At 29.3% G+C, this 68,086-nt stretch overlaps 1 protein-coding gene and 1 long non-coding RNA gene across 7 annotated transcripts; both read left to right on the top strand.

The window, feature by feature from the left end:
• Nucleotides 1-20,171: 20,171 nt before the first annotated feature.
• Nucleotides 20,172-24,762, top strand: LOC129288276 (uncharacterized). The gene is made up of 4 exons (XR_008587974.1): nucleotides 20,172-20,270; nucleotides 20,389-20,778; nucleotides 24,400-24,520; nucleotides 24,650-24,762. It is a non-coding gene; the product is annotated as an uncharacterized LOC129288276 (long non-coding RNA).
• A 28-nt stretch (nucleotides 24,763-24,790) lies between these two features.
• Nucleotides 24,791-45,052, top strand: LOC129288275 (uncharacterized). 6 transcript variants are annotated; one of them, XM_054924781.1, is made up of 11 exons: nucleotides 24,791-26,130; nucleotides 28,770-29,525; nucleotides 29,647-30,492; nucleotides 31,781-32,485; nucleotides 32,636-33,472; nucleotides 37,633-38,346; nucleotides 38,497-39,333; nucleotides 42,612-43,335; nucleotides 43,534-44,269; nucleotides 44,597-44,665; nucleotides 44,776-45,052. In XM_054924781.1, the coding sequence occupies exons 1-8, from the start codon at nucleotides 24,823-24,825 to the stop codon at nucleotides 42,648-42,650; spliced, it is 6,042 nt and encodes a 2,013-aa protein (XP_054780756.1). In that variant the 5' UTR covers nucleotides 24,791-24,822; the 3' UTR covers nucleotides 42,651-43,335; nucleotides 43,534-44,269; nucleotides 44,597-44,665; nucleotides 44,776-45,052. The 6 variants fall into 6 exon arrangements, with proteins under 6 accessions (XP_054780756.1, XP_054780753.1, XP_054780754.1 ...); XM_054924778.1 differs by having other exon boundaries at nucleotides 44,768-45,052; XM_054924779.1 differs by having other exon boundaries at nucleotides 44,744-45,052.
• The last annotated feature ends 23,034 nt before the right edge of the window (nucleotides 45,053-68,086 follow it).

Raw genomic sequence — 68,086 nt, 5'->3', positions numbered from 1 at the left:
TACTTTTTACACCTTGGATACAAAGGCTTCTATGCATCACTTTGCAAGCTTTCATATGCACATGCTTGCACAAAGGACTCCATTTCATATCACAGGTCGTATCTCTATCTATCATCCCAAGCATTCTCAACTACTCCTTTCTCTTGGGACATATAACTCAATCTTTCGGTTTCACTATACTATATCCATTTCATATACCCATCACAAAGCAAATACTCTCTTATTTCATTAATACTCAATCAACTCCCATTTAAACATTTCATGAATGGGCAAAAATACAGTCTATTTTTACTAAGAACATTCCTTTAGCACATTCAAGAAAATATTCCCCCCATTCTCATATTTTTCACTTATTCTCCTGCATTCATCCAACTATAGTCCTTTGTTCAACTACCTAATTAATATAAATAAAAAATATTATATTTAAAATTTTCCTAATTTAATTTAAAAAATTTCAGCAAAGGTTTCTCTTAAAATAGGACCTCTCAATATTTTAACAAAAATCAAAATCAACTCAAATATCAACAACAACAAAGTTCAAGTCAAACTCCCAAGTATTATAAAATTTAACAATTTCTAAAAACTTGACAATTTAAAGAAACAAACACAAAATAATTTCTACACACAAATTTAAGTATATGTAAAATGTTCTTAATTCAATCATTTTTATTTATCAATTTATAAATTTTTAAAAAAATTGATAGAATTTCCTCTTAAAGTATTACATCCCATAATTTCAACAGTCACCAAATTTTCACCAGCAACAATTAAAAATTAATTATCCATTAGAAACAGTATAATACTTCTCCAACATTATACATATTCCACATAAAAGCTCAATAGAAAACAAAAATGCAAACCTGAAGCAAGAAAAATCAAATATAAAAATACCAAAATTAATTAAAATTTCAAAAATCAATAAAAAATAGAAAAAAATGAATTTGCATAACTTACTGAAAATCCAAGTAGGAAGAAATGCAACTACTTGAAGCAACAGCGATGGTGACCCATAAAACAACGAAAGTGGTAGAAGAAGAAGAATTAAAACTACCCACCCTACAATGGAGGAGAAGATATTAGGAAAATGGAGAAAATCCATAGATAGTGTAGAAGAAATAGAGAGAATGCATAAATGCAGAAGAAAAAATTAGGAAATGGAGAAAACGTATGAAGAATTTGTTGAAATGGAGAAGAAGATGAGGAGACTCACCACAAAAAATGGAGAAACCCATAGTTGAGGAAACCCTTGGTGGCGGCGGCGATGATTGACGACAATAGGCACGGCTTGAACCGGTTGGCAATGGGCCGAGGACGGTTGGAGGCAACAATGGCCAATGGAGGGTTCGAGAGAAATATGACAGGAAAAAAGGATGCACAAAACAAAAATGAATCGGTGAAACTATCTCTGGAAATTTAAAGAGAAATGATGTCAGTTCTGGAAAAAATCGACATGTAGAATCGACGTGGAAAAGTGAACTCTGTTTTTTAATATCATTGATTTACAGTTTTGCCATCACCTTATTTTTTTGCTACGTTTTTTTATATAACCAACATTAAAAGACAACATAAAATGGGTTTTTTTGTAGTAATGCTGGATGATGATTTTGGAAAGAACAATATAAAGATATACTTTTTTTCGATCTTATTTATCAAGCAGAGAGAAAAAATTTTTAATCTTATTTATAAGTTACATCATTAATATTTTATTATAACTTTCTCCTTTTACCCTTTATTAGATGTTGATAAGAGAAATGATGTTTTTAAAGGATGTATATTCAATAGGGATAAGGTTAGAAAATTATTAAATTTTTAGATTTTAGATACAGTTAATAAGTTTTTTAAATTTTATTAATTCTGATAAAACATGTTGAAAGCTACTTACTTTTTTATTCTATTTATAAGGCACTCCTAACATATTTCATTGGAACAAAAAAACATTAAAACTGACTAATTCTATCTAAAAATCCAATAAGTTTCCAAATTTGCCCCATTAAATGTACATGATTTAATAATATACTTTCTCTCACCAACATTTAATGCAAGGTAAATCAAAAAAATTTTGAAAAAAAATTAATGATATGACTTATAAATTGAAAAAAAAATCTTCTCTTTTCGCCTTATAAATAGAATCAGAGAGAGTATTAAAGCATAAATAAGGCTAGAGGACACTATTAAAAATTATGTTTAACCATAAATACATGAAATCGGAATCAACCATAATACATACATACATACATACATACATTTTGCCTACATGTATGCTCTTATTGGTAGCAATCCTATTCAAGGCACAAATTAAGTTAAATGTGACCATATGTTCTAATAGGGATTCTATATACAGTGATGAAACTGGGAAGGCTGGTGGTTGGGAATTCTATATACAGCCCTGATTGCAAGTTGAGGTATATAGCTATGTATATAGAGGTGATGCCAGGTATGAAAAGAAACCATTGAGTGGGAATTTTTTTTTTTTTTTCCAAATGCATTGAATGAAACATAAGCTTCTCTCCAAGAAAAATTAATTTACAAAGATACATGTAACTAAGCATTAAGACTTGAGAAAAAGAAAAATGAAAAGAGAAAAGGTTGGTGAATGTATTGATTGCAAATGCGCAATTTTTTTTTTAATATAAATGAAACAACCTTTTTTCGTTGGAATCAATCCTTGTTGTTTTTGAGAAAAGGGAAAATGATAGTTAGACTTCAACATGTTAAATTAATGACCGTTAAGTTCATGATAATTTTTTAAAAATAATTACAATCTAAGAGTTATATTTAATACTTTAATATTTATTTGTAATTGAAATTCCTGAATTTATTATTATCTAAATTGATATTCTCAACTTATTTTTTAAAATAATTGTCAGAAATTTGATTGATATTAATTTAATATTTTATGACCTGCCTGTCATTCTTTTTTGAAAAAAAGATAAGGAAATATAACCCAAAAGAAAAGTTGAAGTATAAATATATAGATGATGGTGGTGTTTCCGTTCTTCAACAATGCAGTCTAATGTACTCTGCAGACACAGTACTCTTATTTCAGCACGACAGTGAATGTTGAAAAAAGGAACAAGTGAAGTGAAGGGGGGAAAAAGGGAATAAAGGAAAGCGTAAAGAGTAAAGAGAGACATTTGGGGAGTAAAGAGTAAACAATTTCTTCACATATAAATGGGTGATTAGAATATTGTTTAATTTCATCAAACAAATGTATTGGGGAGGAAGTTCAGATTGAGATGAGTGCAAGCAAGAAGCGAGAGGGGAAATTTTGGTATTTTGGTACAGCTAATTGGAGGAGGGAGTGAGATTAACATGACTATATCAAGATATTAGTTTTATAGCTTTACCAATAAAATTTTGTAAGTACACTTTGTAAGGATGTGACTTACACACACCCATAAGGATATATGTTGAAATCCTATTACCAATATGCCACTTTGTTGATATATTATCTTAAAATATTTTTATAAATATTCTTTATATTGTTATAATATATATCTTAAACGTGGCGAATTTCTTTATTTTAGTACAAAATAAATGATAAGTTAGTTGTGATCAATTGCAGAATTGGGGGAAAAAAAACGGCCTACTTTAGAGAAGGTCCATAAAATTTAGTCCCAAAAAAAATGGGCCCATCTTTTATCAGCCTAACAATAAGCCCTAGCCCATAATAATGAAATATTCATAACCAAATTAAATAATAAAGCCCAGGCAAAGGCCGGTATTAGTGATTCAAATTTTTATGACACGATCCCACAAAGCTTGTGGACCTAGTACATTTAAACGGAGAGAAAAAGGTGGAGCAAAAGAAAATTATGAAGGACAAATTTTAAATTTTTTTTTTGAAAATTTCTCTTTCAATTTCCTGTCCTTATTATTTCCTATCACTTTTCTCTCAATCCAAATTAGGCTTTAATAATTGTTTGGAATCTCAATCCCCTAATATTTAGGTTAGAGAAAGTCTTGCATAGATCTTATGCATCAAGTCTTCCATGCTCCATCCAATGAATTATATCAATTCAATCAAATAAAAGCTTATATATAGTTATTTTTAGGATAAATATAACTTTTAGTCTATATTTTACTCGCGTTTTCATTTTGGTTCTTATTTTTTTTTTTTTTTGTGTTTTAGGTCTTACACTTTGTTTTTCATTATTTTTGGTCCATCTATAAGTAAAATATAGAAAACTTGAAAGAATCCAAAATAATGGAAAACAAAAGTGTATGAACATAAAATATTAAAAAAAAGTATAGGAACCTTAAGCAAAACATGAGTAAAATACAAGGATCAAAAATTATTTTTACACTTATTTTTAATTACTTTATTTTTATAATAAAATGCTTATTTAATTCCCTGCCTTTTCTTCATATGCTATCATCAATGACAAAATCAATTTATGTTAATATCATTTGAATGTCATATTTTTATTGGATAGAACATGAATAACATGGTGTATCGGTTCCATGTAAGAATTTATTTAAGGAAATGACAAGGAAAGACCCCATAAAAAAATTAATGTCAAGTTAAGATTTATTCACAACTAAAATTTCCAAATTCAATACTCATTATCTCATGTTTCAATACTAAAATTTTTGATTTGATATCAATTTTCTTACAAGCCTCTTACTTATTATTCTCCCAATTTATTTTTCAATTAATGTAACTCACTTTTTACCAAAATAAATGAGGGGTTCTATTGTTTACACTATTGTAATGATTAATGTTTAATGTTTAATTACTTATTCAAAATAATCTATTTCATCTAATTAAGCATTGTTATTCTTTAAAATTTTGCTGCAGGTTGAATGAGTTTGGAACCCTCCATGTGGTGCAGTTGAATAAAGCTAATGTCTTACCACAAGGTTATTTGTAATAAAGTTTTCTCGAACTCTCTTACCACAGTTTACCCGAATTGGAAGATGCAAAGTGATTAGAATAAATGAGTGTTTGATTAACATATGTGCAAAGTATAGAATTGTAAAAGTTACAAAGCTAAAAAATGATTCTAGAAACCATTTGGAAATACAAAGTAAAAATGCTAAAAGTATTAATGGATGTTGATGATTGATGATTGATTATCTATATCCCCTTCTCTGCAACCTTCGACTCCTTTATAATTATTCAATTGAGATCGTTACCCCCACAAAATCTGGAGCTTGTTTACAAAATATCAAGGATTCATTAGCACGGCCTACGAGATTTATGGCTCGATACACCATATCTCCTCAATGGTCTCATACGTCTAGCCAGCCCGAGTCTTAAGGGCTAAATTAGGCTCATGTATTGCATGCTCTTCTTTTCTGGTAGTGGACCAAGTTATGTTCCTTGGGCCAATTGTGTTTTTAACCTCAGTTCTTTTTATTGGGTTGAGGTTTCAATTTTAAGCCCAAATAGTAATTTAAACTAATTTGTTGAAATTTTTAATTAGATAGTTTTTATCTTTATAAGTTAGGGAGTTTGAGGTATCTTTGTCAATTTTGTTTATATATATGTAGGGATTCAATATGAAATTGCTATACTTGCTTGTAGATGGATGAATTGTTGTATTGTTAATTTGAATTTTAATTAAAATTTGTGTTATTTATGGAATTTCATTTATTGGCAATTTGTAAAATATGAGGCATTTTTAATCAAATATCACCTCCTAATAAAGTAGTTACTTACTTTTCAACTAATCCTATTGTTTCATATTTATCCCTATTAAACACCCTACATAAATATAAAGTCATTATCAATATAGGGGCACTTTAAAAAAAAGGCAATGATTACACCTCAAAAAATTAAAAATGCCTTACATTTTTTAATGGAGGGAGTATAAAATATGCTCTTACTATTTGAGATAAGATAATAAATAATGAATATAAAATTATGCGTTATTATAATTTTACCTTTTAATAATTAGTAATTAGTTAGGATCAATTTGCATGAAAAAGGAATTTTCCATACCAGTCATTGATTTGAACAATTTGTTCAAAGTTACTTCTGATTCAAATAATATATAAAAAAATTAAAAAATGTTAAGAATATTGAAGAAGAAAATATTAACAAAGATGATGAAAATCTTGCATTAATCTACCCAATTAGGATGATTTACATACCCCAACTTTAATTTGAAATGAAACAATGAGATAAGGACCATGCTAACCTCCCTCTTTTAAGTAGGATTGAACCCTCTAACTTAAATGCCTAACCTATATCTCTTTATACAGGCTTAGGCTAACAACTAATATTCCAACACCATCATTCATGCTTTATCTGTAAATAAATACAGCATTTTAGAAGTTTTATTCTCTAAAATTTGAATTGAACCAAAATTAATTATTACTGCAACAATTAAAGATGGTCAATCATAGATATTTGGAACAATAATATGTATATTATAAAACCATTTAGAAAGAAATAAAACAATCTGAATTTAAATGAGCGGGATATTCATGCTTTAGAAATTAAATGAGTATTTTAAAACCAACTCCCTTTATTTTTATTTATAAGAAAAACTGTCACTTTTAATTTATTTTTGATATAAGTAAAATTACATTTTTTAATAAGCATTTATTATAAATTTTTTAAATTATCCCTCATAATTTATCATTTGCAGTCATAAAAAATAATTAATAAAGACTTGATTAACAAAATTAATAAAGGGTAGTTTAGTTTAATTTTTTTATTTTTTAGACACAATTAATATAGTTAACCAATTTTTTAAAAATATATGATATAGTTTTCTTTTCCTACAAATAAAAATGGAGGGAGTATGCTTTTACAAACTTCGAAAACTCAGTAATTAATTTTTGGGACGGCTATTGTTTACATTTTTTTTCTCTTTTTTTTTTGGTTGGACCGCTATTGTTTTTAGTGATCTGTTAGTGCGCACTGAAATTGCATGTGGCTAACAAGCAAATGAGTTTTAATTATTTGTCATTTTGTCTTTGTCTAAATTCTAAAGCATCTACAAGTTAGCATGAACATTGGGACCATTGAGATAAAATTCCAAAGACATTGAATTTTGAATTACAAATTAATTAGCATGAACAATCATTATGCCTTAGCCTCTAAGCTAGCTACATTGTTCAAATTATATATTATTCACTTATTATATACTATTGTCTACTCTCCCGTTCCTATATATAAAAGATTTTTTAGAATTTTTTTATCTCTAAATATAAAATGTTCTTAGCATATTTTTTAATAAATTTACTATTGTAACCTTATTAAATTGAAAAGAAAAAAAGATAATTACTTCCATTAATTTACTTTGAAAAAAGAGATTCATTTTTTATTTAAATAATTAAGGACAAAATCAGAATATTACTGTGCTTTTAATTAGATAACCAACTTTTATTAGTTTACATGATTTATTTAAAAACATCTTATATATAAGGACGAAAAGAGTATATTTTAAAAATAAGCTTTTCATAGACAAAATTTGGGATCTGAGCTTCAATATTTTGAACATAAAGAAATGAAATTCTCTCTAATAATTTGTCATAAACTATATTAATTAATTTGGAATTTCTCAGGTAAAGCAGCAATAATAATTGATAAGTCTCTTAGAAATTATGAATTAAAAGCATAAGTTTAGTTCCCATGGCTTCATAAATTTTCAATTTAAGTCCTTATCATTCAACACTTTATACCTAGGGACTTTAGAGTAATTATATTATATTATTAGGTAAATGAACAAATTACCTCCTAAACTTTATGTCCAATAACACAAGAAACTCTAAATTCTTTTGTTGTGCAAATTATTCCTTTAAGTTCTGAATACAATGTAATCTAGTTCCTGCTATTAATAAAAGTTAACTTTGATCATTATTTGATCAGAAAATGATAGAAAATAACATCAAAAATTACATAAGAGAGAAAAAAATATAAGAAAAGATCCAAAAAATTATAGACAAGGATTAAAAAAATTACAAAAAATGACCAAAACATTTTCTCATTAAAAAAATTTATAAAATTTTTACACGATTAAATATAAAACTTTACAAGTTATCCTGTGATATACTTTAAGAAAAATGACCAATTAGTAATTAACCTTTCCATACTCATAAAAAAAGTAATTAACCTTTTCATTTAGTACCTGTTTAATTGAAATTTTACTTGTTAATAATAACTAGTTGGGCTCAATTTCTTGTGTTACTGTTTTCAAAAGACAAATTTTGTTCAACAGTTAGCAATGACACAAAAAAAGAATCTTCCATGTATTTCATGTATTTCTGACCAGGAGGACCCAATACCATTCAAGCTTTATCTTCTTGCCATGCACAAAATATTTCAGCTGCTTACTCTACTCTCTCCAACCTTGAATCCTCTCTTGTGTTGCTTGCTTTCTTCAGTTTGATTTTGATCATCTCCTTCTATTTGTCTTCTGAGCTGTACGACTTCACTCATCTCTCACTTTCGGCAATCACAAGTTCCACTTCCTCTTCTTGCTGCTCACTTTTTGATTTCTCTTCATTCTTTACATTACTTTTCCTGTCTTGAAAAAGCTGTTCTATTTTATTTGTATTGTACTAGATGAAGATCCTAAAAAAATTAAAAAACAAAAACAATGTTGATTTATCTACTCTCTTCCTCTAGTCTTCAATTTTTTGAACCTTGTGTTAGTTTGTCACTAGTTTGCTCTCTTCTTCAATTTTTAATTTTTCAATGTTGTGTTGCTTACTTTCTTCCCTCACTTAGTTTGTCACTAGTTTGTACCAGATGGGCTTAATGCAAGTTTGGATATAAACGATGGGATAATATCACAACTAATCTTGCAGAATCCTTTAATGCTTGGATTGTGAAAGAGAGAAAACACAATATTGATGTCTTGATACATGAGCATGGAGAGAAATTGGCAAAGAAGATGGTCGCTAGCAAAGCAGCTATGGGAAATTGGAAACACAGTATCGAGCCTAACGTTGAGGCAAAAGTTATAGAGCAAGTTGTGAGAGCTAAAAATTTACACACACAAATTTATGGAGAAAATTTGATCTCTGTGCAAACTATATCACTTAGTGGACTAATACGCTTGAATGTTGATCTTGCAGCATGTACATACCCTTGTTTAGCATGGAAAATGAGTGGAATACCTTATGCACATGCTTGTGCAGCAATCAAGCTACTTCATGGCAATGTGTATAATTTTGTGGATGAATGTTACAAGTTTACTACTCAAAAAAAGATATATGCCAGTAGCGTGAAGCTGATAGCCACACATGACTGTCCACATCAAGAAGCATTGACGGTGACAAATTTATTAACCCAAACCTTCTTGGAGCCACCAATGACTAGAAGGCCTCCTGGTAGGCTAAAGAGTAAAAGAAGGGAATCTCAATTCCAAAACAAAAAAGTTTATTATTGTGGAAGATGCCATGAGATTGGTCATACCTCCAAGACTTGCAAGAATCCTAATCCATGCTAGAAAATATTACGAACAAGTGTATTTTTTTATTTATATATTTGAAATTTGTTTTTGTTTACTTTTGGTTTATTGTATATAATGTATTAGCACTTGTCAATAGCAAATGCATAAATTGTAAATGAAGTGATACCTTGTAGTCAATGACTAATGGCAAGTAGTTAATAGGTTCTTGCACCTGGTTGATTTTTGAAGGGACTAACAGCACCAAGTGCGTCATCACTTGTCAATGGAGAATTAATACCTTGTTAATATAGTTATATCAACTTGTTAATATGCAACGGAAGTAGTCAACAGGTTCTTACACCTGGTTGATTTTCGAAGGGACTAACAGCACCAAGAGCATTAGCACTTGTCAATGGAGAATTAATACCTTGTCAATATAGTTATATCCACTTATCAATAGGCAAAGGAAGTAGTCAACAGGTTCTTACACCTGGTTGATTTCGAAAGGACTAACAGCACCAAGTACGTCAGGACATGTCAATGGAGAATAAGTAGTGTGTCAACATAATTATAACCACTTGTCAATCGCCAAAGCCAAGTAGTCAACAAGTTCTTGCACCTTGTTGATTTTTGAAGGGAATAACAGCACTTACTACCTCAGCACTTATCAATGGCGAATTGCTACCTTGTCAATATAGTTAATAGTACTTGTCAATCTTCAATGCCAAGTAGTCAACTAGTTTGTTTACCTGGCTGATTTTCCAAGGGAACGATAGTACTTACTACCTCAGCACTTGTCAATGGCGAATTACAACCTTGTCAATATAGTTATTACTACTTGTCAATCTTCAATGCCAAGTAGTCAAAAGGTTATTTTAACTGGCTGATTTTCTAAAGGAATAACAGCACCTAGTGCCTTGGCACTTGAGAATGGTGAATTGTTAACTTGTCAATGTACTTATAGACACTTGTCAATAAAGTGATAACCACTTGTTGACATGCAATTAATAAAACAAATTATTTGCCACATTTACAAACTTGTAATCAACTTTCATAAACAGCATTATCTAAGTTAACTACACAAAATGAGCTAACTATACAAAAGGACATGATGATCAAAAAAATTAGATCCTAAAGTTTTATAAAAAAAAGTTTTATTTCCTCTTCCTCGTCACTTGGGATCCTTCTAACAAGGACATGGCTTTGGGCTCCTTCACATTGTTACGATGACTCAGTAGCCACCACAAGAGTTCTACTTTCTTCTTATAGAGGTCATCCTACACCACAAGTAAGTCTTATAAGGGACAACAACAAATATGTAGTACATGAAAGAGTGAAAATGTAAAGCGAAGAATGCATACGTTAGAGTATTTTGGCATCGTATACCCATTCTTATCCGCAGTGTTGTCCCACAATTGTAACCATGTCATAACGTGCACCCCACAAGTATGTCTAAAAACAAAATAAAAAACATAATGTAAAATTCATTTTCCACATGTAAATATAAGCTTAATGATATATAAACATAAAAGGAACTCACGTATCAATTTGTACATGAACTTTAGCCCATATAATGTCTGTGCTAACGTCATCCTCGAACAATTATGGCTTGACTGCATGAAGTAGAGAGTGAAAGCAATTCCTCTACAAACTCAAGACTTGCAATGTTAGCAATGTTGATTTACAACTAGGCAATAAGACAATGACAAATATAGATATTAGTAATGTTGAGTGAGAAGTATAGACATACGCATCCTCTTGCCATCATTTCTTTAGGATCCAATTGTCCTTTCTTCTTCTTCTTCTTCCCGTTTCCCTTGCCCTTCTTCTCAACATTCTCTTCTTCCTCTTTCCTGCTATCTTTGGAAATACTCCCTATTACTGACCAATGAATCTAACCCATAGAAGTTCTTGCTCTTGGTCTCAAAGACATAGCAAAACCAATGACTATGGAAAAGAGTTGGGCCAAAAATGAAATCACAATCAGTAATGTTATATCCAACAAACTCAGGAAATATTTCTCCCTTATTGTCATCTACTATCCATTTCAAAGGGTTGCTGATCATTTTTAGCATGAACTCAAAACTAAAGATATGTCTTTGAACTTTCCCTTCATTTTCCTTTTGGTTACCTATCAAAGTTCGGGCAACCATTGACATCACCTTGTCACTAATCCATCTCTTTCCACCAAAACATTGTAGCTCTGCACGAGTCAAGTAGTAGCCATACAAATCTACAATGATCCTGTTGAAGAAGAAGGAAAAAAATAAATAAATTGTCACTAATATTTTAGTCAGTCAGTTTTTAGGCACGGTATAGGGACTTACTTGTCTCCCTCATCTTCCTCACATGGTGTTGTGCATATTTGAAATAATGCTCTTTCTTATCCATTTTTCTCTTCTTTCCAACATTAGTTTTAACCCATGGAGATTTCACAGCAGGTCTTTTATCTCTTTTTGATCTTCTAGGATGTTTACTTGATTGTTCTTCTCCTCTCCCTTCCTCATCCTCGGCAGAATCTTTCCCTCCTACACCTGCCTCCTTGTCCTCTTCCTCTTTTGAATTGTCATTGTTGCCCTTTTCTTTAGGAGAACCTTTCCGTTCATCATCTTTTTCCTTATCTTCTTCCCTTCTAATTTTTCTTCTTCATTCTCTTCCTTTTTTGATTGTTCATCTCCACTTCCCTTCTCAGAACCTTTCCGTTCAGCTCCTTCTTCGTTATTCTTCCTCTTCAAATTTTTCATCTTTATTTTTTTCCTCCGAAGTTGTCCCCTCATTAATAGGTTCTTTATCTCCTTCCTTTTCTATTTTTTCATCTTCATTCTTTCCCTTAGAATCTGTCGCTTTATCATCATCTTCTTCCTCTTGTCATTTTTCACCTTCTTGCTCTCTTGAGCCTTGTCCAAGCAGTATTGATTGCAAGGTCATTAGCTCCTCTCCAATGTCAGACACAAATGATAGCACTTTTTCGTATAGCCTCCTTATTTCCTGCAAGACAATTTCTGACTCAGTGCATAAACAAGACCATATATATCTATCAATTGTACTCCATTTTATACATACCGGGTGAACAAATGCCGATTCTTGATGCACCTTAGTCGATGAACTATTATGTACAGTAGTTGGCTCATGCAAGATGCCTCGATTGCTCTTTTTCTCTAACTTTACTCTTGCATTCACTTTATCATCATCCTAATATTTCAGAGCATCTATGACTTTTGGACAACCTTGGCCAATTGGAAAATTTTGGAAGCCCCATACCTAAAACCTTGACAAATCAGTATAAACATAAAAATTTTACATGGAAAACTTTGAAAGGCTATCACTTTGGATTAATGTAAATTGAACAAACACTTACCATTAGAAAGTAGATCCATCCCTCAACGTTCTTCCTTGTCCTTCCCTTCCCTTTGCTCAGTTGTCTCTTGTAGTCTTCTACCTCCTTGTAAAGTTCATTAAAAATGAACGTAGCCCAATCATATGCACTTGGTTTCTTTTGTGTCTCATAAATGACCTTCGATATACAGTCACTAACCTCAAGACTTGTGGTCGGCAATAGCAAAGTTTCTAACACATACATTACAAAAAGTAACTCAAATTTTGCTACCTCCTTTCCAGATATAATCATTTCAGCTATTTCCTTATAAGGCATTTTATAGTAAGTATTTCTCAAATTCTTGAAAGCTCTATCATTCACATTGACATCCCCAGTAATCTGCTTACCCTCACTACGTAAGCCCATCAAGTCATTCATATCCTTAGCCTTCATTTGGTTGATTTTTCCCCTTATGCATATTTCACGAGTTGGGGGGTCAAAAGGCACACATCAACTCTCCACAAATATCTCTTTGAATTTTTTTACAAGACATATCAAGAAGCCTATGGAATCCTAGCTTCTCAATCCTTTTCTATAATTTCTCATCTTTCTTAACATACTTTGCTACTTCACCAAATTGGCTAGGAGAGCAGCGCGTATGAAATGGTATGGTATATCTCTTCACTGTTGTCTTTGCATTATCTTTCATCTTCCTTTATCTGGAAACAAATAGAAAGTTCAATTAGATATGTTGAAAAAGAGATATATGCAAACTAGTCGTTACTAAGTTCCAACTCAAAGATTTCTGCACTGGCATTGTTTATTAATAAGAAAAAAGCACAAGTCACAGAGGCATGACAGTTCACTAGTCATGACGGTTCACTAGTCAATGGAGCATACTGTTGTTGTCAATGGAGTTTATGGTTATAGTCATTGAAGTAATTAGTTGTCATTCATGGAATAAATGATTTTGGTTAATATAGCATATGGTTGTTGTCAACAAAGAAAGCAGTTGTCGTCAATAGAAAAATTCGTACATATTTAAAATTACATATTTTTTAAGCAAAATTGGAAGTTAAACATACCAAAATAAAAATATAAAATGCAAGAGGAGTAGTTGAAAGTTGAAACATGCAAATACGTGCCTTAAGTAATTACAAAAATCTCATACATAGCTACACTTTTGTAACATATCAGAAATATACTTGATCATTTATCGTCCCTAAAGATGGAAACTTTAAGCAGTAATTTTAGAAACTACTCACATAACCTTAGTCATTATACAGCTAATCATTATCTCCTTTTCTCTTTCTATTTACAAATAATTATACAGTATCCTTAAGCAAGTTAACAGTAGATCTTCTTTGGGTTGCATGTATATCCAGTAATCTACTAACTCAAGGTGTGTCTAAATGACATTTATACAAAAAGTTCAATGTGAGGTGCATGTATATCCAGTCAAGGCAGCACTTCTAATTTTAATAACTGCTTGTCATGCCTAAGTGAGAGTGACAGTAACACAAACCTCTTCAAACTATGAAAATACAATAATCTTCAACCACATTTGATTCAAAGGATGCTAGCCAATAATATGAAGGACGAGAAAGTTCAACACGTATTGAAAATGGCTTGTCAGACCATTTCAAAGTTAAAGTGGGGAAAAATTGGAACTCAAATGGTGACGGTTTGGCAAGTAGGCTCCCATTTGGCTCATCCTTTCATGGAGTAGGAAGTGAAGGATTATGCGACTTTGTGACAGAAATTTCCCTCTAATTGTGATGGTGGAGAGGGTTTGGCAAGAAGATGACAGAGAAGGCTCTGTAATGTGAAGATTGGGACTAGCATTTGCTTTAACTTAATGTGGAGATTACTTCACACATGCGAAAAATTAGGTGAGAAGAAAACCGACATACGAGCAAAAAAACAAAGACGGAGAATTACAGTGTTATGCGAAAACAGAGATGTGAAAAATTAAAGTCACAACCGAGATACCAGCAAAAAAACAAAAGAACAAAGAAAGGAATAATGGGAGAAGAAAACGCAGAATTAATGGCAGTTGAACCTGTGGTGGCAAGACGGCAGGAGAGGACGGTAGAGACAGTTCGATAATGGCGATTAGGGCAAATATGAGTCGCTGAAGCAGGAGCGAGCTACTCTCGTTCTTTACTCCTTCAAGTTTTCCACTCTCTGACGGTGTGACGGTCTTCTCCTATGGAATGCAATTGCAAGAATAATGGTCGGACGGTTAGCTCTGGAGCACGGCAGAATGAGGAAGAGAGAGCCGTTTTCAATTTTGTGGGTAAGTGGGAAGCGGACTGATTTTTTCATATTTCAAATAGAAGGCAAATGGGTAACTTACTTTCAAACTTATTCACCCTTAGGTTCCTAGGGACCTGGCAACTATTTTTTGAATTCATGAAATCTCAGCGTATTTTAAGTGCTTTCATGAGACTTTAGAATGATTTTTCCTATTATATCCATACAGAAAATGAAGAGTTGCATATGATGTATCCTTAATTATGAATTAAGAAAATAAAACACCAGTTTGGAAGAAAGTAGAATTTTAAAGGGGAGAAATGGGTTTAACTATTGGGACAACATACATGCAATTTGTAGCTACTGTTTCGACACACCCACACACAGTCTTTTTTTTTTTTTTTAACCGATATAGTGTAACAAGGAAATATTTCTCGTTAAAGCCAATGATCATTAAACATAATTTTTTATATAACAAATTATAACACTAACATCTACATCCATATTTTATATATATGTATGCATGTATATTGATTTATGCAATAATTACAACTCTACGTTGCTGATTTTCTCACGTCGATCAGTACATACACGTTACACACGCTATAATATTTCCACCTTACAGTAGAAATATTCACAGCAATCAAGTGGAATTTATTTCTACCTTCATTACTACAAATACAGTTTATGGGAGTGCTTAATTTTGGCTAATGGGAGCGCTTCAAAAGTGCTCCCATAATCAACGGGCTGAACGTCAACTGATTATGATGACATGATTCGATCAAGAGGTCGACAGCAAGAGTGAGAGCTTTTGAATTTAGAGCTCTCGAAAGAGTAAGTCTGACAATGAGAGGCGATGTTTTCATGAGATATGAAACTGGTACAAATTTTTATTTAAAAAAAAATATTAAAGACCTTTAGGGGCGCTTAAGGAATAAGAACTCCTTAAGGGGGGTTTTTTGTTTTTTTGTTTTTATTTTTTTACTAATAAATAAGCACTTTTAAAATTATTGACGCCTTAATCACGTTTAGAAAGAAGCTGTGAGGTGGGTGCTCCAGGGATTCAATTATTGCAACTGCTGGAAAGTGTATGAGCGGATGAGAGTGGAGCGCTGGGAGCGACTGATCCGCCGGCGACTTGCTTTTACCTTTCATTTTATCCAATTATTTTATTTATAGTTCTTCTATATCTATTTTTCCATTGTTTGAATTTAAATTTTAAAATTTCAACAAAAAACTTTGTTCAAATTAGTAAGTCTTTAACCTGCTTGATTCTGATTTTAATTTTATATATTATGAAAGTAAAAATCAAATAGAGCATGAAAAAAATAGCACATTGATGAATATTCACCCTTATTAATATTCATAACATTTTCATTAGATATGACTAATATCCATAATATTATTAGATCAGCTTGTATATTATCATCTTCATTAGTTATTATAAAATTAATGTGTAATATTTAATAATTATATCTTTCCCTTTTATTAAAGTTATTTGAACTTAAATATATTAAATTATTTGTTTATATAAATTAAATTGTTAATATTAATATAATTTAAATTTATATAATTAATCTGATATATAAGTTAAATAATATATTTTACTTTTTAAATGAAGTTTAATAAATTTAATAATATTATATATAACTTTATCAGTAATTTAATTTTAAAAATAATATTTTTTATAATAATTTATTTAAATAAAATTGATTCTGACTAAATAATTTAAATATTTTTAATTTTTAAATTAATTTTAAAAAAATAATGTTAAAACAAAAATTATATTATAATATAATTAATTATATGTCACTAAAATCCAAACGAAATCTCAGTCATTTTGACGGAATTATCATTCTTCAACAAGTAAGGCCCCAGTCCCATGTGAATTCGTTCAGGGTGCACTTGAGAAAAGCAGAGTTGATGTGATATGACTAGCGCACTGACATATCATTGCGACGACCTAGGATTTTCATTTATACCAGAGTCCAAAACTCCATGAGTAAGCATACTTTTCTGTCAATTATATTCACGTGAACCAAAGGCACGCTGCATTATTCTGAGGTCTGGACCCATCCCTCTCCTCTTTATATTGCAGAATCAAATAATTTTAATATTACTTTATAAAATTAAAAGATTTAAATATAATTAAAATTTATTATAAAAAAATAAAATTATCTTTGATGTATGTTTATTGTGATAGGAGAAATGATTGTTATTGAAATATAAAATGAATTTCTTTTTTTTTAATGAAGACTCATTCATCACATTATAATAATTCTCTTCAAAATAAAAATTAATATTTTGTAATTATTAATCAAGAAATTGATTATTGTTATAACAAAAATAAAACTTGTTTTCTTTTCTAAATAAATATTTGTTTACCAAATCACAATACTTATTCTTTTCTACTACTAAATTATTTTTTAGAGCTGTTAATAAAATAAAAATTAATTATTGTTAAAGTAAAAATAGGAATCTTTTTTTTTTGAATGGAAACTCGTTTACTAAATTATAACACTTATTCCTATCTACCACCAAATAAAAATAAAAATAAAACTTACTTTTTTTGAAATGGAGAATTATTGTTTAAAAGAGTATATATACATATGAGTAGTAGTTTGTGTTGTCATAAAAATTTTAATTACGTTTAACTTCTTTGATCCTGTAGCATAATTAATTGTCTTTAGTGGTCCTTCATTATGATTTTCCCATGTAAATATTACTTCTCTAACAATATAAATGTTTGCTGGTATTAAAAAAACAATATAAATGTTTATTTATATTGTTACAATAATATGAGACACTTAAAATATAATTATCCATTACGCATGCCAAGAAAGTCTGTTTTTTTTTCTAACTCCCATAAAAAAAATCATTTTTCAGTTTTGTCTTTCATAATTACTCAACGCATATTAACCAATAAAAAATTACATATATAGTTTTGTCTTTGATAATTATTAGTCATTTTTGTCATTTTTTGATTAATAAAGTTAATTTTTATACATGGTAACATTCAAAAAGTTAAAGAAAAACTCTGACAAAAAAATGTTGAAGAAAAACGATACAGAAAAAACGAGATTAAAGTTTCGAGTATCCTGAGCCTATAATTTTAAAGGTCAGTCTCGTTCAATTGGGCTTGTTTGGGACATTAGATTTCTTATATTAGATCAGAATTGACTGCAGTTATGTACGAGCACCAACTCTGCTGAGCTACAAGTTATCAAAGAATTAAAACTCATCTACGGAAGTAGGGACGACCCTCGTCCTTACAGACGTGTCATCGATTACGTGTCATCGTTTAATTTGTTTAGAAATTGGCATGTACTGTATCTATTTGTTTCAACTTCAGAGAAGCCAATTTTCGTGCTCTTTGTATTGCTAGAAATGCTAGCAAAAATTTAGGAAGCCGGCAATTCGGATAATTAACCCTCTTATTGTATATTTGCAGTAAAAGTCAGTAATTTGGATTAGCTAAAATAAATAAATAAAAAATGTTGGGTCAGTTTTAGTAAAATAATAGTTTTTTAATGTTTGAGGTTTATTTGAGGTGGGCTGAATGAAAAAATTAGACCCGAGCCTCAGTCCAAATAATCAAATAACACTTTAATTTTTTAAAATATTATATAAAAATTATATTTTATATTTTTATAATAATATAATAACAAAAAATTATAAAAAAAATTTTCTCTGAAATATAAATGACAATTTGATCCCTCAAAATATCATAATTCTTCTAAAATTTTTAGAAACTTTTTTATCATTAATAAATTTATATAAATTTAACATGTAAAGTTGTGATTTGCTATTGTATTGTTACAAATTTTAGAAGAAAGGTTGTAAATCATTTATTTTCAATAAGAGTAATTTAATAATTTATAAAAATTCATTAATGATAAAAAAGTTCTTAAAAATTTTATGAGAATTATGATAGTTTAAGAGATTAAATTATTATTTATATATTTCAAAAAATTTTTATCATTTTTCTATAATAATTAATTTTAAGTTAAATGTTAAATTTTTTTAAAAATAATTTATTAATTTAAGTATTCAAGTCAGGCTGAATATATTATGGAATTGGCGTGACGCCCGCTGCGAGAGTGCAAGGTGGATCACACCACCTCTTACCTTTCTTTTGTCCGTTTAAGACCATGACAGATGCAATAACCATAATAAATAGAGGTGACAAAAAAAAAACCATAATAAATAGAGAACACGTACTGTTACTTTTGGCCAAAAAAGGTCTTTTACTGAAACTAAAATAAAAAAAAAATGTAATGGAAGCCAAATAAAAGGTATAAAGAAAATAGAGGAGATTTCTAGTTTATTTTGAGGTGTGCAAAATGTGTAGCCCATGACTTTTATTTATGGGGTTTCAAGAACTATTAGTTTGAAGGAGCATAAAATACAAAAGAAGATAAATTAAAAGAAAAACTTATAAATTTATTATTTTATTTTTAATTTTCTTTTTTCCCTAAACAATTTTTCTATTCAAATAAAGTCTGAGAGTTGCAATAATGTAAGTAAGATTATGAAATTTACCCACTGAGAAGTACATGGTGACAAGTATAGGTATCAAACTCTTGAGTTAACTTTATGAGTTTAACATCTTTATATTTTTAACTTATAAAATTGTGTCAACTTACTTATAAATTAAGATTAAATACAAACTCTGTTAAACTTATGAGTTTACCTTCTAATTTATCATTTTTATGTTTCTAACTTATAAAATCGTGTTAACTATTTCATAAACCCAGATTAGATATAAGTTTCGTTAAACTTGTTAAGCTTGTTATTTTTTTAGTTGAGTGAGCTAAGTATATACCATGAAGGATTCAATTCATAAAAGTTATAAGACCTGGTTCATACAAAAAAAAAAACTTAATATGGAAAAACTAATATTAATAAAAAAAGAAAACAAAAATACTAAAAATAAATTTTTCTATTTTTAAATTTTCATATCTTGTATATGATAATTATAAATATAAATAGGTTTAATTTTAATAATTTATATTTTTAATATCTTTAATTAAATTACAATTATATTTTTATAATTATTTATTAATAGAGATAAATTTTTATGAATTTAAAGTATGAGTTTGTAACATGGGTTTATTTTTTTTATCATGAGTTTAAACCGTGAGTTTAACAATTTGGTGGCAAGTTTATCACAGTTATTAAGATATTTTCCGACCATTTTTGTATTTGTTTTTAAAAATTTCTTTTCCTAGTTATATTTTCTACACCGTGCTTCCACCCCAACAATTAGATGCTTGAAGTCTTCCCTCTGCTGTAGGGTCAACATCTGGAAATCGGACTGAACCACCATTCTCTCCCGAGGCAAGGTCTTTCTATTTCTCTCTTATCTTTACTTTCTCAACATATCTCTATTATATTACTTGCTTTCATTATCACTGCCTTCTTTGTGTGTTAATCATCCCTCTGTATTTTCCTTCTGTGTAGTTCTTGCTCAGTCACTTCACTCCCTCACCATTTCAAGACCACGGCGTTCCTAAATTCCGTGTGGTCCTTTGCATCGATCATCCCTTTGTTCCATCCTTTGTTTCATCGACAGACTCAAAAGATCTTGCCGTTCTCTTTCTCATTCATCTTTGTTCTGTCTTTACTTTTCCTGCCTAAGAAAAAAGCTGTTCTATTTTACTAGAAGAAAATCCCAAAAGAAAAAAGACAAAAAAAAAAGGAGTTCTCTACGTAGGTGATTTGTTTTGTTCATTGTACTACGACGAGCAAGTCTTCCCTTCATTGTAGCCCCAAAACCAGTGGGACGCTGCTAGCTGCAAGTCAGACCAAATCAGCTGTAATCAGTAATCACCAATCTCCTCGCAAAGCAAGGTCTTTCTATTTCTCTCTCATCTTTCTTTAATTTTCTTAACATCTGCATTGCTTGTTTTTCTTTTCTTTTCTTTAAATCAGCTATATTTCTTGCTTTTCTCACTGTCTTCTCCGCGTTGAAAAATACTCTCTGAAAATAACTTTAAAAATTGGAGAGTTAAAATATGAATCTTTAGTCAAATTAACACAACATTTTAGTTAATGAAAGACTACAAAATGGATAATTTTTGTTTCCAAATATTTTCCTCTTCCATTCTTGGTATCTAAAATGTGTAGTTTTTCTGACTTAGTTTCTATTTTTTTTTGGAAAGTTAGTGTGTTTTGGATTAAATCAAATATGAACATTTTAATCCATAATATTTTACAAAAATTAGTTAAAAAAACCTGATTCTTTAAATTGAAATTTTTATATTTTTGGAATTTTAAGTTTAATTTTCATTAATTATTATTTTAAGTTATGACATCTATCTCCGTAGCAAGGAAGACATAACCATCATTCATGCTTAAAGGTATGTTTGGATAAGATCCTAACTGAGGTTTGGAAATTCAAATCTTAGTTTGGTTATTTTTAAAACTCATTCATGCTTTGTTTGCTATCTTCCTATCTACAAGTCGGACCAAACCACCATTCTCTCCTTACAAGTTATTTCTCTTGCTCGTTCATCTTTACTTTCTCACGTATACTCTGTGTGTGTGTGTGTGTGTGGGGGTGTGGAAATGACTTAAAAAAATGGAGAGGTAACAAAATGGATATTTTTTGTTTCCAAATATTTTCCCCTCCCATCTCTTTAATGTCTAGTTTTTCTGACTTAGTTACCAATTTTTTTGAAAGTTAGTGTGTTTGTGATTAAATTAAATATGAGCATTTTACTCCACAATATTGTTCAAAAATTGGTTAAGAAAACTTGATTCTCTCAATTGAAATTTTCCTTTTAAACTTTGGAATTTTAAAAGCCATTAAATGGTGACATGTTAGGAATGAATGGGAATACAGAGCAAGGATGAAGGCACAAGTGAGGAAAAGCAAAGTTGAAATGAAGAGCGTTTGATTCAATTAGTTAAAAGTATTGAATTAACTTATTTTAAAAACTCAAATTTAAATCTTGAAATATATAATCATATTAAATGAAAATATCACAAATATTTTCAAAATACCTATGAGATGATTGTCGATAATAGTGATCTCATATAATGGGAGTTCAAATTAATCTAAACAGGTAATGCTAATACTCCAAATTTCTCATGAAATAAAAAAAAAAAAAAAGAGCAAGGATGGGGGAGAGAGAGAGAGAGCATACTTGACGGTTGCAGGGGAAATATTTTAATTTGATGTAGTTTTTTGGCCAACATTTTGATTTTGATGTTGAGTAAACACCATTTGAGCAAATATATTTAAGTTTGAAAAGTGAGCACGATTTGAGTGAAAAGTAATCCAAACTTGGGGAAAAAACAGGTTCAACCAGTTTTTGATTTTGGAACCTAGATTTTGGTCATTTAAGCACTCAACCAACCATATAACGCAATCTTATTAAAATCCATCTTGTTTGTAACATTTTAGTGAATAAATAAAAGCCCACCAGATCTTGTTATGATAATATTAGGGTTATTAAAAAAATAATTTTTTTTTTTGGTTGTTGGGATGACCATTTACATGACACATTGAACATGCCGTCAAGATAAGAAATATGGGTAACTACGATCGATTGAACATACCGACAAAAGTTTTTTCACAAAAATTCTAGCATTTAAATTATCATTTAAAACTTGATGTATAAGTGAATTAACGCATTTATTTAATTTGCCTTTTTGAAAATATGATTCAATGTGATTATTCAGACTCTTATAGTAAATTTTTTGATTTTTTTTGATAATTTTAATGAGAGTTTGGTTATTAGAGAATTAATGTTGGATAAGCATCAAGGTTTTAGAGGAGTCAAAATAAATGTAAATTTTATTAAACTTGTCATTCTAGATTTTGATTTTTTCAAAAATATCCATTAGTTCAACAATGATGTAATGGTTGATGGGGGTAGGGACAGAGAAGGTATTTTAAAAAGTTCTTGATCAAATTACCTTGGTCATCCTAGATGAGGTCATCATAGATAATAGAGTCGGTAATTCAGGTGAGACGGACTTATTTAGGTTAGGTTTACTTCGGGTTGAGTTTATTTAGATTGAATTTAAAGTATCATGTCATTTTTAAATAGCCCATATAATGCCTTATCTCAATTCCTTTGGCCTTATTCGCTCACATTCGAATATTCTAAATTTTTTAAAAATATTTGTAAATTAATTTTAATTTTTAAATAATTTTGTTAAGCATAAAATATTATATTAATTTTAAAAGAATAAAATAAAAAATAATAATTTATTAACTTTGTATTTAAATAACTCTATTACTATTTCTTTATATTATGTATAATTTATTCATGTATATTTTTTATTTATAAATTAATGTTTTAGTTTTTTAAATATGATTTTTATCATGATTACATATAAATATTTTATATATTTTAATTAAATTATATTACTTTAATTATGATTAAATTGATCTCAATTCAACAATAATTATATTATTAATTTAAAATTATTGTGTTTTTAATAACTTTTGAATAAATTATATTTTTATTTTTAAAAATATAAAAAAATAGTCATTATTATATTATAGAAGAATTATTTAATTATGGGGAAAAATTATTTTTTTGAAATTTTCTTTTTCCTTTAACTTTTTTTCAATGTAAGGAAATTTTTACTCTAATTTATATTTAATTTTTAACTAATTTTAGTGTGAATGATAATTAAATAATTACCTAAAAATATTATTCTATTTATTATGTTTATTTAATAGTAGAATTGAGAATTCGTAGATGCATAAATTTTATTTTTGCTTTAAACTTAATACTTTTATCAAAAAATATATTTTTTGGTACACAAATGATGTATGAGACCCAATTTTTTTTTTAAAAATTGAGCTTTAAAATAAAAAAATCAATATTAGAATATATTTTAAATTTTATTGAGATATTTTATTGATTACAAATAATCAAAATTTGAAAATATAAATATTTTTAATTTTTTTAAAAAATTAATTATAACAATGATGTCAAATATATAGTATTTGAGTATAAAATGATATAAAATTTAAAGAAATCATTAATCTTTATTATATTGTATATATATTGTAGAAAATTTATTTTTTTATTTGGATACTTGGGTCAATTTTTAACCTGATTGGGATTGACATATAACAGCAAATATTGTACATAAAAGAAAATTTATTTTTTTTGAAAAATATATATTTAATAAGAGTAAATTAAAATTATTTTCTAAAAAAATATTAATATTTTTATCATCTCAACTTAATTTTTATGAAATAATTAAACGTGACACATAAAATTAAAGAAATATTAGTCGAAGTCTGAATTTTTTTATTTATTTTTTTTAAAAATGAAAAAAAGATGGGAACTTAGATTATAACAATTAAAATCACAATGAATAAAAAAAAAAAAGATTTCAATGCATGTCTCTTTTTCACTGTTCTTCCGTCACATCTCTCACTGTGACAAGTCAGAAAGTTACGCATTTCCATGTGAGGAATTGTTTTGTTCATTGCACTACCAGAAACCGGCGACAATTTTACGATCTTCCTTCAAAATTAGATGCTTGAGAGCCTTGAAGCCTTCCCTCCTCCGCTGTAGCCTCAAGACCAGAGGGACGTTACAACTAGCAGTCTCCTAAAAAGGTCTTTTATATTTCTCTTTGATCCTTACTTTCTGAACAAGTATTACATACTTGCTTTCATTTATTCATTTAGTTTATTTTTTCCACGCACTCTGTGGTGATCATCCCTTTGTATTTGTCTTCTGTGTAGTTCTTGCTTGGTAGTAGGACTGCACTTCAGTCACGATTTCAAAACCACGGCATTCCTTCTGTTGGTGTTCTAGTTCATCCTTGTTTTCCTGTCTTCGAAGAAAATACAAAAAAAAAAAAAACAGAGAAAACCAAAAAAGAGAGAGAGAGAGAGAGAGAGAGAGAGAGAGAAGAATGGAGTTTGTAGCAGCCATTTTCGTGAAAGTGTTAGATTTCGTGGTAAAACCAGTTACTCGAAAAGTGTTAGATGTCATGGTAGAACCAGTTATTCGACAACTGGGTTACCTTTACTACTACAGAGACAACGTTCAGGAGCTGGATCGTTGTGCAGAGGCGCTCCAAGGTCGGAAACAGACATTGGAAAATCGAGTTCGGACTGCTGAAGGAAAGGGGGAGGACATTCCCGATGAAGTTAAACGGTTGGAGGAGATGGATAAGCTAATTAGAGAAGTAGAGGAGTTTAAAAGAGATGAAGGCCACCGAAAGACGGGGTTCCGCAATGGTTGCTTTCCTAATAACTTGAGGTTAAGGCATAAGCTTGGCAGAAAAGCAAAGAAGCTGTGCACTAATCTGCAGCAACAGCTAAAGCCTGATGAATATCGTCCAGATCTAGAAGCATCAAATGTTGCCCTCTCTGATGAGGATTATGAGCCATTTAAATCAAGAGATGCCATTCTGGAGGATGTTATGCGAGCATTGAGAAATCCTGCAATTAAAATGATCGGTATCTCGGGACAGGGAGGTGTTGGCAAAACCAGTTTAGTGAAAGCAATTGGAAGGGAAGCTAAAGCAGAAAAGCTATTCAATGTTGTGGTCATGGTCAATATAACAAGCACTCCCAATGTAAGAAAGGTTCAAGGAGAAATGGCAGCCATGTTGGGCTTGACATTGGATGATGAGACCGAGATTGGAAGAGCAGGTCGTTTGCGACAGAGACTGAAGAAGGAGAAGGAGAACACCCTGGTCATCTTGGATGATCTTTGGGCTAGATTTGACTTGAGTATGTTGGGGATTCTGTCTGAAGATGATGATCCCGGCCAAATGAGAGTCAGAGAGATGCCTAATGTTGGCCACAACCAGATGACAGACGACAAAATGGCAGGTGAGATGCCTAATGTTGGTCACAACCAGATGACAGATGACAAAATGGAAAGTGATTCCAAAGGCTACAAGATTTTGTTGACTTCTCGAAGCAGAGACGTGTTGTCAAGTGAAATGGGAGTAAAGGATTCAATTTTTACTGTGGATGTCATGAAGCAAGAGGAATCAGAGGAGCTGTTCAACAAGGTGGCTGGAATAACTAATGAAGATTATGAGTTGAAATTATTATCAACTAAAATTGTTCAGAAATGTGCGAATTTGCCCTTGGCAATAGTTGCTGTTGGAAAAGCTTTAAAGATTAACAAGGACAAAGATGCTTGGGAAAATGCTCTACAACGATTGGAAAAGCAAGAATTAGAACCTGTTAAATTTTCGGACAAGGTACGTGCTAATTTCTTGTACATTAAAGTTAATAAACTTAATTTTGATTTCTAGATAAAAATTCTATACTATACTCTTCTTGTTTTTTCTTTCTTGATACAATATATTATACTCTTCTATTTTGTTACTTTTCCCCTTATATATACAATCAACGCACTCTCTCAAATACATACCCAATTCATCATCAAAACACACACACACAGTGATTTTCAAAGTTATCGCCGTGTTTTAAAAAATATTATGATCAATTATCCAAGTGAAGGAGAAGATCTTTTTCAGGGAAAAAAATTGTTTTCCTATTACTTTATTTAGAATAGCCTAATGGCAATTAAAATTTAGACTACACTCTATGATAGGTGAAATTTAAATAGGAGAAAACTTGTATATTTAATTTTGTATATTTAAAATATTTGTATACAATTAAATCAAGATATGTGAATTTTTTATAAATTATTTGTTTTATAATAAATTTTTGTTATTGATTATATTAATAAAATACTATTCATATGTCATGATTTAATTAAATATAAGTATGTTAAGTATATGAAATTAAATGTATAAGTCTTATCTAATTAAATATTCACTTTTCCAGATTTACTTTTGGTAGCTGGAATTTTTAGTGGTTTGTGTGCATCATCGTAACCCTTTATGATCCTTTTGTCTTAATGGTATATATGTGTCAGAAGGGCATGATTTGGGTACGAAACAAGTGGGCCCACTGTATTTGTCACGCTATTACCATTCTTAAGTTAAACTACCTTCTTCTTCTTCTTCAAGACATCGTAGTTTAAAACTAGCAAGTTTTCTAACATTGGAGAAAATGGTTTTTATGTGGGAAAGAAAATACATGTATTTGTTCTGGCTGAAAAAAATACATATATTTGAGATATGTGTGTGTGTGTGTGTGTGTGTGTATTTCAGTTTTAAATGTTCATTGATTTTCTGAATACTTTTATTTTTCGGTGGAAAAATGTTCTATAATTTTAAATTATCAAAATAAAGAAAATTTATTTTGTTATATTATTTGAACACTGTATATAAATGAAAGGTATTAGGGGCCCATTTATTATAGCTTATTTTATGAAAAAATCACTTATTTTTTGAAAACAATTATTTTGTGAGTTTTTATTATAATTTTTTAAACTTTTAAAAATAATCAGAATATAAAAAAGTAGATTTTTGATTATTTTAAGAAGTTACTTTGTTTAGCTTTTGAAAATAATCTAATGCGACAGATGATGGAGAGTGTTTTAAAGAGACAAGATATGTTATATAATTTTAAAATAATATCATGATAAATCTTTTTTATAAAACAAAAATCAAGAAATATATCATAAAATTAAAAAATAACTCATTAATAATTACTTTTTTATTATTGTATTCAAACATAAAATAATATTTTTTCTTATAAAATCTCTACAAAATAAATCTCTTTTTATAAAATTTTTAAACTATGTAAAAATTATTATTTTTTAATCTTTAACAAAATTTCATCTGTTTTAAAAAAGCTGTGTTTTGTTTTTTTACTGTTTTTTGGAATCATCAATTTAAAATAATGAAGGGAGTAGTTTTTTTTATGAACCAGCAACATCAACAAACCTTTCTGTTGTTTAATGGACTTGACCATATCTGATGCAGAGGTGTTTTTAGTGATTAGAACTTAGAAGATAAAAATAAACAATTTATTATATTTTAGATTTTGTCACGAGATATATCCAAAATAGACAACAATTTATTGTAGTCTATAAATGGTTATACCAATACAAATTTAAATTTAAAATGTATTTTTTATTTGAAAATTTGTTTCTTTGAGACTGTATAAATAACTTAGTTTATTTTAGAATCTTATAGCCGTGCATATTTATTAATAATAGAAATAAAAATTTGCTGTATCTTTTATATAAATTATTTTAGAATGTGTTGTTTTGTCCATGCATATTGAGAACATCAACTTTTCTGTTATATTCTCATACAACTTGTTTTAGAATTTGTTACCCGGGCTTATTTAAAAAAAAAAATTTATGTCTGTGGCCTGTGCATATTAAAAATGTAAAGAATTAATTCATTATTTCTATTTATTTAATCATTTAGTCCTCGTAGTTTTGATTTTATTATAATATAGTTCTTAAATTAACTCGTTATAAATCAATTCTTATAGTTTTGATTCAGCTGTAATTCAATTCCTAAATTTTGACTTGATACAACTCAATACCTATAATTTTAATCCATTTAAAATATTGATAACTATATTTAATAAAATAAATTTATAAAGATTAAAATTATGTTAAAATTAAGTATTAATATTTCTCTAATTACTTAAACTTTTAATCTTTGTAAAGATTGTGAATATTAGAATTTAAAATAGTTTTACTCCTTTTGTAATTTTATTTTCTAAAATATAGGGACTAGCCTAAGGGCATTTAAATGATTTTATTAGTGATAAAAAATTGTTTTCTTATTACTTAGAATTAACATCCTTAGCTTTTTTATTTTTATACCATAGACTTCTCTATTGTTATTTCTTATTTATCTCACCGACAGAAGTTGCCATGCTACACTTAAAAAAGACACCTAGTAGCTTTTGTAGTATTCAATATAAGTTAAAAACAACTTTGTAAAAAATTTATTTGATTTTGCAGGTTGTTTTTGCATCTTGTCAACATTTGAGACTTTGTTGTTATCCTGAGCTAGAGCAGCAGCTATGGCAGGGGAAAGTTTTCCCACCAGACAACTGCTTTAACAATCTAAGAACACTGATAGTGGAGAATTGTTCCTTTCTGTCACAAGTGTTCCCTTCAAACTTACTTCCTTACTTTAAGAACTTGGAGGAGTTGGAGGTAAGTTGGAGTCCAGTGGAGGTTATTTTTGATATGGATGGCAACAGGTTGACAGAAACAAATGGAAAGCCCTTTCATTTGAGAAGAATGATTTTAAAGAGCTTGCCGAATTTGAAGTGTATATGGAGCAAAGATCCTTGTGGCACTATAAGTTTTCCAAATCTGAAAGAAATGGTTGTTATTGACTGTACGGGTATAAAAACTGTTTTTCTGGCATCTGTGGGAAAAAATCTTGTGAGGCTCCAAAAACTTGAAATAGGCCTATGTGATGGCTTGGAAGAAATATTTGGAAAGGAAGAAGCAGAAGCGGATGGAGTCAGTAGAAAATTTGAATTCCGTTACTTAGCCTCTTTGAATCTGCATGGTTTACCGAGCCTCAAGTTTTTTTATCCTGGAAGATATACTCTCGAGTGTCCCAACTTGGAGAGGCTACACGTGTTTGATTGCAATAAGCTGGATGCATTCGCATTAGATTTTCCGAGTCATCGAGGAGAAGTAGGATGTGAGGATGAAGCTGATATTACAACTGACAGGCAACCTCTTTTCCTGGATGAAAAGGTAATTTGATCTTCATTTCCATCATTCCTTCACTTTTCGTTCTTGCGTTGTGAAAAGAAAATATCTATATAAGCAATCCTTATCCTTGTTCTTTTTTTGCCTGTTTAATTTTCACTAATAGGTTATTCCGAACTTGGGCGCATTAACCCTCAATGGGAAAGACGTGATGATGTTATCACATGAAAATTTTCTTGATGACCTGCTTCACAAGCTGAAATACCTGGGTCTGTACTTTGGTGATTCCCATGAAGCAGGAGCTACTCTGCCTTTTAAATTCTTTCACAAGGTGCCTAATTTAGAATCTCTTGGTATAAGAAGTTTCAATGAACTGGATGAGATGTTCCCCTCCCAAAGACCTGAAGATATTGATCATGTCATCAATATACTTACGCAAGTGGAAGAATTATCCATGCATTGTTTGCCAATGCTCTCCTCCATTGGATTACATAATTCCTGGGTGGACCCACTTCACAAGAATCTGAGAGTCCTGGACATATATGATTGTCCTCGTTTGACTATTCTGGTGCCTTCATCTGCGGTATCCTTTTGCAATTTGAAACGATTGGAAATAAGGGGATGCCATGGGTTAGTTTCTCTGTTCTCATCTTCAGTAGCCAGAAGTTTGGTGCGACTTGAAAGAATGGAGATAACTGATTGTAGATCAATAGCACAAATAGTGAATCATGGGAGCGGTGAGTCAACTCCAGAAGAGATGATTTTTGAACGGCTTACATTTATAACTATGAGTCAGTTACCAAGGCTGGTGTGTTTTTATTCGGGGAATGCCACTTTAGAATTCTCAGCTCTGAGAGAAGCGACCATAGAACAATGCCCGAAGATGAAATGTTTCTCTCAAGGAGCAGTAAGGGCGCCCTACTTTGTAGGAATAAGAGCTCCAAGGGACGGAGTTGCTTGGCACAGCTACAGTGATCTCAACACAACAGTGCAGAAATTGTTTGACGAGAAGGTAAGTATTCACTCTCCATATTCATTTGTATTCACTTTTGTTAGGTTGAATTTTTAGTAGTTTGGGCGCGTCAACATACCATTTTTAACGTTGATATCAGTCAAAAGTTCAAAACCTTTCAATGTATCCAAAAAATAATCGAAATTAAATATTTAGTAAATATTTACTTGACATTTTTTTTTAAAGAAAGTTACATTACCTAGAACAGTATGTGATTAATATTTTTAGTGATATGTTTACAAAAAAGTAATAGTGTCTTGTGTAAGATAGAATTGTATGGGTAATTCCAAATAAAAAAAATATATCAACGAAACAAAAGAATAATTTTTTTTTTCTCGTGCAAATAACTGTATTAACAAAATGTAAAAATAAACAAAACTCCTTTTTGAGATAGCTAGATAGACTCCTCTCACCTCTACAAGTTTAAAATTAATATATTTAATTTTTATTAATAGATTAATTTTAAACTTTTGAAGGTAAGGTGGCTGTGTGCAACTGTATTGAAAATTTGGAGAGTTTTGTATATTTAAGGTGTAACAAAATTACAAATAAATACTATCTTCTTTAGAAAATGTAAAAACAGCTTAATTTATTTTAGAATTTATCAACTTGTTACATTTAAATAAAAGTAAAAATTTATTTACTATCTATCCTGTGTGTTATCATTCTGTTTTTTAAGTGACATTTTAATTTAAAAATATCAGAATTCTAAGATCCCTAAACAATTCGGCCTACGATTGGGTGGAAAGAACACCCTTTTTTTTTTTCCCGCTTTAAATGAACTACAAATTTGAAGCTTGTTCTTTCGATAAGATGTAACGGAGAAAAGTTACATATGATTGTTGATGCATTGGGTGGGCTTGAGCCTTGACTTCTTACATCCCTCTCCCCAGCCTTATTATCTGAGTTAGTGCAATGCTAATATTGGTTATGAACATTACATATTAATTAATTTGTAAATTTATTGAGATTTAGGTTAAAATCAATTTAATTAAGCTGAGACTTGTGAGTATTTAAATTTTCTTCTAAAGGAAAGATTAATTTTTATGTTAAAAACGAAAACAGGGAAATTGTGTAATATTTATTTTTTGTCAAGTTTAATATTCATTTAAATCTCAGCGAAAGTTGGGGGACAACAGTGGGAAGTGAGAAGAGATAATTGGTTGATATATTCTCCCACAAGCTTGAAGCAGCCTTAATTATTTACTGTTTTCACATATAATTATAATGAACGTCAAAGTAGTGTTATATAAGAGCCTAATGTATCCACGGTGTTCTGTTGGAGCAGCGGGCACAATTTGCACGTGATGTCCAGCAAATGAATCTCAAAGATCATTGTGAGCTTGAAGATATATGGCTTGATAAAATGGCAGTCCCTGATGGAGGGTTCAATCGGTTGAAGACTTTGACAGTGGATAGTTGCGATTTCTTATCAAAGAATGTGATCCCTTTTCACTTGCTTGGCTTCCTTTGTAACTTGGAAGTTTTAGAAGTACGAAATTGTGGTTCTGTAAAGGCAATATTTGAGGTGGGATCCCTGTCTTCCCCATTCTCCTTTCTCTTGAAAACACTTACCTTGGAACGTCTCTCTAGTCTGGAGAATGTTTGGAATAATCATGAATTTCTCAGCTTCCAATCTTTGCAACGTATGTCTGTTAATGAATGTAGAAGGCTCAAGAGCTTATTTCCAGCATCAATGGCTGCACCAGGCAAACTTGCAAATGTTGAAAATCTAATAGTGGAAAATTGTGAGGAATTAGTAGAAATTGTTGCCAAGGACGAAACAACTCCAAGAGGAGCACCTTCAAACTCAATTCTATTTCCCAGCTTAACCATGTTGGAGCTAAGCAGATTGCCAAAGCTCAAGTGCATCTATTCAGGGCAAAATATTCTGGAATGGCCCAAGTTACAAAAATTGGTTGTATATCAGTGCAGTTTGCTAAAGAATTTCCCAGCATTGGGTCAAGATCATTTTCCAGTTGATGCGGAAAAGGTAATATTATATTGTTGCCATCACAACTTTTTTTAATTCCTTTTCACTTAATTTGATGTATACTGATCACCTTAATACTAGCAATGTTACTAGTATTAAATCTACCCCGTCAATAGTGTTCATTTCTAATCATAATTTTCTTGATTCTAGGTTTTTCCCAACCTTGAGCATCTTTCACTTAGCGGGGAAAACATCTTGCATACTTGGCAAGCCCCGATTAAGGCAAAGCTTCTTCAAAGAGTGAAATTTCTGGAATTGAAATTCCATGGTTTTGATTATGATAAATTTCCATATGGATTTTTCCAAAAGGAATTACTACCCCATGTAAAAAAGCTTCAAGTGTCTGGGGGTAACTTCAAAGAGATATTTACCTCTGAAATATCAAATATGGAAGGCAATGGTGATATGGTCTTTGCTGAATTGAAAATTTTAGAATTATTGTATCTGTCGAAGCTCAATTTAATCGGGCTGGAGCACACCCCTCTACCTAGACACCTAGAAATGTTGAAAGTGGATTATTGTGATTGTTTGATCAACTTGGCACCATCTACTGTGGCTTTCTCAAATTTAAGGGGTCTACATGTGAGTAATTGCATGGCATTGCAATATTTGTTCACATCCTCAACGGCAAAAAGTTTTACTTTACTTGAAGAGTTAACAGTAAGTTCATGTGGATCAATACAACACATAGTGGGTGAAGGAGGAAATGAATCAGGTGCAGATGAAATTACATTCAGGAAACTCAAAACATTGTCTCTTTCTGATTTGCATAGTCTTGGAAGCTTTCTAGGAGGAAATTGTACTCTTAACATCCCATCATTGGAACTTGTGACTGTTCATGAGTGTCCGAGAATGAAAATTTTTTCCCATGGAGATATAAATGCATCTCAGCTTGTACAAGTTTCAGCCAATCCTCTTGATACGCACCAAAATTCTCATCCAGACTATAGTGGCAAGGATCTAAATGCCTCGATTATTTATTTACAGGTCAGTCCTCTCTCTACTCTCATTTCTTATGATCATGTTATGGAGTAACACGTTAGATATAAGACATCTATTATTTCCAAACTCCTTTTATCTTGGTGTAGTTAATTTATCATAGTCATTCGGTTTGGCTAAAATTGCAGGCATTTCCTCCCTGTATTTTTTTTTGGGTCAGACATTTTCTTTCTGTATTTAAAATCTGAACTTTAGTAAAAATTTTAATATTGTTAATAATATTTAGTTAAAGATTTTTAATTGCTTAATTTTATTAATGAAAATTATGCTAAAGATTTAAATTTATTAATTTGACCTCATAATATAATTTTCTACTCTCCATAATTTAAATTAAAATAAACATAAATGGTATCAACTAATTTATCAATTACAATATTAAATTCTCCATTCACTGATTTTTTGAGATACAAGTTTAAAATTATCCAATTTATGCATTTAAAACTTAAATTAGGGTATTTTGGTCCAAATGATGTGATTTAGCCATCAATTAATGATATGGTGGATGGAAATAGAATTTTAAAAGTAAGGGAGGTTTGTGTTTTAAAACTTCTATTTTTTTAATAACTTTAAAACTTATAATCTTAGAGAAGTTTATATTAATTTTAAAAATAGAATGAAGATTTCCACAATTATGCTATTATAGATGGGAGGTCCATGTATTTTCCTCTTGATCAAATCCTTTTAGTTAGCAATAGCATTAATATTTTGAGCGTATATTTATATTTACGAAAAATGAATTGTTTAAGAAGGAATTTCTTAGTTACACGGATTTCTTTTAACATAAAATAATATTTCATAGTAGTAACTATGGGTGGAGATAAATTTGTTATATATTTTAACCTCACAATATAATTGTTCACTGTAGGGGCGGAAGCTGCCTTTGAATTTTGACCAAGTTTTCTTTTTGAAATCAATATATATTATTAATTTATTTTTTTTATAAATTTTAAAAAATAAAATAATAATAAAATCATTACTATTTTTTTCTTTTTTTAATTTAAAATCCAAGTTTTCATATTTGATTAAAAAAATACATTAAATATATAAATTTAATTAATATCTACTATGTTTCAACAATAAACTATGTAAAATTATGCACCACTGGATATTGATGATTTGGAGGGAATATGATAAATATTCAAATTTTATAAAGAAATTAAATCAATATATATGATATAAATTTAAAAATATTTGGCGTAGAAAAATCTGAATTAATATTTTTAGCAAATCAAATAAAAAAGTATATTATTGCAAATGCTCATTTTTTTTATAATAATTAACGTTTTTTAAATGTTTTTGTTAATTACTATGTTTGTTATAATAATTTGAATTTCCAATTCTAGCTTCCCTCCAAATCGGTTCTCACTTCCATTATATTTATTGATTGTAAGAGCAAATATTCGGTTCTCTATTACGTGCTGTTCTACTGTATGTGCAGTCGGATGGTTCAGTAATATATTTGAAGCATTGTGTCAAAAAAAAAAAATTCCTGTCAATTTCAAAAGTTTTGTTAAAATTACAATTTCATAGCGCTAAATGTTACTGCTCCATTCAAAAATATAAAGCAGTTTTTGAGGAGTTGGATATTAATTGTAATCTTTTGAGGTATAATTATTGCCTTTTTTACCAAACGTGCCCCTATTGATGGATGACTTTATATTTATTGTAGAGTATTTAATATGAGTAAATATGAAAAGATTGAATTAATTTAAAAATAGGTAACTATTTTATTGGGGGGTGAGATTCGATTAAAAATACCTTATATTTTTATTGGAAGGAGTATGCTTTTTGAAATAATGATTCAATCATATATTCTTTTTTTCACTTTTTGTTTTCAAAACTTGTTCTAAGAAATTTCTCAACTGTTTTAAGAACATATAGACATAACACAAAACCAAAAAACCCCATAGTTATTAAACTCCTTCCAGTTTTTATTATAAAACACAAATTACGAAAAAAGTTGATGATACTTTACAAGACATTTGATGAAGTGTTAATTAAGCTTTTTCAATATTATTCTTATTTAAATTAATTAACTATAAGAAAAAATATGTAATGCGGACTTTAAAATTTTATATTTAACTATGAAAAAAGTTGAGAATTTATTTTATTTTCAAACAAAGTTAATGATTTAACTACCGCTCTTTAGTTCTAATGAGATGGTTGGAGATGTTTTACAAGTGGAACTAAAAAAAGCATTTTCTTTTGCCAAAAAAAATTAATATATATGTCTTTTAGTTACCACTGTCATTAATTAATTATTGGATGGGCATGCATGGTTATATTCTGAAAAGTAAAAAACTTTTGTTACGCAATGACATCATTGATGATTATAAGACTTTATTTCAGAGCTGAATAATATTTGATCGTAACAACCTCTTCCATTTTGCAAATACATATCTTCCACGGATAAAACTTGCTTGTGAAACAAGCTTTCAATTCAACCTTGTCTATGTTCGGCCAAGCTCATGTGTTGAGGGAAATTAATAAATTATTTATTTTTAACAAGTCTGTTTTCATATTATTGTATGTGATGAGTTAGCTCCCAAGTATATGTGGATCTGCTAAATTAATATTTTTTCCTTTTAGGTATTTATTAATTTTCTTAATATTTTATTCTTTGAGAAAAAATATGATATAAATTTAATGTGTCAATAATTAATTTTTTTAATATTTCGCACTATATAAAGCACTTTTATAGTTTTTAGCTGACTTTGTTACAGTAAATTACAATTCCTAATCACAAGAGTTTGTTTAAGGGCAACAGATAAAAGAACACACATAACTTAGTTTGATTGGCAAAAGGTACTTGAGTGCTCCTTTAGTGCTAGCTGTAGGGCAGAGAGAAGAAAAACATTATTTCTATTTATAGAATATTTGTCAATTTTCAATGATCATCTTTATATTTTTACTCTTATTAAATGTTTTAAATAAAAGTACCAGTGATGAGATTTAAGAATATTTATTAGAGGTAAAGATAAAAACTTGTTAAATTTTAAGACAGTTAATGAGGTTTGAGATTTTTTTTAATTCCGTTAAGACATGTTGGAAGTGATTTGTAAATAGGACAAGTGGGTGTATCATAACTATTTTTTTTTTTTTTTTGACATTAATGCCGCCAAAGATAATGTGAAATTGCTTCCAAACAATCTTGCAACCAAGCCGAAGTATAGGATAAGCTTACACGATGGATGGAAATTTAAAAATTATTCTTTAAAATGAGACACACACACACACATTATTTTCAAGTATCAGAACATTGACTTGTTAGGATCCACATTATTAATATGCAAATCACATTTATTTTTGTTTTCAGAGCTATTAGCTCTAGCTTCTTATTAGATTTGGATATTCTTAGATAACAAAGCAAAAGATTAAGTTGATATAAAAATAGATGAACAGTATTTAAAACGTCAAAAAATTAAAGAGAGGAATTTTTTTTTGTAGTTTCTCTCATCTATCCTGTGTGTTATCATTCTGTTTTTTAAGTGACATTTTAATTTAAAAATATCAGAATTCTAAGATCGCTAAACAATTCGGCCTACGATTGGGTGGAAAGAACACCCTTTTTTTTTTTTTCCCGCTTTAAATGAACTACAAATTTGAAGCTTGTTCTTTCGATAAGATGTAACGGAGAAAAGTTACATATGATTGTTGATGCATTGGGTGGGCTTGAGCCTTGACTTCTTACATCCCTCTCCCCAGCCTTATTATCTGAGTTAGTGAAATGCTAATATTGGTTATGAACATTACATATAATTGTTGAAATCAATTTAAATTTATCAAATTAAGTTAAAACAAAAGGTAATTAATTTGTAAATTTATTGAGATTTAGGTTAAAATGAATTTAATTGAGCTGAGACTTCTGAGTATTTAAATTTTCTTCTTGAGGAAAGATTAATTTTTATGTTAAAAACGAAAACGGGGAAATTGTGTAATATTTATTTTTTGTCAAGTTTAATATTCATTTAAATCTCAGCGAAAGTTGGGGGACAACAGTGGGAAGTGAGAAGAGATAATTGGTTGATATATTCTCCCACAAGCTTGAAGCAGCCTTAATTATTTACTGTTTTCACATATAATTATAATGAACGTCAAAGTAGTGTTATATAAGAGCCTAATGTATCCACCGTGTTTTGTTGGAGCAGCGGGCACAATTTGCACGTGATGTGCAGCAAATGAATCTCAGAGATCATTTTGAGCTTGCAGATATATGGCTTGATAAAGTGGCAGTCCCTGATGGAGGGTTCAATCGGTTGAAGACTTTGACAGTGGATAGTGTCTATTTCTTATCAAAGAATGTGATCCCTTTTCACTTGCTTGGCTTCCTTTGTAACTTGGAAGTTTTAGAAGTACGAAATTGTGGTTTGGTAAAGGCAATATTTGAGGTGGGATCCCTGTCTTCCCCATTCTCCTTTCTCTTGAAAACATTGACCTTAGAACGTCTCTCTAGTCTGGAGAATGTTTGGAATAATGAGGACCCTCATGAATTTCCCAGCTTCCAATCTTTGCAAGGTGTGTCTGTTAAGGAATGTATAAGGCTCAAGAGCTTATTTCCAGCATCAATGGCTGCACCAGGCAAACTTGTAAATGTTGAAAATCTAAAAGTGGATCGTTGTGTGGAATTAGTAGAAATTGTTGGCAAGGACGAAACAACTCCAAGAGGAGCAACTTCAAACTCAATTCTATTTCCCAGCTTAACCATGTTGGAGCTAAGCAGATTGCCAAAGCTCAAGTGCATCTATTCAGGGCAAAATATTCTGGAATGGCCCAAGTTACAAAAATTGGTTGTATATCAGTGCAGTTTGCTAAAGAATTTCCCAGCATTGGGTCAAGATCATTTTCCAGTTGATGCGGAAAAGGTAATATTATATTGTTGCCACCACAACTTTTTTTAATTCCTTTTCACTTAATTTGATGTATACTGATCACCTTAATACTAGCAATGTTACTAGTATTAAATCTACCCCGTCAATATTGTTCATTTCTAATCATAATTTTCTTGATTCTAGGTTTTTCCCAACCTTGAGCATCTTTCACTTAGCGGGGAAAACATCTTGCATACTTGGCAAGCCCCGATTAAGGCAAAGCTTCTTCAAAGAGTGAAATTTCTGGAATTGAAATTCTATGGTTTTGATTATGATAAATTTCCATATGGATTTTTCCAAAAGGAATTGCTACCCAATGTAGAAAAGCTTCATGTGTCGGGGGGTAACTTCAAAGAGATATTTACCTCTGAAATATCAAATATGGAAGGCAATGGTGATATGGTCTTTGCTGAATTGAAAATTTTAGAATTAATGTATCAGTCGAAGCTCAATTTAATCGGGCTGGAGCACACCCCTCTACCTAGACACCTAGAAATGTTGAAAGTGGATTATTGTGATTGTTTGATCAACTTGGCACCATCTACTGTGGCTTTCTCAAATTTAAGGGGTCTACATGTGAGTAATTGCATGGCATTGCAATATTTGTTCACATCCTCAACGGCAAAAAGTTTTACTTTACTTGAAGAGTTAACAGTAAGTTCATGTGGATCAATACAACACATAGTGGGTGAAGGAGGAAATGAATCAGGTACAGATGAAATTACATTCAGGAAACTCAAAACATTGTCTCTTTCTGATTTGAATAGTCTTGGAAGCTTTCAAAGAGGAAATTCTCCTCTGAACTTCCCATCATTGGAACTTATGATTGTTCATGAGTGTCCGAGAATGAAAATTTTTTCCCATGGAGTTATAAATGCATCTGAGCTTGTACAAGTTTCAGCCAATCCTCTTGATACGCGCCAAAATTCTCGTCCAGAGTATAGTGGCAGGGATCTAAATGTCGGGATTTTTTATTTACGGGTAAGTTCTCTCTCAACTCTCATTTCTTATAATCATGTTATGGAGTAACACGTTAGATATAAGACATCTATTATTTCCAAACTGCTTTTATCTTGGTGTAGTTAATTTATCATAGTCATTCGGTTTGGCTAAAATTGCAGGCATTTCCTCTCTGTATTTTTTTTTTTTGGGTCAGACATTTTCTTTCTGTATTTAAAATCTGAACTTTAGTAAAAATTTTAATATTGTTAATAATATTTAGTTAAAGATTTTTACTTGCTTAATTTTATTAACGAAAATTATGCTAAAGATTTAAATTTATTATTGTGACCTCATAATATAATTTTCCACTCTCCATAATTTAAATTAAAATAAACATAAATGGTATCAACTAATTTATCAATTACAATATTAAATTCTCCATTCACTGATTTTTTGAGATACAAGTTTAAAATTATCCAATTTATGCATTTAAAACTTAAATTAGGGTATTTTGGTCCAAATGATGTGATTTAGCCATCAATTAATGATATGGTGGATGGAAATAGAATTTTAAAAGTAAGGGGGGTTTGTGTTTTAAAACTTCTATTTTTTTTTAATAACTTTAAAACTTATAATCTTAGAGAAGTTTATATTAATTTTAAAAATAGAATGAAGATTTCTACAATTATGCTATTATAGATGGGAGGTCCATGTATTTTCCTCTTGATCAAATCCTTTTAGTTAGCAGTAGCATTAATATTTTGAGCGTATATTTATATTTACGAAAAATGAATTGTTTAAGAAGGAATTTCTTAGTTACACGAATTTTTTTGACATAAAATAATATTTCATAATAGTAACTATAGGTGGAGATAAATTTGTTATATATTTTGACCTCATAATATAATTGTCCACTCCAAGGGGCGGAACCAGCCTTTGAACTTGAGGGCCAAGTTTTCTTTTTGAAATCAATATATATTATTAATTTAATTTTTTTTATAACTTTTAAAAATAAAATAATAATAAAATCAAATATTTATACTTATATATTATTAATTTAATCTATAATTCTTTCTTATCATTAATATTTTTCTGATTTTTAATTTAAAATCCAAGTTTTCTTATTTGTTTTAAAAAATACATTAAATATGTAAATTTAATTATTTGATTGATGATTTGGAGGGAGTATGATAAATATTGAAATTTTATGAAGAAATTAAGTCAATATGCATAAGATATAAATTTAAAAATATTTGGCATACGTAGAAAAATCTTAATTAATATTTTAATCAAATCAAATAAAAAAGTCTATGTTATTGCAAATGTTCAATTTTTATAATAATTGATGTTTTTCTTTTTTTTAAATGATTAACTTGAAAGAAAAAGAGGAATATGTAATAACTAATATATATCCAAAAAATATGTATGTATAAATAACAGTATCAGTTTTTATGAACGAGAAGTTAGTCATAATTAACAAAATATTTTAATAAATTAAAAGTGTATATATTTTATCATGCTCCCGAAGAATTATATAACTTAATGTGTGTGTGTTTGTTTCGTATGCAATGAAGTATAAGAAGTGGGGGTTTGTTTGGTTATGGGTAAAGGACTGGGGGAACAAAGAGAAAATTGTGAGATAGAGACTTTAGCTGTAGTACCATATATATGTTCAGAAGCGTTGTAGGTCGGCCCCTTGTCCACTCTCTCTAATTTATAATGAAATAAAAATAAATGGTATCGACTAATTTATCTTTCAGGCCAAAAAAAATTATTTTATATTATATTAAATTATCCATTCATTAATTTTATTATATATTTGACATATTATTTTATCTAACTTATGCATTTAAAATTTAGAAATTACTAAATACAAGTTTTCATAACTAAATAATTTTAAAATAATTTAAAGAAGTTAAAAGTATGTTCCTTAGAATTATTTTTTGTAGCCTAAATGATTTTTATAAACATTTATTTTAAATTAGGATATTTTGGTCAAAAAGATGTGATATAGCAGTCAATTAGTGATTGGCGGGATGAAAACAGAATTATAAAAGTAAGGGGAGGTTTGTGCTTTACAATTTTTGATTTTAGAGAATTTTATATTGATTTTAAAAAGGGAATGAAAATTTCTATGAATAAGTTATTATAGAGGGGAGGTTCGTGGATTTTCCTTTTTATCGAATCATTTTAGCAAGCAATAACAATAATTATTTGAGAGTATGTTTATATTTAGAAAAAAAAATTAAAAAGGAATTTCTTAGATACACGAATTTCTTTAAAAGTAAAATAATATTCAAAGTTCCTAATTTTTTTTACATAATTATGTTAAAAAATAATTGTGTACTTCTTATCCAGCAATCTTACAATCAAAGCTAAGCTGTGCCAAACTTATTGTAGGTGGAGATAAAGAAATTGTTGATTTTTCATAAAAGTATTTCTTTGTGTTATGACTGGCGTTTTTTAAAGAAATTAGATGCTTAACTTTATATATTTAAGTTTATTATTTTTAAGTAAATTAAGACTTGTGAATCATTTATACTCCTTTTCTTTAAAATATTATATGTGGTTGTTTACAAAAATTGTGAATTACTTTTAAAACAAGAAATTAATGAGATAACAAGAAAAGATAAAATATAGAAAATGTGAACAAAATTTAAATATACAACAAAAGTGGCCGGAGGCTTCTGGTCAAGACAACACATCGATTAAAGTTTAAAACTAAAAATATAAGGTCCAATTAATACATTAAATTATCATTATATGATTTCCATAACTATTTAATGTTTTTTAAAAATTCCCAGTCATGATACTTATAATTTTTTACCATTTTAATTTAATTTCATTGAAATTTTATGATCTTTGGCTTTTTTAATCATAATGTATTTTGAATGTTAATTTTAACTGATATGTAATACTTTTATTTAAGGTATTTGAATAAGTAGAGTGCTGAACGGAAATCTCATGAAGTCGTTGCTTTTTGGTTAAAAAAGACCCTCCTTTTCTTTCACCTTATCTTTGGTTTTTTCCATAATAGAAAAATACTTTTTTTTAAAAAAATCTGAATTCTATATTTTTTTTAAGAAAAGAGTCTGTATTTCAAAAGGAATTTGAACAAAAGAAAATGTTTATTAACTTGTATATAATATTAGGCATTAGCCATTATATAATGATTCAAGTCATTCAAGTGCTTAGAAAGTAATTTCATCTCTCACTCATATTGCTATTTGTTGATGTCCAAAACGAACCTTTTAGAAATCATATACATATTACACTAATAGTCGACTTCCACTGCTTCAATTGTTTTGCTTGTGCAGCTTGCAAACCGTGCACAAGACGAATATCTGGAGCTTTGAGATAACCCGGAGCTACTGGAAGTATGGCAGTGTGTTGTGCCAGTCCCAGATAGAGAGGCTTTTGTAACTTGACGGATCTGACAGTGGATGGTTGCCAATCTTTGACACATGCAATTCCCTCTCACTTGGTTCCCTTCCTCTGTAGCTTGAAATGGTTAACAGTACGAGATTGCAACGCTGTCAAGGCAATAGTTGATGTGGGTCCCATGTCCACGCCTTTCTCCTTTGCACTGGAAACATTGACGTTGGAACAATTACCCAATCTGGAACATGTTTGGAACGAGGATCCTAATCAAATTCTCAGCTTCCAATGTTTGCAGGAACTGTGTATTGATGGGTGCAGTGGCCTCAAAAGCTTGTTTCCAGCATCAATGGCCCAAGGCAAACTTGAAAGCCTCAGGGAACTAAAAGTGAAAAATTGTGAACAATTAGTAGAAATTGTAGCCGGGTATGAAACAATCTCAGGAGGAGCAACTTCAAACTCAATTATCTTTGCTGGCCTAACCATGCTGAAACTCCATCCATTGCCAAAGCTCAAGTGCATCCATCCATCAGTAGACAATTTGGAATGGCCCAAGTTAGAAAAATTACTTGTCTATCAATGTGGTCAGCTGAAGAATTTCCCACCATTAGGTCAAGATTATTTTGCAAAAGACACAAAAGCCACTATCTCACATTAGAAAAGGTAATTTTGCTATTATCACATTTTTTAAAATATCTTCAATAATCATGATCTACATCAATCACCTTGATACAATAATTTTAAATTCACTTGTCAGCTAGATTACAAATATACTACAGAGTCCTATTTTGAGGTAGTTAAATATTTTAAATTTAACCCCTTATTGTTGCCATATTCTAAAAATGACTTTGTTGATTCTAGGTTTTTCTCAACCTAAAGCAATTGTCACTCAGCAAGAAACACATCATGCAAATTTGGCAATCTCCATTCTAGGCAAAGCTTCTTCAGAGAGTGAAATCTCTCAAATTGAAATTCTTTAATGATGATTCACATGAATTTCCATTTGGATTTTTCCAGAAGGAATCGTTGCCCCATTTAGAAGAGCTTGGATTGTCTCGTAGTAACTTCGAAGAGTTATTCACCTCTAAAAGTTCTGATCTGGATGGCTATTTTGTTGTGTTCTTTTCACAACTAAAGACCTTAAAATTGAGTTCTCTGTCACAAAGCTAAGGGGTCTGACTATAACGAAATGTGATAGATTAGTATATTTGTTCACATCTTCAACTGCAAAAAGTTATCTCTACTCAAAAAGTTGTCCGTATGGAATTGTGAATCAATGCAACAAATAGTTGCTAAAGGAGATGAATCGGGTCAAGACGTGATAACATTTGAGAATCTCAAAGAATTGTTTATCAGCGATCTTCCAAGACTTGATAGCTTTTACCCGGGGACTTGCAATTTGAAATTCCCTTCCTTGGAACAAGTTTCAATATTCGACTGCTCTCAGATGAAGGTTTCTCTCATGCTGATATATATGCACCGGATAATGTGACTATTGATTATCTTTTGGATAATAATCTTAGAGCTATGCTGGAGAAGGCCTTCAAGAAGGCAGCCTGATGAGTTATTACAAATGAGAAATTTTGCACTGTTATCGGTAGGTATATAATTAATGTCTACTTCTACTTTAGTAATGCATAATCATTAATGGTCATGTTTACGCAGATAGTTGTTTATACTCTCTCTCTCTCTAGCTCTCTTTCTATTGCCTTCAATCTTAAAGTGACCTATTAAATGTCCCTTTGTTTTCATGATTTGAGCCAAACTTAACATCGTTTATTAGTTCAATGTGGGGCTATAATGCAACATAGTTGACTATATCCACGCACAGAGTTATAACGTCTATAGTAGAAGATATTTGGGATGCAAATGGAAAAGACTAGGGAGCTGTGTTGCTTACTTTGTTTGTGTTTATTGTTTCAAGAAATCATCTTTTACAAGACAAGCTTATTTTGGTTCTGCTCCTCAGTCACACCGCTTTAAAGTAAATACAGTAAGTGATGCTAGCTACTGTATATAGTGTAGATTAGCTAGAGAAGAAATAATAACTCAAAATAAAATCTTTGATTAGTGTATATATTATTACTCTTTGAAGTTATGCAGGTTGAGGGAGATTGGAATCGTCCTTGTCATTTTCCTTGGGTTGATGATGTAGAAATTGAAGACTAGGTTTGTGTGGATTCTCAGTTCCAGATTGTAAGTTGTAAAATATTCAGAGATGAAAACTTACTGAATTCCAATTTGAGGTGGTGACCTTTATATTTGAATCAGAAGGAACTCTGGACAAATTGTTTGAATGACATTGATAAGAAAACGAACGCTTGTCAGTTGAGAATGTGTGTGCTTTTTAAGATATTTTTGGATGAGAGTTCATGGATGATTTCCTCTCTTAGACCTCTTCACTGATCATGCATCATTTGCTTAATTTACACACCGATAAGCGAGAGTCTTGCGATATTTTTCTAGGTTTAGCTTTGTTTTTAGTTTCAAAGAACAGAGGTAAACAAGTTGAAGGAGAGATCCTACAAAACCAAACTTGTACTAATTTATTAAAGCTAATATAATCATGTTTTTTTAACGCAATACTTCTCTTAATGGTGATTTAAACCTTAGTTCTTATATTGTGAAAGACTAATTCTAAATATATGATTCATAATCATGTTTGTTAAACTTGATAGTGTTTTGAGTCTATTATAAAGACCTTTCCATCTTGTTTTAAATATGATTAATCTAAATTATCTCAAATTTTCTATCAACAATAGTATCTTGCATCGGTCAACATTCATTTAATTTTGATTTCAAAAAAAAATTGAAGTTATAAAATGACAATGTCAAAAGTCAAAACCCAATACTTTGTCAGAAATATCAATTTAATAATATATAATTCATAAGTCAAGTGCATCAAATTAAATAAGCATTTTCACAAAATTTTATCCATTGATATTAATGATATAATGATATATTAAGTGCACATTTAGATATTAACTGTTTGATTAAGCGGACAAATCTTTCCCCAATTTTGCAAAAATCAACAATTAGTGAATATGACTCAATTTTCTTTTCTCCTAAAAAAATAAAGAATTCTTAAAAAATATGACTCAATCTTTCCCCATCATTTATAAATGATAATTAGATAACCCGTCGTTTAAAAGTATACTTTTTTATCCCTTTTGTAAGTCATTTATTCTCAGAATAGCAGGTACATTAATTACCCATCATTTATAGTCACAATAAATGATAGGCATTTAATTTATCCATCATTTATTCTTTAGAAATTTTGGTACTAAAGTATAAATAATGATTAAATTAAATAGCTATCATTTATTGATAAGAATAAAGAACGGTTAAGTAAATAATCATTTTTTTTTTTTTGTAAAGAAGATTGTTATTTATAACAGCCTCTGATAACAGCTATAAAAAATAATAACTGAATAACAAATTGAACATTTCCATGTATGAATACCAATTGAATTGGGTTATGATCAAAGAGAAATGATAATTAGGGACCTTGTAAGAACATCAATGATAATTACAGACATTAAATTATTGAAATCCTTATAAAAGAGCATAGTCCTTACTTGTAATAAAAAAATGTGAATACTTAGTTGTGAAATATGCTAACTACGCTTAGAACTATTTGTAACATCATTTGAAAATTTATAAAAGTTAGTTGAGAGTATCAATTTTTTGCTGTCAATATACAGATAAACCACTTAAAAAATCAGGTAAATAAATATACTTAAGATTATTTGTAACATTAATTAAAAATTTACAAGAGTCAGTTGTGAATTGCAAGCTAATTATTTATGCTTTTTTTCTTTCAATATATAGATAAATTATTTGAAAAATTTACTAAATGTATTTGGGATTATTTGTAACTTCAATTGAAAATTTACAAAAGTTAGTTGTGAATTACAAGCCAATTACTTATAATTTTTTGCTATCTTTTGGAAATTTGACAAAAGATAGTTAGAAATCTTTATATAGTCGGGAATTTATTGAAGTCTGTTGTGAATCTCAAATAAATTAATGAAAGACAATTTATCGAAAGTAAGGACCATGGTTTGTTATTAGGATTCCAATAATTTAAGGTATGTAATTATCATTAATATTCTTACAAGGTCGCTAATTGTCATTTTTCCTATAATCAATACAAAATGAAAACAAATATCCTATTATAATACATCAAGTAATCAATGTATAGAGTTTTCCAAAGTAAACTAATTTACCAACTAATATCAAGTAATAAAAACTAGTAAAACTCTAAATACTAGTTATGCTTCCACCAACAAACCAAATTTAACAATACACAATCCTAACAGCAACAAAATTCACAAAATAGCATTTTCAAAGTGATCAAAAGTAAATTATAATTACTCAAATCAACTCTAATTATCATGTAATTTGGCTCACTATTACATTTTAATATATAGCTTTCAACAATAAAATTATCCCAATCAAATAAGACATAAAATTTAAATTATAAAATTATCTCACAAAATTAATTAGAAAACAAAGAAAAAAGAAAAACACCATAAACATCAATTCCAATATATTTTTTTTTTTGGGTGTCATTGATCATTCCAAAGTTACTCATACCCTACATTAGCAATCTCATGTCAAGAAGATATCATTCATTATCAAATGTCAAAATCTTTACAAAATAACTATGATTTTTAAAGAAAATGCAAGTCAATTTTGGTCACTCAAATCAACTTCATTTGTAATGAAATTTAGCATACTAGTACATTTTAATATATAGTTTCTAACAATAAAACTACCCAAATCAAATAAGGGATATACTTTAAATTAAAAATTATTCAAATAATTTGTTCAAAATTCATAAAAAAATAGTCATTATGAATATCTATTTTGATTACTCATTTTTATCCTCATAATCATTTTAAGGCTTTCCATAAGCTCTATTAGCATTTTCAATTCACGAACACATTAAATATTATCAATTTTTAACAAGACACAATACCAAAATCAAGCAACAATGAATAAAATGTTAAACAAGTAAAATCAATCAATAAAAAATTTAAAAACAATTAATAAATCATTATCATGACCAAGAAAAAAAAGGACATTGAAAAAAAAAGTAGAAAACATAAAAAAAAAATCACCTTGGATGAAAAAAAGGTTGAAATGCAATGACAAAATCACGACGATGGTGAATGATGGCGATGGAATCATGATGGAGCAGTGGATGGTGGTTGATGATGGCAATAATGAAGGGACTTTGTGAGTTCTCTTATGATTTTGTATGCAAGTGAAGAAGAGATAAGAGAAAGACTATCAGGCACAAATCTAAAAAATAAAAGAAAATCTAATTATTTAAACACAAATAAATAACAAACATTTGAATGCCTGTCATTTATTTTGCTATGCCCATCATATGTGTGAATGACTTTGTATAACAGGCATTTCAAACACTCATCATATAAAGCATATATTTTTTTAATACTTTAAAATGCTAAAAATTAAAACATTATATAATGGGGGTTTCTAGACCCATCATATAACGTTTTCCCCATAAATGAAACATCTATCTTGTAAAGTATAATTTTTTTAATATTTTAAAATGCTAGAAGTTGAAATGTTCCACACCCGTCATATAACATTATTCCCATAAATGATAGGTGTTAATTTTAATTAAAAGATTTTCCAAAATTTAGAGCTTTACATGACTGGTGTTTAAAGACTAGTCATATATTATAAAAAAATAAATGATTGATATTTGAAATACCCGTCAGTTATTATTTAAGCATTAACCACCTTCCATTTAAATGATGCGTTTTCTTTTAACCATTTTTCTTGGTACCACCCACCTTCCATTTAAATGACACCTTTTAAATTGATAATTGAGACAAATTTAAAAGGTTAAAAGTTTCATTTTTCTTTAATTATATTTCTTTTGCTATACAAACTTTATACAGTCAACTAGGAAATTCCGGTTAATAAAATTTTAGCATGAAATTAATATCTAATTGTTACCAAAAGATTTTACGAATGGCGTGTCTGACCTAAAGCATGAAAATGACGAAATATATGAACTTGTGAAGTAGATCAAGGGAGAAGGCAAGTTAGACCACCATCTTTGCTTGAAGTTTCGTCTTTCATAGTCACCTATTCCGGTGAAGAAGGGATATATCTAGGCTTTCACTTTTTTCTGTGGAGAATTGAAGCCTACGAGGAGGAAAAGGGACCCCATAAGGATCTGATCAAGACCCCACAAAGAAGTAGTGTTTTTCCCGTGTTGACTAATTTGTCTCTACAAATGATTTAAAAAAAAAAAAAACAAAACCTCCAACAAAAAAAAATTTCCCAACTTATTTGATAATTAGAGAAAAATTATGGTTTTTGACTTTCTATTATCAAAAAAGGGGAAATTGCTCAAAAGTCCCCATTCAACAAATTAATAGTGTAGAAAATGATGAAATTGCCCTTTAGTTGAAGGAGGATGAAGGTGCTGGTAAACAATGAAGATGTGATGATAGAAAAGACAAGTAAGCAAACAAGGGATGGCGATTGAGTATGATTCCAATTTGTAAAGGGCCAATAATTATGTGTTCCTTGTGATGAGAGTTTCTCCACTTTGTTTTGTTTGTAATTTTTGATGATGACTGATTATAAGATCTAGGTTCTGCTAATCTTTTTCCCCCCACTACAGAGGTTTTGAAAAATGTCGACACTAAGTGGGGTTTTTGGGGTCTTTGGTGATAGGTTCTGTTAAGAATTCTTGCTAACTTGTAATGTTCGTATTAGTTTTTCACTTGACACAAATAGAAAAGTTGCCAATGAATGCCAATCTTGCCACAAAGAAAACAAATCAAGTGATCATCAAAGGAATCGTATGTACAGTAGAAGAGTTTTAAGACGATAACCACATTAATTAAGATTGCTTCAAGATGATCATCGATTATTTTGGCAGGTGAAGGTTCATGACCATTCCCAAAAAAACTTTAGCCTGCATTAACATAGGCCCTTGGCTCATAATAATGAATTTGAAACCTTCAAAGTTTGGGAGAATAACAAAGAGGTCCGAAAAAAATTAATTAATTAAAGTTAAATTTTAAATGTCAAACTTCAAAAATTTACAACTCAATCTCTCAATTTTATAATTGTATTATAATGAATTTGTAACTTGTTTTTTAAATTTTAACATGATTGAAGAATAAAAAATTATTTTTTTGTTAAAATTGAGAATACAAGTTGCAAATTCATCACAATAGAATTACAAAATTAAGAGATTGAGTTGCAAATTCTTGAAATTTAGCATTTGAGACCTAACTTAAATTAATTAACTCTTTTAGGAGCTTTTTATTTTTTTTTTCTAAAATTTTCCCCAACTAGTGATGAAACTATAGACGAAGAAAAAGAAGTGATGGAGAATAGTAGGAGGGGTTGTGTTGGGAGTTGGATTTTTTCCTTTGCAAGAAAGAAGAAAGAAAAAATTAATATAGATCTAAACTGTTAAATTAGATTTTAAAATTTAAATTTAATAATTTTTAAAAATATAAATTTAATTTAAACGATTTAGATTTACAGTAAAAAGATCATTAAAAAAAAAATAAAGAAGAGAAACTCACCACGTTTTGTTGGCGATTTTGGAGAAGAAGAAAAAGCCGCTTTATGATGAGAAGACAGATTAGAAGAGGAGGCCAGGTGGGTCGATGAAGAAGATATTCGCAGAGGAAGACAACGTTGGATTTTGCTCATTTCCTTCCCATTCATATATATACTTTTAAAGGACCTTGGTCCTTTAAAAGATTTCGAGCCCTTGAGTGCAATAAAATTTCTATTGACAGATTTTTCAGCAATTTTCCTAAATCGCTCTCCACCTGTTATTTCTACCATTTGATCAAAACATTCTCTCTAATCTCTCCCTCTTACTCAAGGCCTAAGGTATAGCTGCCAATTTTTTTTTTTTTTTTTTACCGTATAAGGTAAGTTCTTTTTTTTTTTTTGGCCAAAAGCATATAAGATAAGCTAAACCTTTGAAGCTTAAGAAAACTTCATGCCATCAGGGGATTAAGGCGCATTGCCTTAAACTTCAAAAAATGTCTATTTATATCCTATGTAAGTAATTATTATTTCTCTCATTAAGCATTAACATTAATTATATATTTTTGCTAAGAATTTAAAGCTTTGAATGAGGATGAATTGAACATTTTTTTGTATTAATCTTGAAAAATTCCTAAAATTTTAATGATAATTCTAATATTGATGATCTTAATTTATTGTTAGAAATGTTAACAAAAGAAACTAATGCTCCAATTAAATGCTGAACTATATTAAAAGATTATACTATTTTCCAAATATATAATTACTTATAGAATATTATTGACAATAACAACACCTTTGCAAGGCCTTTATGTTCAACATTTTTGCCAGTAAAGCTGAATAAAATTTTTAATTTTAAATTAATAAATTAAATATATAATATTTAATCTCCCACACACAAATACACACGCATACATATCAATAAATATATTATTTATTTAACATTGTTTTTAGTTATCAATATGTTAAATTACTTTTTTATATAATAATTATTTCCATTCTATTATATTTTTTTAAAGTTATTTTTTATAGTAAATTTAATATTAAATTGAGAAAATATTTTATTATTATTATTATATATTGTATTATACTTTTTATAATAGATAATATTTTATAGTTTAAAATTATTTATTTAAAACTATTTTTGTTATATAACAATAATTAGGTATGATATTAAAACAAAAACAATAATCAAGTATACAATTTAAATTAGTATTAATATCTAAATAATTTAAAATAATAAATTATAATTATTAAATTATTTATTTACAGCATAATAATAAATTATATATAAATATATGTTATGAAACATATAATAAAATTAAAAATAATTTGTGACCAAATTATCAATGGGATTATGATGGAAAGGATTTTCTATCAAAAATGTTGTGACAAAATTGAAATAAGATATGTTGAAAATTAGTGACAGATATTTTCATCAATAAATTCTATCACTAAATTATTTTTGATAGTTTACCAATGGAATAAGCAACAGAATTTTTAGTGACAGAACATTCTGTCACTAAATTCCATTGATAAAGTTATTTTTGATAGTTTAGCAACAAAAATTTTAATAATGAAACATTCTATTGCTAAATTCTATTAGTAAAGTTGTTTTTGATGGTTTAGCAACAGAACAGCGATAGAATTGTTGGCCACAGAGCATTTCATCATTGAATTTTGTTGATACATTGGTGACAGATCAGCAATGAAATTTTTTTCTATCACTAGATTTCGTCGATAATTCATTACTTTTTGTAGTGAAATGGTTAAATGAAGGGAAAAGGGCTTTCCTTTTTCCTTACTTTCAATTTCTTTCATTTTCCCTTCATCATCATCATCTGATCAAACTTTTCAACAGTTTTCAGTTAATATTTGATAAAATTATTATTATAATTTTACATAGAAATATATAAATAAATTTGAACTATTAAAATTTGATCTAAACAGAGGTGCCTTCAATTGATCCAAACAATTTAAAACTAAAATATTTCATTTATATGTTTTTGTGTAAAATAATAACAACAATTTATCATAAATTAAATAAAAAATGCTTAAAATCTTAGATCTAACGGTCATGAAGGAAAAATGAGAAAAAATGATGGTGAAAAAAAAAGAGAGGACCTCTTAAATAATTTTGCCTTAGGTTCCAAAATTTCTTCACACAATCCCACTAAGCTTGGACATATATTTTAGGATATGGTCTTCTTTTCTTTTTCTTTTTCTGATGTATCAACCATGCATGCATGCATCATGAATCATTATTTCTGATCTCTTTGTCCTTTCTTTCACGCACACACATGACACCACCAGTGTCTCATTTTCAGTCTCCCTCCTCCTCCTCCTCCTCCTCCTCCTTCTTCTTTTCTGGATTGAAAAGGCTAGCAAATGCTGGGAAAATTAATACAAAACATTTAGACCAGAGCTAAGTCTGACGAACAAGGATGTTAGCCTTGAACATGTGTGCTGCGAAAGTAAATGGGATAATTTAATCCAATAACCATCCAAAATACTTATTTATAGACAAGGAGTAACACAAGATGGATTGTTGTTAAAATAGAAATATGAACTTACTTTTTTCTTAAATGTAACTTGTTATTAATTTTTGTCTACGAATAAGTTTTTTCGAGTGATTCTTACGTGTGATTCTCCCAAAGTAAATTAATACAACCAGAGGGATTGATCTTATCTTGTCAACATTTGGAGAAATTTGGGTCACACGAGCAAGCTAAGCGTGCAATGACCAAAGCATTTGGAATAATTAATTGCATCCGTGCAGTGTAATAATGTAGAGTAATATTTAAGGAACTATGCCCCTCAATCCCATTAAAATTCCATTTCTATGTAAACTTTCTTTCCTTTTACTTTTTTCAAACCTTTTACTTTTGTAATTTGTAAATTTCTGATTTTGGATTCTTGAGACCTGTTAGCTAGTCAAAGCGTGGGAAGGCCACCTAATTAATTATGTTCCATGTTCTACACATTCATTAAGGCAATGACTTGCTTCAATGTTTGGAGGAAGGATGATTTCCGTTATATAGAAGCTTGATGAGTGGGAGCCAAACTTGAGATAAACATGATTTCCATATTCAATCTTGTTTCTTTTGGATATAAATTGTACTCTTTCCTTTTCAATATCAATCCCTTTACCTTTTATATTCTTTTAGCTTTCCCGCTCATTTAATTTAATTTCGTTTCATCAGTCGTATTTGTATGTTTCATTTACCGTGCCAGTATTTGTGTCCATATGCATTTACATTTTCTATAATTTAAGCTATATATAATAGCTTTTTTATAATAATTTAAATAAAAATTATTCTACAACAAAAAACTATAAATTAAAGTTGTCACCAGCAGAACTCACATTCAAATCTCTCTACTTTATTTCTTTTTACAGTCTAGTTTTCCTATTTATAAAAGCATGACTCATTCAACCGCCATTCAAGCTCTCAGATTCAGATTATATGTACGCACACAAAATTTTAAAAAGATATTATAAAAATAAAAAATTTCACCTTTTACAATATATTTTATTTGGATTTTTTAATCCTCTTTCAAAACTTTTTTTTGTCTTTTACGATCATTAAATGTTTGTGAGAAAAAAATAGATTACTAAAGTGTCTATATGTTTAATAAGAATAAAATTATAATAAGAAAGTTATTAAATTTTTATCACTTAGCTTCAACACCAAGATATACTATAATATTATAACATCAAGTTTCACTCATATTATTATTGCAAGTGTTTGCTGTCGTTTTGCAATTTAAAGACCAAATCGAGACGAACGGTGAAGGAACTTGAGTGGTTGGGGGCTGTCATTATAAAGATGAGATCAGATTGGCTTTGTGAGGCATGTACATGAAGTTGAAGGACCATTATCGCGGACTAAGGACATCTCCTTTTTTTTTTCCCCGCCCTTTTCCCTCCACTTTTCAATCTTTACCTTTCATTAATTTTATAATTAAAAAATTATTTAATAAATTAATGTGAACGGTGAGGATTGGAAAAGTAGAGGAAAAGAAATGGTGAAACACCTGATTCCATTATTACATGAGTTGACTTCTCTTTATTTTTCTTCCAGTCGCTCCCTCTCTATTTCTCGTATCAATTATTAGATTCATTTTTTGATTGTTGAGATTTAATATTTTATAAAATTATTTTTTAATTAAAATCTTAAATCTTGAATTACAGTTTAGATAAAATTAATTATATCTTAAATTTATTTACTTAATTTTCATAAATTTAACGTTTTAATAACAATAAAAAATTACAAAATGATTTTACAAAATATTAAATCTCAATTATTAAAAAATGAATCTAATAATTTAAATTAAAAAATAAAAAAAATGAAGAGGAGCCAACTCACAACAAAATTTCTCCACATGCTCCTGGCATTAAGCAAGTGGAACTTCATCCACCACCAGTCTGTCCCCCACGCCCGGAAAGCAGTGAAGGACCGTTTTTAATTTACGAGTGATAACTTTAAAGGCTATATAGCCTTGTACCGTGATTAAGCTGCCCTTCCCACGTTTCTATGACTAAATAAATAAACTCATATTTTATTAATAGTTTAGAAAGAGAATCCTTCTATTATTCGCTCAGTTTTGATACCAAATATATATATATATATATATATCATTTGCTGAATCGTTTAGTGTTCCATGTAGTCAAATTTTCTCTTTTAACATATATATGAAAATGATGCATTGGATAAATTGGCAATAAAAAATTTAACTTTAACTTTTATTTGATTTTAAATTTGCAAAAATGGACTTCCCAAAGTTCAAAAAGATATCCATAAAATTATGCATACTCTATAAAAAAATTAATACCACTTGAGTCTTCTATCATTTCTTTTTCTCTCAACTTCGCGAAAGCTTTTAAAAATCTTGTTCTTCCATTAAGGGCAAAAGGCTGCACGGTCCTACTCGGCTACTCCTACTAAGCTTCGACTAAAATGTTCACAGTTCACTCTCTCTCACATGTGCGGAGATTCAAAGCTACTTGCATAGTTCCATTTCTAGCAGCAAAACAAACTCGTGCCTTTTTGCTTGCATTGCCTCTCTACTATTTTAAGTTATTTATTTATTTTTACAAGTTATAAATAGCCATTATTCAATTATAAATGCTCTTTGTTAAATTATAAATGCATGTAATTTGAGACATGAAAATATTTTATAAATTTTATAAGACCTCTTAATAATAAATTCTCTTCTTTAAAATCTAAGTATAATTATTCCTTGTAGTTTTGTACATTTTCATTCGTCTTGGACACTTGTATGAAATATGATAAAACATTGGAATTATTATAATTATTTGTAAAGTCTATATAATATTCTTGAAAATATTACAAATAACCCTCAGTAAACTATCTACTTTCATCTTCACAAGCAAAACTCAAACCCAAACAGAGAGGTCCGAAAGAGTGAGAGAGAGAGAAGATTGGTTATTTATATTTATTTATAATATTTATTTGTCTCTCTTTTCTTCGTACACTGCAACACAGCTCCATCTTGGTGCATCATTAATTGAGAGAATTATTTTGAGGACCAATGCAACACATTTAAATATTATAAGGTCCATTGATAGAGTGGACCTTATAGTATTTAAATGTATTGTATGTGATTTATACGTAATTCTTTCTCTTTAATTTCTGGGATATGCTGTACGTTTTTTATTTTTAATTTTTGAAAATACAAGTTGATTTTATTTCCGGAGTTTCTGGCTTTTGTTTTCCTTTGGCGCTCTTGTATAATTTTGTTTAGGGTTCATGGGTTTTGCCTCCCTTTGGTTTTCGGGTTTGGTGTTAATAATTGATCACTCCTAAACAAAGGGAGACAGAATTATTGAATTTAACATTATCACATGGTGCTTGCAGAATTTTACGAGTGACTGTGCAATGCATGCACGCATGCAGAATTTAATATTATTTATTGTATTTGATATTGTTGGCTATCACATCGTTCACGAAACCCATTTATTTATGTTTTCATTGTCAATTGACATGTTAATACTTTTTGATTTTTTAAAGTTCTTTTCAATATATTAGGAGGCAACCGTCAGTCTTCAACCGCACTAGTAAATATTGTTGGAATTGACGAGAATTCTGATCGTAATAAATCATTATTGAAGAAATTCTCAGCAATTAGAACTTTGGAAATGGGTGGCATCCGACAAAAAACTACTATGGCTAAGGTTGAAAAGATAGTTGAACTTCACATGTCTAATAGCCACGTGAAAACATTATGGGGAAATGGAGTGCACTGCATGTTGCAAATTGAACAATACCTAAATGCATGATTGTCTGCCATCTCTATCAAATGACCTGAACCGACGAGACTTTCCATGAGCCTCATCCCCAATCTTCAGCCGTCGCATCGAACCCATTTATGTTTTACAATAAGAAAATATTTCTTTTTTCTGAATCATTTCTTGCCGTTTTCCTCAGTAATGGCAGATAATCAAAGACCTCATTTTCTACGTTTTCTTCTCAAGGTTCGAATATTTCCATGCAAATCCTCCACGTTATCTTTTGCCCTTACTTCTCTGTTTCTTCTTTTTCTTTTCCTCGCAAACCACCCCCCAAAAGGATTAAAGTTTATTATTATTTTTTTAAAAGAGTGCTAGACACTTTGTATTGATAACTGGAGCAATTTTTTTCTTGAATTATTTTTTTGAAAAGCAAAAATCTCTATCCATTAGTAATCCATTAACTCTTCCATTTTTTGTCAACGTGACATGTTCTTTAGTGCTAATTTATTCCTAAATTTTCTTTTAGAAGTGCTAAACACCCTAAAATCTTGTTACAATAAAATTTAATAACTATTGTTAAAATATTTAATATTTATTAAGAAAATGATTTTATAAGAAATTAATATTGATTAATTCTCTTAAATTTTTTGGTCATTCCATGAAATTTTTTGATCAAATAATGGCCAAATTAATATATATTTAGAACTAAAGAGTCATTTGTTCAACTTTCCAACTATGCTAAAATATGTTAATTATTATATATCTAGGTAATTCATACTCATAAGGAGGAATGACAGTTAAGAAGTTATTTTATTTAAGTAAAGTCCCAACAAATTTTAAAATACAAAGCAAGTCCTTTAAGTTTTTAATTGGTATTTTTATATAATATAATAAGTTTATAGTTTAAAATGTTAATAAACGCTGTTTTGAATTTCTAAAAGGACATTTATAACCGTTCTACAATGAATGGGTGAATAGATCTTGAAGTAGGACAAGTAATTTTAAGCTTTAATAAAGTGACTGGTTAATATAAATAGTAAATACGAGTACTTGTTTGAAAGCAGGTTAATTAAAAAAAAGGAATAAAGTTGAGAAACAAATTAAGGAAACGCGAGCAATATTCTCAGAAGACATTAATGAGATTCCTGACACGCCATTAAGTTGTAGGGATTATTATAAACGAAAGTTAATATCGACGGATGTTAATACGGAAACTTGTAAAGTGGGGGAGCTCCAGGGAACCCTAAGCTTGCGTCGCATTAATTGCCTCACATGATTCTCCAAAGCTTCCCCCAATTCCTACGACGCTCACATATAAAGTATATTTTTTTCAAAGAAAATGTCACAGAACTAGAACTAGATCTAGAAGCCACGGTAACAGGTAAGCAGTGCTAACTGCTAAACTTGTATCCAGAACACATGCATGAAGTTAATTAATTCGCCCCCCTTTAATTTTCTGGTCATGTGTTAAAAGGAGCACGAATCTACAGCTATTCAAAATGTAATTTCCCCTGACCCTGATTTCTCGGTTAGTTTCGTGCATGTTATATAAACGTAGGTAACTATTTTATTGAAGGGTAAAATTCAGGTAAAAATACTTATATTTTTGAACGGAAAGGGTAGTTGGTTCAAGCTATTAACATTTAAAAATAATTTATAAATTTTTATCCATATTCATAAATAATAATATTTAAAATGGAATATTACAATATTTAATATTTTAAAAATATTTATTTAATTTTATTTTAACAAGAATTCACGGTACTCAGCAAAATTAATATCAAAAGACATAATACAAATAGAAAATGGCTTGAAAAATGATTTAGAAAAAAAAATTATCTCAATTAGTAATATAGAGTGCCTAGCACTCTTGGAAAGAAGTTCATCAATAAAAATGCACTAACCAAAAAAAAAAACAAAAGAAAAGAAAAAATCCAACACTTCATATGCACATTCATTTTTAATGATCATTCAGTCTCTTTCTTCATAGTCTAACACATTTATTAATATATATATATATATATATATATTTTCCTAACCCCATCAACATCTACCTCCCTAAATTAATGACAAGTAATTTATGCCATTAAATGGGCTTGCATAGCATTGCTTTGGATTGCATAGTTTTCTCAGGTCCATGAAGAAGGCAAAAGAAACACTCCAATCCAAGAATGAGTCTCCTTTTTGTGCAAATAACACGGCTTTTGAGGTCACATTAACCTTTTTCCTTCTTCTTTGATGAAAAGATTTCTTGTTATCATCTGATCCTCCTTGATACTGATCTCTGCCCTCTGATGAATCACCATGATATTAGGACCATAGGGTGCCACCGCATGATTGTGGGGACCATGTGGGTCCCACATTCACCTCCTCATCTTTTTATTTTGTTTAGGTTTTTTTTTTTTTGAGCGGATACATTTATTTACTTGTACTTCATTCCAGTAGAGGATGAATCTAACAGCAATTGTCATGTCTGCTTTACCTTGCCGGATGTTCTTCTCAGCTAGTTATACAAGGACATGTATTACTTTGTGGGGAAACATATAAACCAAATTAAGGAAATATATTATCACACAGGGGTTAAAACAGTACGTTGTAGGATTTGGAATAATTTTTGGTCCTTGTATTCAGTTATTTCAGCATTTTGTTTCAACTTTTACGGATGATTTGACTTTCCTCCCTTCTATTTTCAAGCTCAAGGTTTCCCAAAATAATTCATAAATTTCAATGCTCAATTATTCTTTACTTCGATGATGCTGAAGACTTTTCTTATTACTTTTGGGTTTGGCCATTCATGGAAAATTTAAAATTTCAATTTCAATTATTCCTTGCTTATTCTTTATAATTGACCGGAATAAATTAAAGCCATGCAAATCTTGCGATGATGGAAGAAATTATTACAGACTCACAGTATAGGAGGAGAAGAAGACAAAAAAGTTGAGATTGTTTTTGGAAAATTGAAAATTATAGAACTTTTGTCTCTAAAAAACCTTACAAGTTTTTGCACTTAGGCACCAACAATATAAAATTAAGCTACTTCACGGTCATAAGAAAATTTTATTGAAATTTTAATCTTCTAAAAAATATATATCATTTAAATTAATCCCTCAATGAATGTCCTATGTAAGAATCATCATAATAACAATTAAAATTCTAATATATCATATTTTTTAAAAGAAATAATAAATGTGTTGGTAAAAATAATAATAAATATATTAATAATATAGTTAAAATGTTAGAGTAACATACATTAACCTGCCATTTATTTTATCTTAATTAAAAATGCATTCCTTCTATTTTAAAAACCTATACAAACCTCTCCTAGAATTAAAACTCACAAAACAAAAACCTCCCTCCCACTTTAAAGATTTTATTTTCATCTATTGAACTATTTATTGCCAGTTGAATCACATTTTTTCAACAAGAAAACCCCTCTTTAAACATAATTGTTATAAAAAAAATCATTTAAGATACCAAGAAAAATTAATGCATATATTTTTTATTCATATTTTATTTTTAGCTATGTAAAATTATTTACTTATTAATTTTTAAAAAATTAATACATAAGTTGGACAAAATAAAATTTCAAATATTCATATTCCATATGAAAATAATATGAAAAAGGTATTTAATATAGTGTGACATAAATTAGTTAATATAATTTATATTTATTTTTCCAAAAAAATTATTGATTTCAAGCAATATTTTTATATTACTTATTTAAATATTTTCATAATTAATTATTTAAAGTTTATTAAATTTGGAGAGAGAGTATAAAATTTGATTATATGGGCAAATTAGTAATTGAAATTCTTTTCAACGTAATCACAAGTAAAAAAAATAAAAATTTTAGAATTTTTAACAATATATTCCTAATGGGATTAACAATTGGATTAAAGTGTATGTTTTGAAAACAAAAAGAAGGTCCCTGATATAATGAAGATCATTGTATGTTATTCAAATTACAAGAACCAGCTATTTAATATCCAATATTTTGAATCAAATAAAACTATTCAAAATACCCTTTATTATAAATTGGAGGGAGTATTGCTTACAATTTTTTCTATTGTTTGGTGGGTATCTGCTCTTTTTCTTCTCCAATTATGCTTATTGGGCTGACATTCAAAATAAGATAGGCATTTACAAAGAACTACATATGAATTCATAAAGAAGAAGGAAAGTTCTCAACTCAAAAAAACTTTTATACACTTCGTAATATGCTTCATAACCGTTAGATAAGAGATTGGATTATTTAAGAGGCTTTTGAAAGGTTTATTTATAATTATTTCATCCCTTTTTGGTTTAAAATCTGGATAGATCACACATAAATCTTATCTGACTTTTTAACATCTGATTATCCCGATTGTCTTCTTTTCTTTAATTAATTTATTCTTTCTTCCTACGTGATATAAAAGCAAGGAGATGTGAGTAGATTTGGCAATAAAAATTCTTCTTTATCTTATAATTAAGTGATAAGAGAAAAATATATAAAAAAATTAGTTAAATAGTTATATATTAATAAATATAATCAATATAATTCAAAGTTTATACATATTTATTTGTAAAATATACCCTTCTCAAGTCCAACTTCCTTCAAAGAGTTAGATTTCTTGGATTGATATACTTTCATGAGGATTTAAATAGATTTCTACATAGATTCTTCCAAAGAAAGTCACTTCACAGGATAGAAAAGCTTCAAGTGGCTTGTAGTAACTTCAAAGAAATTTTTAGCTCCAAAAAAATTATGAGTCATTTTTAATTATCTTCCTTACTACTATCACTACAGCTAGTAGTAAGGAAGTTAATTAAAATGCACAAAAAATACCTCATTTTCCTTTTATTTTTATTTATAAATTATTTTTAACAATTTATGCAAATTAAGAAAGTTAAATAAAATTAGTTGATGATCTAAAAATTATTCCATCTTTTAAAAAAATTATTTTTAAGTACTGGACACTGTCAGCACCAATTAATGTAAAGTTTTAATTTTGCCATCTTTTGACTTGTTCACTTTAAAACTGTTACAAATTCTAATCTTCAAATCCATCTTACATTAGAGCTAACATAACAGGCCAGTGAGGGGTTGTATTATTTACACTATTGTAATGTTTAATGTTTAGTTACTTATTCAAAATAATCTGTCTGATCTAATTAATATTATTATTCTTCAAAATGCTGCTGCAGGTTGAGTGATTTTGGAGCCCTCCATGTCATTTTCTCAGCTGAATAAAGTCGATGTCTTACCGCAAGATTATGTATAAATTGAATAGTGAAGTGTGTGAACGGTGTTTGAATTATTATATTGCAATTTGTAATTAATTATCGATAATTTATATCTAGACTTCAAAACTTCATTGAATTTCAAGTTGAGATTGGAGGTGGTATATATGGTTAATGTGAGACCTACCTTCAAAGTTACGGATTTTTCTAGACAAATAGAGAAAATTTGAGTAGTAAATCATGGAAGTTCAAGTAGTAAAATTCTGCATTGTAGATTTGTGCATTTGAAGTGGTGGAAATTCCAACAATAAATAATGAAAACTTGAATAATAATTCTAACAAAAGATCAAGAAGCAACCTTAAAAGAAGTTAGAGGAAAATCAGGGCACTTCATCTTCAGATGAGAACGTCATGAGCGTGAAAGCATGGGGTGTTTACAAGGGGGAAATTTGTAAAGTCAAATATTCTAAAGGACCTTGGGTCTTTTACTAGTATTTTTACAATTCATGGTCCTCATCTAAAAATAATTTGCTTCAAAGCCAGAGAATTTGGCTTCTGTGACATTAATCCCCTTCATAGTTTTCTTGGAAAATAGTAGTGTATTTTTTTTTTCCCACTTACACAGTCACACACACTCTCTGCGTCTGTAATGTAAGTAGGGGTGGCAAGTTATGCATTATAATGATCCACAATAGCACAAAATGTACACTCCTTTTGGTACTATTTATAAGTCATTTATAGCATGTTTTACCAAAATTAAGAAAAACCTTAAAATTCATTAACTTTATTTTAAAATTTAATTAGTTTTCACCTTTACTATTAATAAATATTCTTAAATTTCATTACTGATATTTTTATTCATAGCATTTAATAAAGGCAAAAATGTAAAGATAAGCATTGAGAATCAGCAAATATCCTATAAATAAAACTAAATTTTTTTATCTCTCTTTATTTTATAAATAAAACTAGAGAAGTATATAAATGTGTTGTGTCAGATACATTTGGAATTATCAAAGAAATTGGATTATCGATTTTTTAAAGTACGCTTTAAAAACCACTTCAGAACTCATAGAAATAATGTTTGATAAGGGCTTGTTTGTTTTTGTTTTTAAAATCTATTTTTCTAAAATAGAAAAATTTAAAAATTTGTTTGGATCAGTATTTTTAATTTAATTATTTTTAAAATTATTTTCATTTTTTATTTTTTAAAAAAATAGAAACAACTTTAAGTTGTTTTCATTTTATTTTTCTTGTTTTTAAAATATACTATATCTGATTATTGAAAATTATAATTACATTGAATAGTTTATATTATTAATTACTATCATTAATTACCTACAATCATCACCATCAATCCATTCACTATTACAAAAATACTTTACAAGAGTGCTTATTTTTGCTATAAGGGAGCGCTTTGAAAGGGCTCCCATCTCCAGCGCTTCCAAATATATAGGTCAAGTATATGGGAGCGCTTTCATTAAGAGTGCTTTGACAGGTTTATGTTTACAAAAGGAAAAATTGAGACATACATGAGCGCTCTTCTTATGAGCGCTCTTGTATGGCAACTTCCGACAATGCTCTTAAGAAGAACACTCTCATAATGAACGCTTTCAATCATGTACTATGAGTACTACTTTACATGTCATGAGAGTTTATTTAATATTGCAATACTTCTACAAAATGAGATGCAAAAATACTTATGCTAAAAAATACCCTTTTATCTCTTTTAAATTTGAGGCATTAGAAGAATCATTGTAATTTGAGGTCTTAATAAATAAATTAAATCGTCATCTTTAGGGCAATTGTAAGTTTGTAAGTACGGAAATACAGATAGAAATTGTGGTGCTCCTCGTGAGAGGGGGGGAGAGGCATGCTGACTACACACCACCCTTTCTCTTTTGCTTTTGTCTGTTGTTTCTTCTTTTTGAATACAACGTTATAAGAAATCCATGCAAAACGAGGACACATCATGTTTAGAGTACAAAAATTTTTTACTCTCTTTTGATGAAAAATAAAAAAAATTCTAGCATTTAAATTATCATTTAAAACTTGATGTACAGTATAAGTTAATTAACGGATTTATTTAATTTGCTTTTTAAAAAATATGATCCAATGTGATTATTCGGTCTCTCACAGTAAATTTTTTTGATTTTTTTGATAATTTTAATGAAAGTTTGGTCATTCTAATAGATATAAAAGTTTGGTCTCTCACAGTATCAAGGTTTTAAGAGAGTCGATATAAATGTTAATTTTATTTAATTTGTCATTCTAATAGATTTTGATTTTTTCAAAAATGCCCATTAGTTCAACAACAATAATGGTTGATGGGGTTAGGGATAGCGAAAGTATTTTGAAAAGCCCTTAATCAAATTATCTTGGTTATCCTAGATAAGGCAATCATAGATAGTAGAGTCGGTAATTTGGGTGAGACGAGCTTATTTAGCTAGGGTTCAGCTCGGGCAGAGTTTATTTGAATTGAGTTTAAAGTATCATGCTCTTTTTAAATAGTCCATATAATCAAGCCTTACCTCAATACTTCGGGTTTATTCACGTTTATTCGCGCACGTCCTAATATCCTCAACATTTTAAAATGTTTTTAAAAATTTTTTAAATTAATTTTAATTTTTAAATAATTTTGTGAAGCATAAAATATTATTTTAATTTGAAAAGAATAAATTAAAAAGTAATAAATTATTTATTTTGTATTTAAATAACTCTATTATTATTTTGTTATATTATGTATAATTTATTCATGAATATTTTTTTATTTATAATTAATGTTTTAGTTTTTCAAATATGGTTTTCATGTCACATATAAATATTTTATATATTTTAATTAAATTATATTTTTTTAACTATGATTAAATTGATTTTAATTCAATGGAAATAATACTATTAACTTAAAATCATTATCTTGATTAGTTCATTGTTTTTAATAACTTGAGTAAATTATATTTTTTTTATTTTCAAAATATGATAAAAATAGTTATTATTATATTATAGAAAAATTATTTAATTATGGGGAAAATATTATATTTTTGAAATTGTCTTTTTCCTTTGACTTTTTTTTTCAATGTAAGGAGATTCTTACTCAAATTTTTTTTTAATTGTTAATCAAATTTGGTGTGAATGATAACTGAATAATTATCTAAAAATATTTTTTTATTTATTATGTTTATTTAACAGTAGAGTTGAGAATTTATACATGCTCAAATTTTATTTTTAATTTAAAATAAATATCCTTATAAAAAAATATAAAATATTTTTTTGGGCACACAAATGATGTATAAGACCCAACTTCTTTTAAAAACATTGGACTTTGAGATATCAAAATCAATATTAAATATATTTTAAATTTTATTGAGATATTTTATTGATTACGAATACTCACAATAAAAAAATATAATCATTTTTAATTTTTTTAAAAATTAATAATAGTAATGCTCTCAAAGATGTAGTGTTTGAGTATAAAATGGTATAAATTTAAAAAATCATTAATATTTATTATATTTTGTATATATTTTGAAAAATTTATTTTTTTTATTTGGATACTTGGCTGAACCTGATTGGGATTGACATATAAAAGAAAATATTGTAGATAAAGAAAATTTATTTTCTTTCAAAAATATATTTAATAAGATTAAATTAAAATTATTTTCTAAAAGATATTAATATTTTTATCATCTCAACTTAATTTTTATGAAATAATTACACGTGAAATATATAAAATTAAAGAAATATTAGTCGAGGTCTGAATTTTATTTATTTAATTTTTTAAAAAAATGAAAAAAGATGGGAACTTAGATTATAACAATTAAAATCACAATGAATAAAAAAAATAATTTCAATGCATGTCTCTTTTTCACAGTTCTTTCGTCACATCTCTCACTGTGACATGTCAGAAGAGTTACGCATCTCCATGTGGTGAATTGTTTTGTTCATTGCACTACCAGCAACAATTTTACGATCTTCCTTCAAAAATTAGCATGCTTGAGAGCCTTGAAGCCTTCCCTCCTCCGCTGTAGCATCAAGATCAGAGGGACATTACAACTAGCAGTCTCCTAAAAAGGTCTTTTATATTTCTCTTTGATCCTTACTTTCTGAACAAGTATTACATACTTGCTTTCATTTATTCATTTAGTTTATTTTTTCCACGCAGTCTGTGGTGATCATCCCTTGGTATTTGTCTTCTGTGTAGTTCTTGCTTGGTAGTAGAACTGCACTTCACTCACGATTTCAAAACCACGGCATTCCTTCTGTTGGTGTTCTAGTTCATCCTTGTTTTCCTGTCTTCGAAGAAAATTAAAAAAAAAAAAAAAACAACAGAGAAACACACACAAAAAAAAAAAAAAAAACAGAGCGAGAAGAATGGAGTGTGTAACAGCCATTTTCGTGAAAGTGTTAGATGTCATGGTAGAACCAGTTACTCGAAAAGTGTTAGATGTCATGGTAGAACCAGTTACTCGACAAGTGGGTTACATTTACTACTACAGCGACAACGTTCAGGAGCTGGATCGTCGTGCAAAGGCGCTCCAAGGTCAGAAGCAGACCTTGGAAAATCGAGTTCGGATTGCCGAAGGAAAGGGGGAGGACAATCCCGCCGAAGTTAAACTGTCGGTGAAGATGAATGAGCTGATTAGAGATGTAGAGGACTTTAAAAGAGATGAAGGCCACCGAAAGACGGGGTGCCACAATGGTTGCTTTCCTAATAACTTGAGGTTAAGGCATAAGCTTGGCAGAAGAGCAAAGAAGCTGTGCACTAATCTGCAGCAACTGCTAAAGCAAACTCTCCTTGAAAAGGTACAATAATATTATGATTGAAATGATATTTGGAAGCTGAAATAAAATTTCTTGAAACGAGTACATCTTATTTACTCACTTGTGTCGTGTTGTTTTTCCTTTTCTCAAATATGATGGCACAAAGGTACATATGTGTGAACCTAAGATTTTCTTAATCTAATTATTTGCTTATATGTGTTTTTCTTCTTCTAAAGTTATAAATTCTTTTCAAAATGGTTGTTAGGTGTTAACCAACTTGGAAGTATTAGAAATACATGGGCTGGAGAAACTGAAGTGGTTGCAAGAAAATGTTGGCGATAATGTTTATCTAATGCAAAACATAAGACAGCTAGTCTTTCATGGGTTGAGCAACATCGGAATTCTCTTTTGGTTCCTCCACATGTGTCCTGAACTTGAAAGCCTAGAGCTGTACTATTCTTCTATCAAAGAGGTGATGCCAAATGAAAGTCATGTTATTATCCTTGGGAAAATCGGAACTGTTGTACAACTCAACCATTTGGAATTGCAGTTTTCAAATCTTCCATTGAACATAGGCTTCGAAAATGGAGCCATTCTTCAAAGGGTTGAGAAGCTGTGCGTAGTGCAATGTCACTATTCAATAGGCTTAATGCCTTCTTCCATAGCATTGGCTCACTTGTCATATCTTGAAGTCAGAAATTGTGATGGATTAAGGAATCAAATGACGTTGTCAGCTGCAAGATCCTTGGTTCAACTGACGATTTTGAAGGTTGCTCGATGTGCAATGATGGAGGAAATTGTTAAAGTGGTGGTCAATGAAGAAGAGAAAGAAGATGAGATTGTTTTTGGCAAATTGAAGAGCATAGAACTTATGTCTTTAGGAAACCTCACACGTTTTTGTAGTTCTCGGAAGAATCTTGCATTCTGCAGGTTTCCGTCTCTTGAAAAGGTGACAGTGAGCAATTGCTTCAAGTTGGAAAAATTTTCCGAGAAAATTGTGAGCACGCCAAGGTTAGAAAAAGTCAATGTTGTAGAAGAAGAGGGAGATGAATGTTATTGGGAAGGTGATTTGAATGCCACAATCCAAAAGATTTTTTCGGACAAGGTATCCAAAAGATTTTTTCGGACAAGGTATGTGCTCGTTTTTTGTACATTAAAGTTAATAAACTTAATTTTGATGTCTAAATTAGAATTCTATATTTTACTCTTGTTTTTTCTTTGTTGATACAATAGGCTATACTCTTTTTCCAACATCTTTGGCAGAAAATCTTGTGAGGCTCCAAAAACTTGTAATATTTGGATGTGATGCCTTGGAAGAAATTGTTGAAAAGGCGGGAGTCAATGGAAAATTTGAATTCCATTATTTAACCACTTTGGCGATGTTTTTTATACCAAGCCTCGAGTTTTTTTTATCCGGGAAGGTATACTCTGAATTGCCCCAGCTTGCAGACGCTACACGTGTTTGATTGTAATAAGCTGAACCCATTCGCATTAGATTTTCAGAGTCACCGAGGAGAAGGAGGAAGTGAGTATGAAGCTGATATTACAACTAACACGCAACCTCTTTTCCTGGACGAAAAGGTAATTTGATCTTCATTTCCATCATTCCTTCACTTC

This window comes from Prosopis cineraria, unplaced genomic scaffold, assembly GCF_029017545.1.
Source record: "Prosopis cineraria cultivar Desert tree isolate PC_DT_omini unplaced genomic scaffold, ASM2901754v1 PC12, whole genome shotgun sequence".
NCBI classification, from domain to species: Eukaryota; Viridiplantae; Streptophyta; class Magnoliopsida; order Fabales; family Fabaceae; genus Prosopis; species Prosopis cineraria.
Note: the sequence above shows the minus strand (reverse complement) of the source record. Positions and strands in the feature narration are given on the sequence as shown.

What these genes read in the sequence shown, in the direction of transcription:
- LOC129288275 (XM_054924782.1), top strand. Translation starts at nt 24,823, where the DNA reads ATGGAGTTTGTAGCAGCCATTTTCGTGAAAGTGTTAGATTTCGTGGTA. An exon ending in TTCCAGTTGATGCGGAAAAG is followed by an intron (nt 32,486 to 32,635) that starts GTAATATTATAT and finishes TCTTGATTCTAG; the next exon opens with GTTTTTCCCAACCTTGAGCA. An exon ending in TTCCAGTTGATGCGGAAAAG is followed by an intron (nt 38,347 to 38,496) that starts GTAATATTATAT and finishes TCTTGATTCTAG; the next exon opens with GTTTTTCCCAACCTTGAGCA.